Below are 52,341 nucleotides of genomic sequence, written 5' to 3' on the forward strand. Positions count from 1 at the left end.
ACATGCTCCTTGAATACCTCACTAGAATCCCTTGCCAGTTCCAAAGTTCTTTTCTTGATGGTTATTAGCTACTACACTTTTTTCAGTTTCTCCTATAGCGGCTCTGACCACGTCTTTTCTCACAGTTGAAGATGACCTCGACGTCACTGATTGCCAAAACACACTTTTCTTTTTGGTATGTTGGAGAACACAATGAAGGCTCGTTGGGCTACCGCATTCGAGATGTTTGATTGAGATTGCGAGTTTGAATTAGTGGGAGTGGATTTGTGAAGGTGTTTTTTTTCTTTTTTTTTTGGTGGTTTTTTTGGAGGGGGGTTTTTTTTTTTGGGTGGGTTTTTTTTTTTTTTTTTTTTTTTTTTGGGGGGGGGGGGGGGGGGGGTTGGATGATAGAAGGAGTTTATGTCTAAGAGATGTTTACCGCCCGCTTCTTAGTTCTTGTGTTGAACACTTAATATATATTTGAATTTCTCTTTCTTTGTTTTTTCCTCCTCATGCTCTAGGTTTTGCAACTAAAATTAAAATTAGGAATTGTGGCATGAAGAATTGCATTTTGAGATGCAATGAAACTGGCTAAGATGTTTAAATATGTGCCTCAGAGCTCAATTGATTAGAAAATTTTGACATTATTATAAGTAATTCTTTAATTCTTGATAGTATCTCATAACTTACCCAATTTTAGGATTCATCAATAAACTCCTTATCCATTATTTTTTGATCAAATATATTCTTCCAACCATAATGATTATGACTCTCATCAAAACAGTTTACTTGTTATTGGTGAAGTCCAAAATCACAATGAAAAAATAGTGATGCTAATTGAAATTTTCTTTTTTCCACCATTAAAGATGAGAGATAAAATAAGAAGGAGAGATCTACTATTTCTAACTTAAAAGCATAAGCTTAAAGTTACTATTCATGCTACAGTAAATACTATTTTTGTTAGAGTATAATTTTGAATATTAAAACTATACAGTAATGCCTTAGCCATACTGTTCACACTCCAACGATTCTTTCCATAAACACTGATCATGTTGCAGTGAATATTTTGACCATTTATCCACTGTTTAATCTGAAGTAATATTTTTTAACCTCAAAGAAATTGTTTATTTTATTATTCTTGAAAATGATGAATTTAACATTTATCAGATATTTTAAAAACATAAATATTCTCTCGCTCTATTATAGAGAATTGATAAAGAAGAAATTTTCTAAACAAACCCATTCATAATTTTTTTTCTAAAAATAGACTTCATTGAGTTTTTTTACAAAAATCGATCCATTTTGTCTTAATCCGGTTTCTAAATAGTCAGGGTTGCCAACCCTGATTATTTAGTGCATAGGGTTTAGGGTTATAATTATGGGTTTACAACCTCCTAAATAGTCGGGGTTGGCAACCCCGACTATTTAGGAACCGGATTAAGATAAAATGAGTCTATTTTTGTAAATAAAACTCAATGGGTCTATTTTTAGAAAAAAAATATGAATGAGTTTATTTAGAAAATTTCTTCAATTGATAAAACTTGATAACTAGTGTACTATTTTGTTAACTGGCTTGGACATCCACTCTATAAATAGTAGTAAAAAAATTTCTCTGAAGTTTTTATAAATAAATATATGTAAAAACCATATTATCAATTTGGTGACGTATAGAACTCGGTAATAATACTCACAGCAACGCGCAGACTTAATACTAGTTAGAAGAAGAGGGGAGAAGCAGAAAGAAGAAAAAGGAGAATGGCATTATGCCCTTACTTAGGGGCTGTTTGGATTGATTTTTTAGATAGGTAAAATGAGGGAAAACTGTCAAAAATGTCAGCTTTTTGGCAGCTTTCCCCCAAAATCACCTTTTATAGAGGTGATTTTGGGGGAAAGCTGCCAAAAAGCTGATATTTTTGACAACTTTGCCAAAAAGCTGTAAAAACCATATTATCAATTTGTGTGTGTTTGACTTTTCCGTATGCTTAATAAAATCGTGTGTTTTTTTGTTAATACAAAAATATTATCAAAAATTAAATTAATAATATATATTATTTATGTAAATATTAAAAAATTATAATTATAAATAAATGAGTTATATTAGTAATAATAATAGTAGTAGTAGTAATATATATGAAATAAGAAAAAGAAATGAATAAATAAGGTGGGGTATATATGTTGGAGTGATGGGGTTATAGTGGGTCCCAAATAAAGTAAAAATCTTTTGAAAAAACTCCTGCTGTAGAGATGATAGAAAATGAAGATTGTTGAATTATGTGGAGGGGGAATAAAGTGATGTGGCAGGAGAGAGAAGGTTAAAATTTCGACTCCTGATGGAGATAGTCTTAGTATATTCATATGTCCAGCCTGGAATGCTAAAGAGCATGAAAAATTCAAAATAGCTTTCCACGTCATCTGTCCCACAGATGGTCCCTAATCTGGGTCCAAATACAGTTTTTCTTATTTCCTTCACGTAGTTATCTGTATAAATACAATCAATAACCTCACGTTTATCCATATAGCTATACAAATCCCAAGATAATTTATGTAATTATATCATACCTCATGGGGTTTGAATGTAATTAGTCCTTTTAAAAGACAACCAAAATCACACGGAAAACCAGGTTATATAGTTCAGTATATGTATCTCCTTAATAAATAAATAAATAAATATGGAAATAAAATTATAGCAAAGACAAATAAAAGAAAAAGATAAAATGCAAGTAGAAGTGACCAGCTGTTATAGAGAAAATTCAGGAGAAATAAAAAGAGATAAAAGGAAGGAAATATCCAGCTAACAGAAGTTAGTTCGATCGTTCCAATACTTCAACGTGTCAGTCCACTCCCTTCAAAGCTAAGCCGTCCAAAGCCATTACTTCTCTTTTCATTGGCCAGCCATGCAACTAACTTGTCTTAATCCACGCCGCGGGGATAACCACGTGCCACCATGTTTTTGCAGAAAACGTCCTCTACTTACCTATATTAACAATTAAGAACCGACACTAACTGTAGTAACAGCTGGGGCAAAGTAAAAAAAAAAAAAAGTGAAAAAAGAAGAATGGACACTAAAATTTCTTACTCTTTTAAAAAATTGGGTGTTCTCTTTATTAGACACTAATGCCAACAGGATAAATGAATTAAATACACAAATGTTCTCTTATCCAAATTTAGGTACTCATAACTTAAAGAATACATCTTAAAAAATAGAACTCCAACTTGCGTCTTTTTGAATTTTGACACAAGATATGTTTGAGGTGACGGATTGATGGAATGCCAAGTTGTATTGGTATTGGAACACCATTGACAATACTTACATAGGCGCAAAAATGTAGTTTTGTCTCAAGTTGCTCTAGAATATTTTTTTTTGGTTAAAGAAAATCTAATAATCTAATTTTCCTTTTACGGTTTTTAGCCAAACCTTCTATAGAGTAATTATGTTCACCTAAATAATAATGATTGTTCTATCTCTAGATTATGTAAGGTTGTTTTTAAATTATTTTAACTGTAAATTTTTTCCCTTCCAACATGACAAATAAAATTTAAATAGAATATATATATATATATATATATCAACTTAAGTGGACGTCTACTAAGTTTCTTAGTCATTGATAATCACTTGATTGAGCTACATTATGGATGATCCGCTCCGTTAAACTTGATCTACATATTCTAAAACCCCAACACACCAAATTTGGGGTGAATCCGTTGTGGTTTGACCCTCCGTCGAGCCATGTAAAAAATTCTATTCATTCGAAACCGTTAAAATTAATACGAGTGGATGAATGGTCAAACTACGACGGATTCACCCCAAATTTGGTGTGTTGGGGTTTTAGAATATGTAGATCAAGTTCAACGGAACGGATCATCCACAATGTTGCTCAATCTAGTAATCATCAATGGATAAGAAACTTAGTGGACGTCCACTTAAGTTGACAGAAGTTTTGCTCTATATATATATATACTTTGTTAGGAATGTACATGAGAAACTGTTCAAGATCCTTTTACTCAATAATCAATGCTCAAAGGATTATTTATCTTCCAATCAGTATAAATAAATAATTAGCTATTACCATTGATCTAAATACTCTTGAACTGATTATTCACTGCACAAAGATTATTGAATATTTTCCCTTGATATACAAGGAAACCAATAAATATCAACCGCATAGGCGAACGTCTAAATCTACAAATACGAATTAAATCTGTACCTTTCTGAAAATATCCACTAAAATAGCGGGCGGATCTAGCGAAGAATCCGCCCGACTTCAATAAATACCACTAGGTCGCCATTCTCAGATTTCGCCTGCACTTTCAAGCTCGGACTCAAAAAAAAATCACCCATTTCTCTCTCTCTTCAATCTTCGTCAATTTGAGTAATGGGGGATTCAAAGCCGAAATCTGGAGGAGTCTGGCCCACCGTCAAGCCCTTCGTCAATGGCGGACTCTCGGGAATGCTCGCTACCTGCGTCATCCAACCCATCGACATGATCAAGGTTCTTCATCATCTCATTTTTTGCCCGATTTAGGGTTTTGAGCTCGAGATCTGAGATCTGATGAGGTGTTGGTTTTGTGTTGCAGGTGAGGATCCAGTTAGGTCAGGGATCGGCAGCTCAGGTCACCAAGAACATGCTCGCGCAGGAGGGATTTGGATCCTTTTACAAGGTTTTGGTTCTTGAGATCTCAGATCTGTACTAGTTTTTACCGTGTTTTAGTTTAAGTAGTTTAGATCTTGAGGATTAAATCTTTTGAGTTAGTTTTGATTTGGTATCTTTTCAATGTTTCCTTAAAAAGGCAGCGTGGAGCTGATATTTTGGTAACTATTAGCTGATTTACTGGTTGGAATAGAACATATGTCGAACAAAGAAGCTACTTGTTTGAGTTATCCGAATTGCCTTAGTTTTTGTAGTGATTTTGTAAAGATGGAATTTTTGGGGTTTTTCCATAGCGCATCCTAAATTGTTTCTTAATTTATATTAGGCCCCTAAACCTTTCTAATTTACACCCAATGGGTGGTTTTAAATAAATCCCCTACTCAGATATAACTGTAGTTTGTTAACTTTACTTTTGTTTAAAACAACATAATAGATTTGAAGGTACATTAGAAATTGAAGATTTGATAGCCTAATGTTAAATTAAGGAAGAATTTAGATCTAATATGATAACTTAATAGATTTTGGGATATAAATTGGTGGAGATATGAAGATTTGGAGGCTTAATATAAAGCTACGAAGAATTTAGGCTCTAATATAACAAAAACCCTTTTTAGTGTATTCTACAGAATTCAGGGTTACAGAAAGCATTAGGCGGCCTAGGCGCCAGACCCGACACATTGGGCCTAGGCGCCTAACCGGGGGCTAGGCAGTTTTCCAATTTTTATTTTTAATTACAATAATTGATGTTAAATACATTAAATTGCTAGAAAATAACAAAAAATAAATAATAATAGTATATTCATAATCAGTCTTGCATAAATGGACTTAATGATAAACATTAAGGAGTTAATAGGAGGCTGGAGGACGATGGAGGCGGCAATGAAGGAAATTATGACTAAGACCTAAGTGGTGCTGTTCGCATAAGGTTCCTCCTAGGCCTAGGCGCTTCCAAGACCTAGGTGGGCGGCCTAGGTACTGCCTAGGCCTAGGCAAGAGCCTAGACGGGCTAGGCAGGATCTTTTTAAAACATTGACAGTAACTTTAACAGCTTTAGCAGATTGGGAATCAGTAATTAATGTGGTTAAGATTACAATTTTTCAAATGGGAAGTAGAGAGAAAATCATTCAGTAGCTTCTGATCCTGGCCGTGCAACTGATGTTGGATGTGGGTACAGGAGGTTTTAAAAAATAATCCATTTGTTTGAACAATCATGATCTGCTATATGGATCATGCTTTTGGACATTAATTCTATTTGAACCATAGTTTCGGAAGTGATTCTACAGAACCACAAATTGTGTATCTTTTTAAAACATTGACAGTAACTTTAACAGCTTTAGCAGATTGGGAATCAGTAATTAATGTGGTTAAGATTACAATTTTTCAAATGGGAAGTAGAGAGAAAATCATTCAGTAGCTTCTGATCCTGGCCGTGCAACTGATGTTGGATGTGGGTACAGGAGGTTTTAAAAAATAATCCATTTGTTTGAACAATCATGATCTGCTATATGGATCATGCTTTTGGACATTAATTCTATTTGAACCATAGTTTCGGAAGTGATTCCACAGAACCACGAATTGTGTATCTTTCATTAGTTTCAATATTGTTGTAGATCAGGGAGCAGTAACTAGTGTTGTTAAGGTTATAGAACTTTCGAGTGTAAAGCTATGTATAAATTATTACATAGATTCCTATTTGGGCCGAGCAACTGATTCTGGATTGTTTGGATCTTATGATTTATGTACTTGCACCTAAACTATTGTAACTATTATCATATACATCTAATCATATAAATGAAATGGGATAACTTTCCCTTTAAAGATTTCTGAACTCATTTTTTATTGTAACATTCAAGAAACACATCAAGTTCTCAAAAGAATGAGGCTCATGCTAGAATTTACAGGACACTTATATCAGATTCTGAACTTACAACAAGAACATAGTGTTGGGGTTTTCAAAATGAAAACATGAAAAGGACCAGATTTCTTACTTTTTTTTAAAAACTAATTTAGTGTTGGTGTTCCATTCTAGGATCTAGATTTGTGTGTTTTATGTGATGGTGAGGCAATGTATTACCTTCCTATTTTCGATCATCCCCGTCTATCCTTCACACCCATACCCATTCTAGTAGAGATCTAGTGAGGTAGGAAATTAAAGTGAATTTTACATGAGAGAACTATGGCAAATGTAATATATACCTCACCAACTAGACATATTGGGCCAGTTATGGTGAAACTTGACTTCTTTTTTTTACTTGGCGGACCTTTACTATCATCCACTATTACAGCTTGACTTCTTATTTGTTGACTTGATGGTGCTTTACTATCATAAATTATAATAAATTAATGGGATGTTTGTTTTTGTTAGAGAAATGTTGAATAGAAATATTCTTCTGATCCATTTGAATTTTTATTTAAACCAATCTGAAATTTGCATCCGCATGATAGTTTACCATGCAAGCACATTGGAACACATTTCATATTTCAGTACAATGCATCTCGAATATTTTTCAGAACAGTGCTGCTTGCGCCTTTACAGACAGGACATAACTTGGGGACAAATTTCTGAGATCCCTATGATTTGGACAGTTGATTTATACATATGATTTAAAGAGGGGACAATTCTTTTTTAAATTTGAAAGATTTATGGGGTACGTATTCAAGCGGCCATGCTTACTGATTTCTTTCCGCTCTGAAACTTTCGCAGGCAAATCGATAATCATATTTTACTTTACGTTTGTGGATAGCATCAATGCATTTTGATTTATTTATGTTCATGTTCTAAACTTTCTTCAATATTCCATCTAATAATTTATTTCCCGTCTAATATGATGTTTTGGAGCAGGGTCTTTCTGCTGGTTTATTAAGACAAGCTACATACACAACAGCACGTCTTGGATCATTTAGGTAAGAATAAAATTGTATTAGGAAATGTTTCCTTTTGCTGACATCTTTCATTTGCATGTTCTGTGGAAAGATATGATTTGAGATCTTGTGTTATCGATGAGGATATCATCATACAGTAAAAACTTGCATTAAAGGTTACCTGCCTGTTTTGGTAGTCCAAATATCTATGTTAATGTTAATCATGTGATTGGAACATTTAGGTAAGAATAAATTGTATTAGGAAATGATTCCCTTCGCTGACATTTTTCATGTGCATGTTCTGTGGAAAGATATAATATGAGATCTTTTGCTAGCAATGAGAATATCATAATCCAGTAAAAACTTGCATTAAATGTTTTGGTAGTCCAAATATCTATGTTAATGTTAATCGTGTGATTGGAATTCATCTCTGTCCTCAAAAGTATGCTATTTGGATATAAGGTAGCTTGAATCAAGTCTTAGTGCCCATCTTAGTGCAATGATTGTTATAAGTTGGATAAAATCTTGGTGGCTATCTCAATGCAATAATTGCACTTGGATGATAATCAACAAGGTTAACTGTTTGGAATTGGTAAAAGAGTCACTGAGAATAATCAAGGGTAAAGAAGAAAATATGAGAATGGTATGGATGATTACACTGAGCCAGGCTTACTTTCATCAGGAGAGAAACTAGAGAATATTACTTCAAACTTGGTTGCAAGAGTCACTGATCTTGAATCTCTAAATGAAAATCTGAAGAATACTTGCTCTCAAACCTTCTACCTCTACCTAGCTCTTTATTCTTGGCTTTCAATGCCTTGATACAACTCTTGCTATAAAATTATTTATACTTTCTCTTGTAACTCTAATTCATAAGAAAAGATCTCAATTGTTGATTGTAAAGAATCCAACTCAATTGCAAGTAGTTTTTGACTTTGGCCATCCGATTAAATTGAGTCCTTCTTAATCATCAGCTCCTAATTGGTGATTAATCAGATGGATCCATCTCTTTTCTGCACTTGACAATAAGGCAATACAATAACTATAATATGGTAAAAATATTTTTTTGAGTTGGATCCTGAATATCCTGATTTCACTGATTTTCCTGAACATTTAGTCCAGTCTTTTCTTTTTGGGACCCTGTAGGAAACAATTATTCTTTCTTTTGGGTCCCTGTTTTGTATAGTTCGAACTTCAAACTTGAGATTCCGTAATATCACTGGACAAGTATTGTTGACCATATCTCAATATCAATTCTTGTTGGTGTCCAAGCTGTACTATTGGGTAACATACAATCTTGTCACAAAACCTTCATGCTGGTTAACTGCTTAGTAGGCCTGTTATTTCTGGTCCAGTAATTTAATCTTATCCAACTAAGGGGCGGATCCCATATTCCTGGACCAGGAAAGGGTCTAGATTTATATCTAAGGTGATATGTTGTTACCAAATTTTTATTGAGATTAAGAAATAGTAATTAGCAGAAAGAAAATATAAGCAAAAAAGCCAAATGGGATGAAGATTTCATACAAAATAAATGTTTTTTAGATAAATGTTCAAAATAAATGTCGTGCTATCTAAAATGGTCGAGGAAAATCCATATTGCTAAATGAGAATAACCTATTGTAGAAGTGTTTAGGAGGTAACCCACACCTGTTCTACTGTATACTCTTTGTTCATTAAGTAGGTCTAACTGTTTTGTGTCTATAAGAATAAACTTCTATTTGTTCATATTTTCTCAATTAAATGCAATTTATTCTCTTGCTTACTTCTAGAGTACTGACGAACAAAGCAGTCGAGGCTAATGATGGGAAGCCCCTACCTCTCCTTCAGAAAGCTGCTATTGGTTTGACGGCTGGAGCAATTGGAGCATCTGTTGGTAGTCCAGCTGATTTATCTCTCATCCGAATGCAGGCTGATGCAACACTTCCCCTAGCACAGAGACGGAATTACAAAAATGCATTTCATGCTCTTTATCGAATTTCTGCTGATGAAGGGGTTTTGGCTCTCTGGAAAGGTGCAGGGCCTACTGTAGTGAGGGCAATGGCCTTAAATATGGGCATGCTTGCCTCATACGATCAAAGTGTTGAGCTTTTCAGGGATCAACTTGGTTTTGGAGAAATCAGTACTGTTGTTGGTGAGCTCTGAACTATTATGACTGGTTATTTATCGATTTTTATGAACCATTCCTTTTCTGCGTGTAGGTTTTTGCATTTATTACTGCTAGCACTACATAATTGCACCTATTGTAGTGATACTGATCACTGAGATATATGATCCTTGCATTGTTTTGGTTGTGGCAGCTTTTGATTCTTTGAGAGGAATATCAATGTTATCCCAGAGCTGTCAGTTTATTATCTTTGAGCCAGTTTGCGTAATTAGAGAAAGGAAATTGATTTTCGAAATTGATTTTTACTGTTAAAAAGTTTCCTTGGCGAACTTCAGATGTGCTTTTCCTGAAATTCCTTCTGTACCTTATATTAAGAATCGACTGTTTGCTGTTAAGGGAAAGCAAATTATACCATAGTGGACACATGGCTTGTAGTTTGTCCTTGTTGAATTAAGTAGATATTGCCTAAATTGAGAAAAAAATATTGTCTAACCGTAAAGTAAAGCTGTGGGTTTTAGAGAATAGCATAGGTGACCACGACTGTTCTTTCTACTTAGTTCATTCTCTTCATCTTCTCGATTGGGGTCTTTGTAAAGAAACGGTCGATGTGGTCAACTTATGAGTTGTGACATTGCAGGATGCTCTTTCAACTGAACTACTTTCCTCAGAGACTAGTTTTTGTCACATTCATCATATTGTTAAGAGTATGACATGGGATCTCTGCTTTGCCTCTTTCTCTCCGACTTCTCAAGAATTCTTCTGTATTCCGTTATTAAAAAAAATAGTTAAAAATTAGTGCAAAGGCGCCACAGCTAAACTAGTTTATTTTTAGTTCCCTGCCATTAAAGTTTCTCAACTAATGTTGCTGCAACCTTCTTGCTTGCAGGGGCTAGTGCTGTTTCAGGATTCTTCGCATCTGCTTGTAGTTTGCCCTTTGACTATGTCAAAACTCAAATCCAGAAGATGCAACCAGATGCAAACGGGAAATATCCATACACTGGTTCTTTGGACTGTGCTTTGAAGACCTTAAAGAGTGGAGGACCTTTTAAATTTTACACAGGGTTTCCTGTCTACTGTGTGAGGATTGCTCCCCATGTCATGGTAATTTCTCACAAGTAACATAATTCTAGACCTACTTTCTTAGCTGAATTGATGTTTTGTCCGTTCCGTGTTGTTTGATATTTTGAATGTGATTTTGTGCAGATGACGTGGATATTCTTGAATCAAATCCAGAAGCTTGAGAAGTCTATAGGCTTGTAGTTTGTGACCTACTAAGCATATCATCATTTTAGTTGAGTATAAACTGTTTCATAATAAGATCCCGGCTTTGTTAAAGTGTCGTCGTTGAGGCTTATTTGTTATCTTGAAGGCCAACTGACCCATATCATTTAAGGGACTCGGTAGTTTGCAGTTGAGCAAGCTGCAACAACCTTTTTTGTTATTGTTGTTGTTGTTGTATTCCATTAAACTTACAGAATTTTTTTTTTTGGGGGGTAGATACCTCAGGCAGTTGAAATGTAGAACATGGTGTCATGACCCCCCAAACATATATTTACTCTATCAGAGAGTTTAAACGTTTTGCGTCCTTCTGTTATTATTAAGAAAATTCTATTTCCTGTTCTCTGTACATGCAGCTGAAATCCGAAAATTTTGGGATACTGGCTTCGTTTTGTTGTTACCGTATCGTGGTTTGAACCGTCACAACCAATTATTTTCTGAGATTTGAGACGTATCTTGGTCTGAGTGATAGTTATCTTGAGCTGTAGACCTTAGCGAACGTGCCTTGGTCGAGCTCATAGCTCTGCATCAGGAAAAAAGAAGTCCTCTAAAGGGCCCTGTAGTAGATCGCATATGGAGGAGCAAGGTTGCCAAAAATATTCCACATAAGTTAAGTTGTTGATGCAGTAGTCTCAGTGTAGTGACGCATAACCGATTTTAAAGTTGAAGTTGACGATTTCAGCTTTTTGACGAAAAGATGGAATCATACCCAACCCTACGAGATTACTTGTGTGGCATTAAGTTACCTCTCTGAATAATCCTTAAATCCTGATGAAATTCCAAGGAAACAGGTGGAGGAAACATTCGGAGATGATGCATGGTGTTTCGTTCGAATAGGTCATTGTTTCGTACAATTCTTCGGCGGACACGGGCTAGAAGAGGGTAATCAAATTGCAAACGAGCTTTCAAACGACAACCTTAGGATAACACGAGCCACCGACTTCTGCCCGATCTTGGTATGCACGTTTCAAACTTTACTCGTGATAAGTACTTTCATACGAAGAAGAAGAAGAAGAAAAAAATACAGCGAGGAGATGAGACAACATGACCGCCAATATTTTAAGTCTCAAGTTGGCGGACTCGTCTCTCTCACTGTTTCTTTTTGGATTGTATCACTCATTAGGTATTCTGTTTGGTTGCATCATGTCCGTTATCGTACTTAATCACTAAAACAAGGATGTAGGAACCTAAGAGGAGACACCAAGCGTCAACTACGGCCAAAACAATGGGTAAAAATCACTATCTGCAAGAAAACAAGCAATATAATATTCATACTAGAGTAAACGTATTCCTACAGACTGATACAGGGGAGGCGGCTCATGCAGTATGTTTATATCATTAAAGTGAAACGTGAGGGATTCATTAAAGTTCCTTTACCACCACAACTGATACAACGCCTCATTATATTCAGAAATTAGAAGAACTATAATGGTAAGAACACCCATATCTCAAAGACACATAAGAGCCACGAGAACGAGCATCAGCTAATATTATCTTAGGTTTTTATTCATCTCTCATTATATTTGCATTTCGAAATAGACAGTAAAAATATCATTTTTTTGGAACTGACCGCCAATCTATTTAACACTAATAAGGCAGAAGGGGGGGAGAGATGGACATGAACAGAGTCCAACTTTTACAAACACAAACCATTGATCCTAGAGCAAGGCCATCGGAGAAGAAATATATTTCATTGAATGGACATGAACAGAGTCCAACTTATACAAACGCAGACCATTGATCCTACAGCAAGGCCATGGGAGAAGAAATGTAAAATCCTGACGCAGAGGAAAAGAATACTGTAGAGACACTCTATAGAAAATGACGTAGCAAATAAGGATATCGTGACACATATCCTGGTACAAGTTCTAAATCTAACACAATCAATATGGTACAATCATAACATTGTACCCGTGCAAACATTTTTAACCTACTATATATAGTCATGTTCTGACCCCACAGAGATTATATTGCAAGTAAATTTCAATTTACATAGGCGAATAGATCGCAGATATGAATGCACATATACAGAAGAAGAAGCAAAACCATATAAAAAAATAAATCATACATATTACTCAAAACCACTATCATGGCATATATGAGACAGCTGATCGGTTGATCTTTGCTGAAATGGTGAAACACACACACACATACACCCAAAGACGCACACCAACACGCCCACGCCCACGCACACGTGCACACACACATTGGTAGGGTTACATACAAACGGTGTAACTAACTTAGTTACACACACAGGTAAAAACACACATTTGCCATCTATATTGGTAATCCCAATCTTTCACTTCTATCTATATGCCATCAAATCCAAGTGGATTAGAAAATACATGGTGTGAAATGCTCTATCCCATAATTCATGCAACTCTAAGTAATAACCAACTTCTGAGACCACTACAGTCCGTTTAGTACCATGTCAATGATGTAAAAACCGAAAATACCGAATATATGTGATTTTTTATCTCCGTAAATTTTAGAATGTACATATAGATCATAGTGAACAATGTAGATGATTAATATCAATGGTCAAACATGTATGTTCATGGGTATATGAGACTAAATTACACCCTGCGTATATTATAACCCTATATGTACATACATCATCTACCCTTTAAAAGAGGGAGTTCATGAAAAACTTTTCCTTCCCCAAATTACCTTCAACCAATTTAAATATACCAAAGTTATGCCTTATAATCGTTACATAGATTTCATCATCATTGATCGTCAAAAATCAAAAGCCCTAAATTTTCCGTCGGTTACGCCTCCTTTCCACCAACCAGTTCATCAGTTACCTTTCTCCTCAGCCCATCTCATCAGTTCATCGGTTACGCTGTACCACGATCTTAAAGATGAGTATTATTGTCCTAATCATCAACACCACGCCTCCGCCATCATCTCCTTAGTTCTCAGAATTTTGGCATCGGTTAGGATCAGAAAGGAATTTCATTGAAGAAGGTACTTCTAAATTTTACGTATGATTTTTAAATTTAAAACAAATTCTACCTATGATTTGAAGAAGGTTTCTTCTTGGTCTTAATTCCGCTACACAAAACCCTATCTCTAATCGTTAGTTCTGCTCAATTCACTCTCTCCCCTTTTTGTTCTTCATTCCTCTCCTTGTGTTCTAATTTTGCCCTAATTCTCGATTTCTTGCAGTTTCAAGTGACAAGGGTTTCAATATTCGAACAGCTGTTGTAGCGAGTTTAGAAAAGTAAGTTGAATCCATACAACTTATTATATCCAAATGTATTATACATTTCTATCATCAATCTTACACCGCTTATTTTGAGAGACCTTTGGCAAAAGCCTAGAATTCACATGTAATGAACTGCATTCAACCACACACAGGCTCACATAACTTGAATTATGAAGTATTTTTCCCCACACATGACAAAGAGATGTCCTTGACAAACCTAAAGTTTTCTTGTTGTTTATAGTAATTTATACCGGATTTGAGGTGAAAATTTTAGCTTGCGCTTGAAATGGATGTGACTGCATCTTTACTTGGTTTGAGTTAGTTTTAGGAGACTTGAAGTTTGTTATTTTTGACTCACGTTCTTTTTCTTTTGTCACAGCCCTCTTTTTATACCAAAACCGCAACATCATTCATTTACGATTTTGATACAGTTACCTTGGTTGGAAATGTAATGCTATATCCAGTTCACACTTTTTGTATTATTGATTGTGCCCATATAGACTACTTTGCACACTGGCATTTATACTATCTTGTAAGGAGACATTGGCACTTAAGAAGAAATATGTAAAATGCATTTGCACTAAATTGATGGGTTTGTTGTCTACTGTTTGTAAGAGATGAATCAACAGAATATATCAAATCCATCTATACATATAAAGTAACTGTTTTGTAGGTTTAGCTGGGTAAAGTCAGGTCCATTATATGATTCTTGCAGTTTGAGTTTTTGTTGGTGAGAACTGAGAAGATATGTTTACTTCGAATCTTGATAGAGTCCCATTAGACTTCTAAATCTTTATTACTTGTTTTAAAGCACAAATTATACTGCTCCTAAAGTTGGTTTATTTGTGGATGATTCAGCTAATTCATGCTGCATCGCCATGTAGCGAAAGGCGGAGAAAGTACTTATCAGTAAAGGTAATTTTAAATTTCATTCCATTTCTGTTCCTCTTCATAATATTTGTTTGTTCGTGCTCTTTTTACATAGTTCAGTTTCTATGAAACTTTCACATAGACTCATCGTGGTATCTATGTGGTTGGATATATGCTAGGAAAGAATGATACTATGATAGATTAGTTAGTAACAAGATATATATTCTTACAGGAAAGAACAATTATGGCCAGAATTAGATCAGTTGCTTCGAGATCAAGATGATGTCTCTGGTGCATCTACCACTTACACAGCCGCTGTTCCTGAATACAAGATTGTGTTTGTTGACTCAGAAGCCACATCACATTTGGAAAAGAAACGGAGTCTTGCAAATGGTCATGCCGTTCATGATATTCATCATCCATGCAGGTGCTAAAGGAATGTTTTATATTGAGACGTGTATTTAAGTTCATCTAATAATGGAATAATACATGATATCCGATCTTCAGAGCTAATGTAGTTGTGCGGAAAGAGCTCCACACTCCAGCTTCTGACCGTTCTTGCATTCATCTAGAGTTTGACATTGCTCGAACTGGTCTTGTGTAAGTACTTGTTGTTGGCCTCTTTGTTTTGATGATGTTTAACAAACAATTTACCACTAATGTTATTTGTCTAGTATTTGTGTATTTCTATTTATTGTAGATAAACAACGAATTGGAGGATAGATGAAATTGCGCATTCACGACCATATCCAATGGAGATTTGCAGAATTGTGGAGTGAAGCAATGTACATTCAAGTTAAAGATACAAGTTCAAGCTTCATCCGTAAGTATACAAAGTCGAGCTTAATTGAAGATTAAGATCAAGCTTGGGTAATTTAGTTTAGGTTTTATATTATGTGTGTTAGTACTTTAAGCTCAATCATATACACACATACACGTTTTGGTTATATATATATATATATATATATATATATACATATATATATATATATATATATATATATAATATATATATATAGGAAAGAAGAGAGATGAAGAGAGAGAGAGAGAGAGAGAGAGCAGAGAAATGGAGAAACTTGGTACCAAGTTGGCTCCAATAACTTGGCTAGTGAGTGGCCTAAGTCTTGTCCATACATCTAATTGGAGTTGGTGAAGGGTGGTTGAGGCTCTTATCTTCGAGTGTAATGTAGGGGCCAAGATAGGCGCAGCATCACTACCAAGTTGTTTAAGGCAACTTGGTAACCAAGGTTCTCCATATTTCTCATATATATTTATATATATATTATATATATATATATATATATATATACACACACACACACACACACACACATACATATATGTTTTGGTTTAGCTACATAGATATGAAACAACAAACATAGCTTTTCACATTTTTATTTGTTTCATATTCTATTGTGTTTAAGAACATATTGCATAGAATATGCATATTTATGAAAATATTGTATTCTTAGTTTTTGGACTCCACAATAATCATATACATATTTTATTAAGTCTATATAATCATTGTGTAAAGTTTTAAAACATGGTTTAGCTAAAATGTCAAAATTCACATGTTTACATTTTTATGTTTTGAACTATTTTTACAAAATGATGATATTTTACATTTAGGAGGTCCTTTTTGAAAACCAGTTTTTGTAGCATGTGTATTATCATGTTTACAATTATTTTCCAAAGTTTTATATTTTTCTGAATTTATTTGATATTTTTAAACAGTGTTTTAAAATCAGAAAAACAGTTTTCAAAACCTAAAATTTCATTGTGTCAGTTTGCGATCGACCGCCATGGTCGACCGCCTTGAGTCCAGAGACTTAGTTTGCTTTTTGTTGCGATGCGACGGCGTGCGATGCAGTCGGCAAAGAGTTTCGAGGAGTCGACCGGCCACGGTCACCGTCTGTTGTTTCAGAGCCAAATCACCATGGCGCTTTTTGGCTTGCGGTCGACCGTGAGTTTTCCACGGTTGACCGCTGATCTGACCGTTGCACTCCAACGGCTAGTTCCAACTGTGTTTTTCTGTGGGCTTTTTGGTCAGTTTTGTGGGGGTTTTGCTGAAGTTTTGAGTGGGTATAAATACCCCATTGCCTTTAGTTCTCCTACTAACAATGAGAGTGTTTTAAACAAGTATTAACAAAGGTTTATGTTTGATTTAAGTTTTGTTTAAAAAGCTTTTAAACAAATTGAGAGTTTGTTTTGTGAAATCAATTTCACAAGAGCTTGAGGAGATCAACCATTGGTGTTTGAGCATCCAACTATTCTTCCTCTACCTCTTGATCTATTGAAAAGTTTTCTAAACTCTATCTAGCTTTACATTTTGTATTGTTTAATTATCATTCTATTAAGCTAGTATTTATATTTGAGTTTAGTTTGATTTGATTTGATTTCACTCATTGTTTACACACACCCACTTGAGCTTATTGTATTTTCATACATAGTATATTTGGGTTGGTGAGAATTGTAACAATTGAGTGTGAGCTTTAATTGAGTTCTCGCCTTGTATTAGAGAACAAATTATTTGTTGTTATTGTGAGGTGTGGAGTGTAGACGATGATCGGTGAACGTTAAAAACCGACATTGTGAGTATTTGTGAACGTTGATCGGTGAGCGTTAAAAACCAACATTGTGAGGTATAAACATTATTCGGGTGAGCGTAAACAACCCGGTTGTGACAGTGGATTTCTCCCCGGGAGTGGGGAGCGGAGACGTAGGACGGAAGGTCCGAAGTCCGTGATCATATCGTATGTTTGAGTTTGCTTTGGCGCACTTCTCTTATGTTTATATTTCTTGTCGCCATTGTCCATTGCTCATTATTTATATCATCCACTATCTTGTTTATTTTGTTTACCCTTGTGTATATCACTTATCCTAGCTCACATATCTTGTTGTATTTTATACTTGCTAGAATAACTTGTTAATTAGTTTTAATTGGTATAAAATCGGATTAGATTAGCATAAGACCCTAATCACCCCCCTTTAGGGTCTAACACTTGTATTTCTTTTTTCCTTTCTTGATTCCACATCACATTATTTCTTTTTTCCTCTTTTGATTCCACGTCATATTATTCATTTTATGCAACTCATTCAATTGTATACTTAACATGACAATGATCTGATTGTTCGAGTGCCGGATATGTTCAAAGTCTTTATGACTTGTTTTTTTTGTCTTTGAACAACTTTGCCTTTAGATACGTGAGAGTGGTGCTATAGCATGTGAAAACAACCATAGAATCAATCTTATGATCCTAAGCAGTTGTATGAATTCGCGCTCTGTAGGGGTTCGTAGATCGATGTTGTGCAGTTCATTAGAGGTTATACATGTAATGGACAGGGCTTTCCTACATTTCATGTTTTTCGTCTTATATCTTCTCTTTTTCTTTCGTTTTTTTTAATTTTTATTTTGACAAGCTCACCAACGTAAAAGCTAAACAAACTTAAATTATGAGTTTATGATTGTGTTGGTTATTTTTATGGTTTATGCTGCTGTCGTCATTATTATATGTCTGTTGTTGCTTTACAAACTTAAATTAGATATTGCTGGCACATTTCCTTGTGCTCACAGTAAAACAACTCTTCCACCAGATATGAAACAAACAGGAGACCACGTTGGTGTATATTCAGAGAATCGCATTGAGACTGCAGAGGAGGCTGAAAAGCTATTGGGTCTTTCATCGGATGCATTCTTCTCCATTCATGCTGATAATGAAGATGGAACCCCCCGCAACGGTGGTTCTCTCCCACCTCCTTTCCCACTCCCTGTTGATCTAAGAACTGCTCTTGCACGATATGCTGATCTTCTGAATTTTCCTAAAAAGGCAAGAACTACCTGGATTCAAACAACTAATTTAAACATTTGTTTCTAAAACAGTATATTTGATACTATCGATTGCCGCCATTCTGATCCCAGTGAGGCAGAAAGATTGAGATTTTTGGCGTTTCCTGCTGGCAAGGTAGGTTCAGTTATTGGTGACTCTAATTGTCTAAGCTTTCAGTTTTATCGTAAATCACTTTCTCATTTTCCATTGTTTTTCTTTGACATAGGATGGATATTCTCAATGGATAGTTGCACGTCAGAGGAGCCTCCTGGAGGTTATGGCCGAGTTCCCTTCAGCCAAGCCTCCACTAGAAGTTTTCTTTGCAGCAATAGCCCCCTGGTTGCAGCCTAGATATTTACCGCTACATGTCTGCTTACACACAAAGAGCCACACAGATCCAAAGATTATTCCTACGAATTGAGTGTACCGATTTGCTCTTCTTTTTAATTTCTAAAGCTAACTAAGATTCTTATATTATTTTGTGAAGAATTAGCATGTCAAAGTAATCAATAAACGCGGTCAATGATGATGCTTGTGCCGGACTTTGAGATAAAATATCACGAACCAATGGAAGTTTACTATTGTGTTACTAAGAACTTTATAGTGTTATCTAAATAGATTTTGCTCACTATTCTCATCATCTTACATCATTAACGAAAAAGCCACTAACAATATTAATTGCAATTTGCACCTGGGTGGGTAAAATCAATTTTTGAAAAAACTTTTCTGAAAATTACTTAAGAAGTGTTCGACCAATAATTTGTGATATGCCAAATGCCCCCTCCCTGGTGGACTCATCATTGCTTATGACCGACACATGGTTAGGCATAGAGAGCATATGTCTGCTTCTTCCCTGTTTCTTTGCCTCATTTCTACTTGTGTTGATTTTCTAATTGTGTTGCTTTACTACTGAACTCCCCATTGACTATCCTTTAGTACATATTTTTTGATAGACCTCCGAGCGTGTCATACAGATACCAGGCCATAAATATGCTTTGATAATTGGCTAGCATTAGTTACATTACCATAATGGCAAAAGTTAAAGAAATAGGCTTTTATGTCGACCACCTCAAAAATTAAAGACTCGTACAAAAGTGCTCATAAATGTTTGTAAGGCTCATTTTGGTCTCTGCTTCATTATAGATTTCCACTTGGCCTGTGTTTTTCACGTATCTAGGCTTGAGCAAGTTAAGGAATTGTTAGGTTCCTGTCACCAAGTTCCATATTAGTCAATGTTTTTGACCATGTGGTTTATATGTCATTGATCCAAAATATGGGGTAAGTGGGTAACGATGGCTTAGATGTGACTGGTATAAGATAGAGGAAATAAATCACTTGATGAAAAACGTAAAGGTGGAAGATATGTAGGCTAAAGAAGGTCATTGACAAAAATGAATATATGATTCTGATGGATAACTGCTCAAAGAAAAAATTATGCAATCTCCTTCCAATGAGATATCAGTCGTCTCTAATGGAGTTGTGGAGATTAGTGAACCAAACACAGAAACTCTTGGCACAAAATAACACCAAGATGAAGAGAAAGCAACCAAGCCAAGCAAAAATATACATAATTTTGAGATTAGTGAACCAATCACTTGATGAAAAACGTAAAGGTGGAACATATGTAGGCTAAAGAAGGTCATTGACAAAGATGAATATATGATTCTGATGGATAACTACTCAAAGGAAAAATTATGCAATCTCCTCCTAATGAGATATCGGTCGTCTCTAATGGAGTTTGGAGATTAGTGAACCAAACACAAAAACTCTTGGCACAAAATAACACCAAGATGAAGAGAAAGCAACCAAGCCAAGCAAAACGATACAGTGCACAGTTGATGATCAATGGATAGCAAAGCAAAGGGAAAAGAACTCTGGCAAATACATATGAAACACAAAGTGCAATCAGAAGCTTCGAGATGAAAGGAAAATCAAAGGCTTTTCAAAGAAATTAGTGCAAAGACTTAGAAAGGCTATAACGTCATAAACTTGGATTTACATACACATCATCAAAATTAACTTTTAGGTATATTCTTGTTATAGTATTTGATTGATCAATCACCTTGTAGATACAACAACTCTACTATCGCATAATTTATCCCTATATATAAATTTATTGTTCAAACATTTAGAATTACATTCAATAAATTTATACCAAATCTTTACCTAAATATCATTATAATTTAAAATAATATTAAAAATTTTACCACGTGCATTGCACGTGTAATCCAACTAGTATATATAAATATACATACACAACATATACATCTATAGAAGGGGGGAGAGAGACTCATTCCAATCTAATCAATGACTTCACAAGAATGTTGAGTAACTACAAAATGAATGAAGTGGGTATAACAAATTTACACTATGTTAACTTGCTTCCACTGAGAGGATCTCTAGCTCTGCCCACCAAAGAGGAGAATGCCTAGGTTGTGCTGCTTCAGGCGATATTCCAGTCGCCTCTTTCAGTTTACTGGTAATTTCTTTAATATTCGGTCTATCTTTTGGATCCCCATGAATGCATTCTTGTACTACCTCACACACTAATTCTAACACATCGTTGTTGGAGGTTTTCAATGCGGGATCAACCAATTTTTTGAAGTTACTCCTGTCATTTAGATATTCAGTAGCCTATCATCACATTCAGAAGAAAGAGAGAAAGATTAGAAAAGCTAAAAGGTTTTAAGGAATATTCACATAGCTTCTGCAAACAATGTAAAGAAAAAGATCAGGAAACACTGTAACAAATAATTTCGGATTAATTGCAGATACAGAGGACGTATAGCCACTAATACCCCAAAACTATTTTATTCACAACCTTTCCTGAACTTCAGCCGAAATTGTTTTTGGAGTTAGGTTGAGATGTCATGGGATTGTCACATGATCAATTACCTTTTATCTCAGTTTATCTGAAAAAAAGTACTAAATTGTCCTTTAAATTGAGGGCAAAAAGGTGAGATCCACCGAGGCTCAAGGGTGTGAGTTCTATAAAATGTTTTAGGGTATAAATGGCTACAGAAGCACAATGTAGGTGCTATATGGGCAATTAACCCAATAATCTTTTTTGTAGTAAAGGAAAGCAAGTGCAGGAGAAGTGGCGCAAGATCAGTTTATACTTACCCAATTTAGGATAGAACCTTCTTCTTCTGACTCTGGAACTTTTCCAGAAATAATTTCCAACATCATTATCCCAAAACTATAAATGTTGCTACCAGGATCAGCACTTGAGGGTTCATAAGGATCTTTATCTTCATCTGGAGATTTAGTTTTTCTTTCAGCAATTTCTGACCACATATGAAGCTCACAAACCTGCATAAAATCAAATTAACTTCATACTACAATACGAATCAAGAGTCTGGTAAGAAATAGGAATATATAATCTAGGTTTAGATTATAATTCATAAGTAACTTATAGTTTTTTTTATAGAAAAAGTAAATAATAGCTATTAACTTCTTTTTGCAAGGGAGGAGTTTGTATACAATTCTCAGGAGGTGCTACTAATACTAAACCGCTAGTGCCTTAGGTCTTAGGCTTCGACATATTTCCATCCTTTTCACTCTTCCAATAAGATGCGGACTAAAAGTGCACAGTTGCACACTCAATTCCTTTGCGTAACATATTTCTTCCTTTATTGCACATATTCCCTATCTTTCTCATCTATTTTGCTCAGAAATGTATTGAGTGTGCATAGATACTACTCAGAAAATTTTAAACCAACAAAAACAATAGTTCTTTATGATTTGTATTACATAGATCTCACTAGGTTTTATGCTAGCTAACAACTACATAAAACATCCCTCCTTTATCCTAACATGCAGTAAAATATAAATATTAAGAGCATCTAATTGGCAGAGATTACTCAAGAAAATTTGCATAGAAAAAGCAAGAAAATTTCCATTTACCTTGGCAGCATAATCATCTGTCAAAAATATTGCCTTAGAATTCAGATAACCAATGACAACGGGGGGTTTGACTTCGTGTTGTATGTATTGAAGACAATAAGCAGTGCCCATAATAATCCGCATTCTAGCGCTCCAGTCAAGATGATCAAATTCTTTTGCTGCAAAGTAACGATCTCCATCAATAGATTGCAATATTGATTTTCCCTAAGAAAAATAGTTTCAGACCCTAATATCCTTACAATGAAGATGCTCATATAGTGTTCCATTAGCGGAATACTCAAATGTCATCATCCTCATAAAAGGCTCATTCTCCACACAGTAACCGAGAAGATTTACAAAATTCTTGTGATTTACTCGTGACAGAATATCCACCTACGAGCACAAATAAGAATAAAAGCTATTAACAATTTAAATTATCATGAAGGCTTCTTCAAGTATGATCAAGAGATGTATTCAGTAGTTACTGTTGGAAGAGTTACAATGCGGTCGGGTTTTGAGTTTCCTTTTATTAGGGTCTTGATATCATAGCTTTGACAGTATGTTAAAAAAAGAATGGTATTATTTCTCTTGTCTCGGTTTGAGTACATCTACCTCCTTATACAGGAGTAGAATATGACAGGTTTTGCGTATTTATACAATATGGGAGTAATTACATAGATGACATAATATTAACTCTTCCAATAAGCTATCAGTAAATAGGATTGCAAACCTTTTTTCTGAAATGCGCCTCTGAATGCTTTGACCAATCTTGAGAGGCAACTGTAGTTGAGATAACAGCTATCTCAACTCCACTGGACAGTATTCCCTTATAGACTGTGTAGAACGGATATGAATGAATGATGTTGCTGAAATCCTCACAAGCAGCTTCCAGTTCTGTGCGATCTAATTTTGGTACACCTGGAAAAATGTAATATAGACCTGGAACTAAGGGTCACTTGTTGTTTAAGATTGATTATATTTTAAGGTTTATATATTTCCATCAGGTTAAACGTTGGAAGCATCAATGTTGATCAGTAGTTACTAATGACCAGTATTAAGTGAGGTAGTTGAAAAAACGATAGTTGAAGGTCAAGCGGGGCGGATAACGAGAAAGATTGTGGCAGAATTTCCTTCCAATAATGAAATTGTTGGCTATTTCATTTATTAATATAAACCTGCAAATATTCTAAATACATATTTGAAGTCGAAATTTTGATTCAAATAAAGCATGAATATTTTGATTCGATCAGGCCTTACTGAACACATACACAATGGATGTTGCGTCGTAAACTATAGCTGTTAACAGTGCAGATGCTCTGCTTAAAAAAAATCATGTAAAGAACAAAGCCTTAGAAACCCCTACTTTGCAAAAAATGACTAGGTTTTGCTGGTTAATAATTGATAATATCCAGTATCTACCAAGTTGTGCTTTAGTTCGATCTAGTTTAAATTGGGGGCTAAAAGGTAGAGATCAATGGATCTATCATTTATTATACTACATTTAAGAGAAGCCAGGCTTTTGGGCCTTTGAGCTTCATTTTCAAAAACCCAATAATGCCCTCAAAATTTGTATAGACAACGGAAATCAATTTGAGGGCAAACTTGAACAAACACTAATTCCCACTTCTCATAACTATCCACTTTCAAATGTAACATATCTCTATACCTGCATAATACCTGGTTCTCTTCCTTCTTCGTCTCAAAAACACAAGCACAATGATGACAAGACAAGCCATTAAAATAAAAAAAATGATTGCAAGTAAGTTTTACATGACCTTAAAAGGTTTTTGAATTCAAGTTTGCTGTTAATTTACTTTCAAAGACGTTCGAACAGATTTCCTTGGATTTTTAGGGATTGAGAAGGCACATGGAGGATTGTAAGGAAACATAGATAAAAAAGTATAATTCTTGAGAAGGTACCGTGTATGTCACATGCTGTAGTGAACAAACTACACAAATTTGTACCGCCCAAATAAATTGCGCATACATTTATATTACGTTGTGTGTGTGTGTGTGTGTATATATATATATATATATATATATATATATATCATATATATATTGAATCTCCTATAACACTTAAGTGTATAGAAACACTTGTCCACCAACTTTTTTATCCACTAGATTTGCTTTGAGATTTTATGCTAGCATGTGTGTAAATCATTCACACATCTCAAAGATACCCTTCATGTCTTGCACAATCTCAAAGCAAATTTAATAGATAAAAAAGTTGGACAAGTCTTTCTATCCACCTAAGTTTATAGGAGCTATCTTCTCTCTCTCTCTCTCTCTCTCTCTATATATATATATATATATATATATATTATATATAGAGAGAGAGAGAGAGAGAGAGAGAGAGAGAAATAGGTATACAAATTTTGTGCTTGATGAGGTGTCCTATTCCCATCCACTTCATTCCAATTCCCAACCACTCCCCAACCCATGTGAAATTGGGCGCCCGATTTCAATGAGCGGAGGAGAATATGCTCTGCCTCACTACCAGGCACAAAAACTTGTGCTGTACCAAGCATAACCATTTTTTCTCATATATCATATATATATATATATATATATATATATATATATATATATATATATATATATATAATGTTTTAATAACATTTATTTTTTACACACGTGTATATTTTGTTATGCACGCATCATGTACAACAGAATACTAGTATAGGTTAAAAAATTGTATATCTTCTCTACATCATCATGAATTAGTTAATCTTCAAAATAATTAGCAATCAACAGTAATGTCTTATCTCTTCAAATACTTGGCAATCAATGTTATCTCCTCGAATACTTGACAATCAACATTATCACCTTAAATACTTGACAGCAACATTAATCTCCAAATGTGATTTTCTTTTCTTTTTTAGCAATCCACGTGTACCTTGAATCTATGAACCTTGCCTTTTCTCCTTGATGCTTCCTCTAATCCACCAACCTCCCTTTGAAGACTGACTACCAGTCATACCATCAGACTTTTAGCAGTAACTCCATGCATAAGATACACACAGGGCAAAATGTGTAAAAGGACACACAAATAGAAGACCTAGCTTTTGTGTTGGGGTGCTTTGTAAAGAATATTGGAATGTAATGGCTTCATTTTGAAATGACATGCAAGCTCCACAATGCAACATGACCAAGAATTAGACAAAAAATGAAAAAAGAGAAGAGGATTGAAGTCTAAAATGAAACTTCAAAAAGTACCTGATCAATAAAATGGACAAGGACCTCAAGTTAAAGAAAAAAAGAAGAGGGATCTCTTAAAGCATGGTTGGTATTACTGATAATTTTTATAATGTTCCTTTCAACTTCATGGACATTCAGTATTATCATAATACCTGAGAAGCACTTCACCTGAACTGACCTATAATTATATGCATGACATAGTCCAATTTATATGATTAAATATCAGTAAAGTGTGGGAAACTAAGTGATGAGTACTCTACGTTGTACGTTCCTCTAAAAAGTTCAAATATATGTTTAAGGAATAGAGTTAGGTTTAAAATAGAAACAGGATAGACCATAGAATATAACATGACATGACCTTCATTTATGTGATCGAAGGGTGGAGCATCCCATCAAAGATATCTAAAAGTTGACACAAGAATGAAGAGTATGACAGCAACGACAAAGCCTTTATGCCATTTTTTTTGGGTTTGGCAACATTAACCTAATCATTCCATTCAATTTCGTTTAGGTCATTCATGATTGCTTCAACCAAGTTCTCTTAGGACTAAATTTAACCCTCTTTGCTTTATTAATTACAACCCTATCATTTTTCCTAACCGGTGAATTTGGTGGTTTCTGTTGAACACGACGAAAGCATTTGAACTTATTCTCTCTCAATTTATCCTCAATAAGTGCTACATCTTTTTGATTTGTGAACTTATTTCCCTTTTCCCAGTTCAAAAGTATCCCCTTCCTAGTCAATTTACTAATACTATTTCACACTGAATAACATACACCATAGGATTTTGTCTTGAATGTATCTAATAAGTCAGTGGATCAGTATTGCTAAAAGATAAGGACTAAGAAACAATCCTAGATGAAGTTTATATCCAATATTCTCAATATCTCGACATTTTTCACCTACTAATTTAATTTCTTGTAACCAAACTACATTATCTTTCTCCTAACTATGATACTACCACCATCTTTCTTGAAGTCTACCTATATGATGAATGATCAGGATATGATATTTGAGTATTCTAATAAATCTGTACCAACATACTACACAATTTAACAAATACAATTTCAAGAAATGCAACCAAATGCAAGTACCTGCTACAAACGCCTTCTTCAACTGCCCACTTAATCCAGTATTCCTGGCAACTATAGCTACTGGACCCTTGTGCCGGCACAACATAGCAACACCTAAAATAATGATACCAAGTATAGCAATAACTGACAGTGCGATAATTACTATCTTGATTACTCCATCGGATTTATCTTTTGGTGAATCTTGATTTTCCTTTGCTGGGGAAGGAGATTCTGTAGTCGGAACTTCTGGGGGAGATTTCTCGCCACCTGAATTTGGTACTGCAGGAAATGCTCCGCTCCCAATAGATGGGACATCTACAGCTTCTTGAGGAGGGGAACTGCTTACTGGAGCAGCGGGGAGATTACTAGATTCTTGAAGCAGCTTCCGACGTGGGGAATTCATAGCAAGCTGTGCTTCTTGCTCCGTGTATAGCTGAGGGAACCCTGCAATAGACAAGAGAAGATATAATCATCGTAAACCTGAGGTTAAAGATGCATCCCTCATAGTACCCGTAGGTTTAGCTACTTATCACCCATGAAGTAATTTATTGGGTTAATTGCGGATAGACCCCCCGTAGTATCACAAATTCAACTTACTAGTCCTGTAGTTCTATTGTTGCAGATGGACTGCGGGTGATTTTTTTTAACCCTTTTCATGGGTTCTACGTGCAACAGTAGATTTCACTCAGGTGGGGTCTATCTTCAACAATAGAACTCTTTCAAAGGTTCTATCTGCAACAATAGAACTACATGAAGTTCAAGTTGGCGATAGTGTAGGGGGTCTATCTGCAATTAACACTAATTTATTTACACATAGACCCCTTGGTCATGATGACGATGCTGCCTTTTCGCTAGTTTTAAAGCTCTTGCAAGTATTACATTGAATGTTCCCTAATGTCCACTGCTTTCCATCACCTGATTCCAGCAGGAGTTTAAAACTAATGGAAAAGTAGCATTGGCATTGTGACGGGGTGTGTACTAATAAAATAGAACAGTGGTTATAGCTCGCGACACCCGTATGGTACAGAGAGTACATCCGTAATTAACTCCAAACCTAAATATATTTTGCTATAGTTACAAACTAAGTGCACCAACTAGTGAGTCTTCACATTACCGTCAGCACAATGAACACCAGACCAAACACATGGATTATTGTCCTTGTAAATCCAATTTTTGTAGGCATCATGAGAATCAAAAGCCACCTTTGATCGGAAGTCCAATAATTCTATTCATGAACATAAAATAAAATATATTAGGATAAAAAAATGTCATACATGTGCTTTACAAGAAAATAATCATCTAGTTTTACATAAAATCTCCTCAGATGGGTTGAGATAACTTCAAAAGTTCACTAGTATTAATGGATTAGAAGCGTTAATTTCAAACAGCATGTAAAAGTTCAAGAACTTGACAGTTTCCTTTCGTATTCCACATTATCTTCATCACAAACTTTTACTCAAAAGAAATGAAACAGTAATATGAATTTACGATGCCTGTAGACAATGAAGAGCGATATAATAAAATATGGCTATATGTATGAATCACAAGTTCCACGATTGAAAATTCATCCAAGAGGTAAAATTTAATACAAGTATGTAAATAGAAACATAATTTGCAGTGTATGTATTATTTTTTATGAAATTATAGAACATTGTGGTACCTTCATCGTTAAGTGACAAGCATTCATGGAATGTCAAATAGCATTTCCTTTCTCACGCCGCATTTTTTTCACCAAAATTATTACTTCAAAGAAATAAAAAGAAAATATAAATATATGATTCCTATATGACAAAGAGCTATATAACAAAATACCCATTTGTCTATATGAAAATTTCAGAAACTAGTAGGCAACATTGTCTGAAATTGAATTAAAAAATTGCATTACAATTGAATTCAAAATATTTGAAAATTTCGATAAAAATTCCAATAAGAGAACATTATGATACCTTCACCGTCAATTGACAAGCAGTGATCGAATAGAAGCAGAAAAACCAAGGAAACCCACAAGAGGCTCCATCTGAGCCTCATTTCCCCCTTTCCCTTAACTGAAAGAAATGGACTTCTCTTGCAATCTCTTCATGAAAAAGCCCATCGTCGGCGGTTACCCAATCCCAAAATCCTCAAAGAATCCCAAGGTGGTTGATGAAATGCCGCGGAGAACAAGGCGGTCTCTCTCGCTTTTGGAGGAGGCTCGCCGGTCTTTCTCTCTCTAGTTTTTTTCTCTCTCAAGAAAAGCTCCAATTTCTGCTCCACCCTCTTTCTGTCCCTTCTATTTTTAAGTTGGGCTTATTAGACCTATACCCTCCACATTATAGGTATTTTTATTCTTAACCTCCATATTATTATAAGTTTAGATTTACCCTTCAATTTGTTTCTTTCCCTCGAATTTACCCTCTAATGTAAATGACAGGGAGTTTACTTAGAATATTCTCTTAAATAATTAGAGATACCTAATCTACCCCCTAATTAGAAAGATTAAATTAAAGGTTGTTGATAACAATTAATCATGCATCTTAATTCTTCCTCTCAAACCAAACTTTTGGCCCCGTCTCTGTCCTAGAGTGGAAAAATACTCTTTGTATCATTCTCTGGATTTTAGGCTAGCAAAGAGGGCATAAAATGAAATATTGAGGGCATGAGTTTTTTGTTCAAGAGTAAAGTTTTGTGGAACCATTGCTTTAGACTCCTCAACTGAGAGGCAATGGCTGACATCAACATCACATTGTGATCTATAGCACTAGAGAGGTACATCCAACTATAGCGGACTGCTTGATGACGTTGGGAGAGAAGTCGGGCTCAATCTAGAGCTTATGGGTCTTAAACAGAAATTAGGAATCAATTTTAACCCAAAAACATCAGGTATTGACCCAAACTCTTATTTAAACTCATCACTCTTTCTTATCTTACTCACTTATTAATCATCTCAACATATGAGAATTAAATAGATGAATCACTAAAGATACGTCCTCAATAGACTTTGCATTTAGAAGAAACATCGGATTTGAACAAGACTCGTGGATGGTTATATCTTACGAACAGCATAAACCACTTTGTTTTCAGCAATTGAGGCGATTTCATTTCATGGTGCGCGAGAAACAGTAACAAGTGTGAACATGTATTTAAAAGTATTGAGGATTTTGGGAGGCCGATGGTTCTGTCTTCTCGAACCTTTCAAACGTGGATATCAAGGTAATTCTATTTTAAAAGGTTGTTAAATTTTTAATAAAAATCATATTGAGGATAATTTTAAGGGAAAACAACAATTTGAAGGCCAGATCTAAAATTATAATGATTTGGGGGGCAAACTTAGAAATATCTATAATTTGGAGGGTATACATATGAAATTTTGGCTAAATAGCACTTATATACCATATTGTTTCAACTACTTTTCACTTATATACCCCAACTTGTATATCATAATAAGAAAAAAAATCCCCTAAACTTCTTTAAACATGCACTTATATACCCTTACTTTTTTCAGCGGCACTTAAGTACCCTAAAGTTTTTAAACTTGTACTTACAACTGACACTTAAATACTCTAAAGTTCTTGCACATAAATACCCTCAGTTATGCAAACTTGATGGTATTTAAGTGTATGTTTTTAAAATTTTAGGGTATATAAGTATTAGTTTAAAAACTTTAGGGTATTTAAGTGCAAGTTTTAATAATCTTAGGTTATATAAGTGCTATCAGAAACAAGTGAGGGTATATCAGCGTAAGTTTGAAAAACTTTAGGGCATTTTCTTACTACCAAACATAAGTGAGGGTATATAAGTGAAAAGTAGATGAAAACAATATGGTATGTAAGTATTGTTTAGCTTTTATTTTAAGGAGAAAAAAAGAAGCAGAAGAGAGAATGACTGATGCCAACGTCGGGAGAGGAGGGAAATTGTTGCTGGAATACATGTGGGTTCTGCTGTCAAAACAGGAATATAATAATATAAAATCCAAATTAAAGAGTTAGAAAATTCAGGCCTGATCGGGAGCAGTCGTGATGTCACTGCCCGAGAAGATTGAGGACTCGCCTATCGCTCTGGCGCAATCTGCCCCCTCTCCACTAGCGGTAAAAACCTCAGGAATCGGCCGACCTCTATACTCGGGCGTGAGTCATAGAGCTTATGCTCAGACAAAAACGGTTGCCCAAAATATAAATGTAAATATGTAGCAGAAATTTCTTGGAGAAATGAGAGTAGAGAAAGAAGAGAGCTTAGAAGTTGTTCTTCTCTTCGTTGGTGTGTCTCTGAATGAGCTCCACGCCTGCTTATATAGGTGAGGAGAAGTATAACCCCCGCTGAATCCAATGGACCATTACGTACAAATCTTGCTTCCGTTAGCTGCATGCAGCCGTTACAAAATGTGTAAAACGTGCAAAAATAAAAGCTTGAGAAGCAAAAAATGTGTACGTGTGCGGTGCGGCGTGGCGCGCGCGTGCGAGCGAGACGAGGCGTGGCGGGCGTGCGCGCGCGCGCGCGTGTGTGAGATAGATATGCAAAGCCCACAAAATCCAAAACACTATTTAAATCCTAATAAGGAGAGAACCATTATATACCCTATACTATTCATCTCATTTTCTAATGTGAGACTATTAACAAAGGCAAAATTACATTGTCATGAACAAAACATCCAACAACCCCCCCCCCCAAAGGCAATATTGACTGAAAATTCAAAATTAATAAATCAATAAATCACAAAATAAATATAGGTTGGGTAACCTTTCGTATCGTGAATTCGGGAGAGGTAGCTTTCGACTTTGAACCTTTCCTTAGTGAGTTCATCGCCACCTGAGTCAGGTATTGATAAAAACACACACAATACGTTTTCATCTATTGAGCTAAGCGGGTTGAGCGTTAAAGGCCATGCTCACAAAAAACCGACTCATGAGAGTTTCTAGGGGTCAGCCCTGTCCCCCCCAACCGCGGCCATCACGGTTCCTCTCACGTAGGTAAGTCCTCAAAGGGTACTACAGCTATTTATTTAATACCCCCAATAATACACACGTTGGACTTATTAAGAATAAAACTCAGCCTAGCCAACTGTATCATAAGAGCATCGTCATCATAGAGAATGGGTAGTAGCAAATGCTACATAATGATATATAAATATATCTAGGTCAATGCTCCACACGATAGTCACTTGTCCAGCTTGTTTCTACCACATTGAACCGACATTGGGACTACGTCTCCAAATAAGGGTTGGGTTGCCGCTGTCAGTGACCTTATTTATGGGCTTAACCTCATCTCTCTCGATGAATCCAGAACCACACTCCTAGATAATCCCTTAGTCAAAGGCTCAGCAAGATTTTTCTCAGACTTTACAAAGTCCAAGATCACAACTTTGCCTAACAGGCGTTGTACAGACTTATATCTTATTTGAATATGTCTGTTATGTTTTTTATTTACATGTACTTGCTTTAGAAGCTCTATGGTAGATCTAGAATCAGAGTGAATGGAAATAGGAGGAGATGGTTTAGGGACCAAAGGAAGTTCAGAGAGAAGATCTTTTAACCATTCGGTTTCTGTGCAAGTAGTATCAAGAGCAATCAATTCAGACTCCATGATGCTCCTGGCAATTACAGTTTGCTTACAAGATTTCTAGGATACAGCTGCACCACCAAAAAGAAATACATATCCAGATGTAGACTTTATACTGTTCGAATCCGTGACCTAGTTAGTGTCACTATACCCTTCTATAGCATCAGGGTAACCAGTGTAAGTCAAGCAATAGTCAATTGTGCCTTTTAGATATTTGAATACTCTTTCTAAGGCAGACCAATGATCTTTGCTAGGGTTGCTAGTATACCGGCCCAGTCTCCCTACAGCATAGGCTATATCGGGTCTGGTCCGGTTGGATATGTAAAGAAGAGATCCAATCAGCTGAGAATACCTCAGCTGGGAGACAGCATTGTTAGGAATCTTGAACCCAAGATTAGTTTATTTTAATGATAACAAATATTATATGTTGTGTGTATTATATGCTAACATTTATTTTGCAGTATCAGAGCTATATCAACAATTATATTCAAAGAGATACTCAAAACATAGATGAGTTCAAGGCAAAATGAAGCAAAGAAGAAGATATACTTTATTATCAAAATATAATTTTATATTTTCTTTACTTAGAAATTTATACAAGCCTTGATCACTCACACACATGCACACACATAGTATTAGAACACACTAACACGTGCTTAGTGTGTTGGTTAACAATAGAAATCCCCTATGTTAGCCATTAGAGTTTATAAATATTGAGTGAGTCTTAAAACATTTTATTTATACCCCAAAACAATTAAAATCTGGAAAACTCAAAAGATCAAAGTTGTAGGTCTCTTCAAGAGCTTTCAAACAAATCTTAAATCAGCTCATTCCGATATCGGATGATAAAGTTACAGTCAAAATACAAAAAAGAAAAATTCCAGAATCTGAGTTTACAGTGTAGTCGACTACTATGCCTTGTAGTCGACTACTAAGCAATTTTCTGACTTCACAGAGTCTGTTTAGACTCAGTGTAGTCGACTACTATGACTTGTAGTCGACTACAGATGCAGTTTTTCTAGATTTTAGGTTTTAAATAAGTGACTGTTTATAGCCGTTTTGTGGACGTTAATTGGGTTTAAAATTATGTCATTTCAAAGGTTATAAATAGGTTTAAACATCAGAAAACAAGTACCAAGTTTTGCACTTGCAAGATCAAACATTTTGTACATATTCACTCTCTAATTTTCCAGATTTTCATGCTAAGTGTTTAGAAAAAGAGAGTTTCTGATATTGCCTTGGTTTTAATCATTCTTAGAGATTGTATAGGCAATATTCAGAGAGTTAAAAGAATCCTAAACCACTGCAGCACTTCACTATACATTCAAGGCTTATAGGATCAATTGTGTTCTTGCTTCAAAAAGGATTTCTCTTGGGTTTGAGAGGGTTGATCTCTTGGTTTAGAGATTGGGTGGCAATTAGCATGGTCTTGTCAATTAGTGTTGCAATTTACATGGTCTTGTAAATTAGTCAGGTTTGCTTTTGATTTTGTAAGGTTTCAAAATCATAGTGAAAACTCTCAAGCGGGATTTGCTTGGGGACTGGATGTACACCGGGGAGGTGGAACCAGTATACATACTTGTGTTTGTGATATTTATTTTCTGAGATTGCCATTCTTTCTTTGTAATTTATAATCTACTTTGCAAACTCACCCTCTAATGTTTAAGTGTAAAGCTTCTATAGATTTTTATAAGAGCGTACTCTATTCTTAAGGGTCACGATCCTACACTTGGTATACATAAACAAAATTAGGACCCTACAAGCATCACCTTCATTCTTCTTCAAGGATATAGAAGAATCATAAGGTGTGGAAACAGGTTTAGAGTTATGAAAGTTGAATTTGATTAACATTTTCTCAATGCTATGGGAAAGACTCAAAGATATTCCTCTAGTGTCTCTAGAGATTTTTATTCCAAGTATCATGTCAGCAACACCTAAGTCTTTCATATCAAAGTTTTTGAAAAGATAATCCTTAACCTTTGAAATTAATTCAAGTGTTGTTCCAAAGATAAGGATATCATCAACATAGAGATAGAGAATGACATAGTCATTGTTTATCACTTTAGAATAGACACATTTATCGTGTTCATTCATAGTTAAGCCATATTATGCAATAACGTTGTCAAATTTCCGGTGTCATTGTTTAGGAGCTTGTTTAAGACCATACAAAGATTTAACAAGCTTACAAACTTTGTTTTCCTGACCCTTGGCAATGAGGCCTTCAGGTTGGTGCATATAGATCTCTTCATCTAAATCCCCATTCAGGAAAGCAGTCTTGACATCCATCTGATGTATGATAAGCTTATGGATAGCAGCAAAGGCTAGTAATACTCGGATAGTTGATATTCGGGCTACAGGAGAATATGTATCAAAATAATCAATGCCCTTTTGTTGAGTAAAGCCTTTAGCTACTAATCTAGCTTTAAATTTATCTATGGAACCATCAGCTCTGAGTTTTTTCTTGAATATCCACTTACAACCAATAGGTTTACAACCTGGAGGTAAGTCGGTGAGTATCCAAGTATGGTTTTCTATGATAAATTAATTTCATTATCAATGGCTTCTTTCCAGAAAGGATATTCAGGTGAATCCATTGCTTCTTGGAATAAACATGGATCACCTTCAACAAGAAAGGTAAGAATGTCTTCTCCAAAATCCTTTTCGATTCTACTTTTTTTGCTTCTTCGAGGTTTAATATCAAGAGGTTGAGAAGAACTGGAAGATGGTAGATCAGAAGGAAGGGACGATCTGAGATTTTCTGAGATTTTAGATTTGAAAGGAAAGATGTTTTCAAAGTAGACTGCATCTCTTGCTTTAATGATGGTATTGTTGGATATGTCACTGATTTCAGAGTTGATGACTAGAAATCTGTTAACATTGCTATCTAGTGCATATCCAATAAAAGCAGCATCTACAGTCTTAGAACCAATTTTTCTCTTCTTAGGTTCGGGAATAGCTACTTTAGCCAAGCAACCCCAAACCCGGAAGAAATTCAGATTAGGAGATCTCCCCTTCCAAAATTCATAAGGAGTTGTATCAGAATTTTTCTGGGGAATCCTATTGAGAATGAAGCAAGCAGAAAGAAGAGCTTCACCCCAGAGATTTTTAGGTGCTCCTGAACTGAGTAACATACAGTTCACCATGTCCATTAGGGTTCTATTCTTTCGTTCAGCTACCCCGTTAGACTGTGGTGTATAGGGAGAAGTAACCTCATGAATAATATCGTGTTCTTGGCAATATTCAGTCATATGATTTGAGGTATACTCCCCCCTATGATCAGATCTTAGAATCTTGATCTTCCTGTCAAGTTAGTTCTCAGGTTCAACTTTGTACACCTTAAACCTATCTAAGACTTCATCTTTAGTCTTGAGAAGATATGTGTAACAATATCTGGAGTGATCGTCTATAAAAGTCACAAATTACCTCCTACCCCCTCGGGTGAGAACTCGGTTTGAGTCACACACATCACTATGAATTAATTCGAGGGGTTCAGAGTTTCTAGTTATAGACTTGAAGGGGTTTTTAGTGTGTTTTCCTTGAACACAGATTTCACACTTAGATGAGGCATCATGAGAAGATTTGGGAATAAGGTTTAATTTACTCATTCTCTGCAAGGTTTGAAAATTAACATGTCTAAGTCGTCCATGCCAGACATTACAAGATTCAACAATTTGTATAACAGAAGACTCATAAATTTCATTAGAACTGGAATTGATTACATTTAGTTTGAAAAGGCCATTGCAGATAAATCATTTTCCTATGAAAACATTACTCTTTGTAATCACAAATTTGTTGGATTCTTTTACAATCCTATAACCAGTTCCTATGAAAACATTACTCTTTGTAATCACAAATTTGTTGGATTCTTTTACAATCCTATAACCATCTCTAAGAAGAAGAGATTCATGTAATCACAAATTTGTTGGATTCTTTTACAATCCTATAACCATCTCTAAGAAGAAGAGATTCACTAATAAGATTGCGACGGAGAGAAAAAACATGATAAACGCCTTGCAGATGAAGAGCTTTCCCAGAAGTCATGGCGAGCTCTATACGACCACTTCCTATTATTGATTTAGTGGAGTCATCTGCTAAGCTTATGCTTCCTCCACTTGATTCCTGATAATTTGAAAACCAAGAGCGATCATTACAGACATGGATATTTGCTCTAGAATCCAAATACCAATCAGTGAAAGAAGTTAGAGAATTTACAAGATGAGATGAAGAGGCTAACCTGAAAGAGGTTGGATTCATTTCAATCATATTAACTTTGTTGGATCCATTTCCTTTAGGAGCAGGTTTAGCCGGTTCCTTCTTCCGAAAGAAACAGTTGGGAGCCATGTGGTTGGTTCTACTACAGACAAAGCAGAACTTTTCATCAGAATTATGGCTGGAAGAATTAGGATTTGATTTGAAGGAAGATTTGTTGAAAGATTGTTGGTTTTTCTTGAATTTCTTCCCTTTGGGTTTGAAATTCCTAGATTTAGGCTTATCCTCTACCAAGTTTACTTTAGCTTTTGATTCATTCTTGATTTTGGAATTTTGCCTATGCTGGTCTTCAATACGAATAGCCTTGAGGGCTTCAGTTAAGGTTAGATCTCATCTAGACCAGGAGGGAGGGAGTTTATCAATCAAACATGAAACTTTATAATCGTCAGTAAAAGTGTTTCCTTTTGATTGGAGATGATGGAGGAAATCTAGGAATTCATGAATTTGTTCATTAATGGGCTTGTCATCGACCATCATGAACTTATTGAAGGAGGAGGATGTGAAACGCAGAATTCCGGCATCATCATAGCCATATTCTGTTTCAAGAGTATTCCATAGGTCTTTTGCACTTTTGAACTCATAGTATATGTCATAAAGGTTGTCCGCAAGTGCACTAAGAATCCTATACAACAATGATAGTTGATTTCTTCTGGTTTCATAAAGCTAGAAAAGGAGCTAGCACCAGAACCAGAAGTGGAAGGAGCAGGCTGTGCAGGATCAGGAGTCAAAGGTTGAGAACCACTAGTAGAAGACTCAGGAGTGTCTATAGTAGATAAAAGACCTATGGTAGTGAGCTAGTATTTCATCTGCTTAGCCCACTGTTTATAGTTAACACTGGTGAACTTCTCAGGTTTGATACTTTTTGAATAATCAGGAATTGCCATAAGTCCAATTTGAGTTTACTAGTCTAGGTAGATGTAATCTGATCGAATAAAGGATTTTGTCAATACTACTAGACCAGAAACTTAATTAAACTTGCTCTTAACCAAAAACTCTAAAAGTGAAAAGATTAAAGTTTTACTCGGATAGTTTGGCCAGGTAAGAATAGTACTAGAGGTTGATCAAAGATCTATTAAGTATCTCGTTTCTTATAGAGTGCTTTACGCAACCCTTAAACCTTGCCGTAGACACCAACTAATCCAAGAAAACTTGAACCGGTTCACTTAAAGATTTTTTTTTATTTTTGACAGATACAGAAATTGAATACAGAAGCAGTAAAATAATTATTATTTTTATTTTATATATATATATATATGAATATAATAATATAAAATCCAAATTAAAGAGTTAGAAAATTCAGGCCTGATCGGGAGCAGTCATGATGTCACTACCTTAGAAGATTGAGGACTCGCCTATCACCCTGGCGCAATCTGTCCCCTCTCCACTAGTGGTAAAAAACCCCGGAATCGGCCGGCCTCTACACTCGGGTGTGAGTCACAGAGCTTATGCTGAGACGAAAACGGTTGCCTAAAATATAAATGTAAATATGTAGCCGAAATTTCTTGGAGAAATGAGAGTAGAGAAAGAAGAGAGCTTAGAAGTTTTTCTTCTCTTCGTTCGTGTGTCACTGAAAGAGCTCCACGCCTACTTATATAGGTTAGGAGAAGTGTAACCCCCGCTGAATCCAAGGGACCGTTATGCACAAATCTTGCTTCCTTTACCCGCATGCAGCCGTTACAAAATGTGTAAAACGTGCAAAAATAAAAGCTTGAGAATCAAAAAAATGTGTACGTGTGCGGTGCGGCGTGGCACGCTCGTGCGAACGAGGCGTGGCGTGCGCGCGCGCGCGCGTGTGAGATAGATATGCAAAGCCCACAAAACCCAAAACACTATTCAAAGCTCAATAAGGAGAGAACCATTATATACCTTATACTATTCATCTCATTTTCCAATGTGGGAATATTCACAAAGGCAAAATTACCTTTTCATGAACAAAACATCCAACAAGTTCGATTGTAATTATCAGGTTTGGTGGTATCACCAGGTTTGATCTTAGGGACTGTTTGGTTGGTTTCCTTGAAATAAAGGAAAAGGAAATTGGGGATGGAAAAAATTAAGAATGAGTTTCCACTTATTTCCTTACAAAAATCTAGGAAATGAGTTTCCTTAAGTATGAGTCACATCAGCCAATGAAAATGTGTCACATAATCTTTTCACTTCGTTTTAATGTGTGAACCAAACAAAAAAATGTAACCATTATAAGAAATATATTTCTTATAATTGATTTCCTTAAATTTTTTGGCTAACCAAACAGCCCCTTAGCTATCGCCGATATCTGAATCCATCATGCCTAGAGTCACTTTTTTGCATATCATACTCCCTTTTCCCGTTAAAAGTGAGAGTATAAGAAAAACTTTTATTGAACAAAATTGCCCATGATCTTTTTAAATATCTCATCATGATAATAACCCTTCAAATAGACCTATAATGCATTACTTGTGATCCTGTTCTAAATAATAGAAATATATTTAATAAATACTTAAGAATCTAAGAATTATAAACAATATTCTTAAAACTTTAAAAATTGTACAAAGAACCATCAAATCAAAAATTACAAACAACTCCTTAAAATCAAAAATTTAAAAAAAGTCCGTAAACTTTTAAAAATTGCAAAGAACCCCCTATACAGCTATACAAATTACAAATCACCATTTGAAAATTTTAAAAATTATAAATATAATGACCCTTGCAAAACCCTGTTGGCCTCTTTGTTTTGATGATGTTTAACAAATAATTTACCACTAATGTTGTAGACAAACAATGAGTTGGAGGATGGATGGATTGCGTCATAATGATCATATCAAATGGAGGTTGGTGGAATAGTGGTTGAAGCCTTGCAATTCATAGTTAAAGATCAAGTTCAAGCTTCATCCGCATGTGTACCAAGTTGAGCTACAATGAAAATCAAGATCAATCTTGGGTAATCTAGTTTAGATTTTATATTATGTGTGTTAAGCACCTTAAGCTCAATATCATATACACACACGTATTTGGTTTCTATGTATATATATAGTTATATATATACATGCATGGTTTTGAGTTTTCATGTTTTGGACACACTTGCAAAATACATGAGTTTTCACAAATGAAAATTCAATTTGAGAAATTCTTTTTCTAACATATTTGTTTTCATGTTTACAAACATTTCGTAAAGTTTCATCAAGTTTGGAATTGATTTGTTATGTTTAATGGAATTTACAAAATCATGTTTTTGTTCGTGCACATGTTCGTGCATGTTTTACAAAACAGATGAGTTTTCATAAATGGTAAGTGGTATTCAAGACATTCTTTCTTTTACATGTTTATCTACATGTTTAGAAACTTCCCTCAAAATTTTACTACTTTTGGAGTTGATCTACTGTGCCCAATTGATTTTACAAAATCGTGTATATCAGCAGTTTTTCAGAAACTGTAAATCTGTGTTCAAACATATATTTCTCTCAACTGGGAAATTATTTTTCAGAAATTATTTCTCTAAGATGTTATTCTACATGTCTAAAACCTTCCCACAAAATTTCATATTTTTTGGAGCTGTTTTACTATTTGTAATTGATTTTACAAAGCTGATATGCAGTGCTACAGTACCCGCGGTCGACCGCCACGGTCGACCGCCAAACTCTCTGGAAGTTACTCAGCTTTGCATATGGCTCGCGCATCGATCCGCCCGGTCCGGCCGTAAGTTCCGGTAGGCAGGCTGACCGTCTACAAGTAACGGCTATTGCTTATTTGGTTTTTTAATGTTTTTTTGGGATTTTTGGGGTTGTTTTCTTCAAGCCTATATATACCCCTTTGTCATAACTATTTTCTATCATCCAAGAGAGTTTTTAACCAAGTTTAAAAGAGTTTTAACAAGAGTTTTAGTTTGGTTTAAGTGTGTTTAAGAAGCTTTTAAGCATTTGAAAGTTTGAGTTTGAGAAATCAATTTCACAAGAGCTTGAGGAGATCATCTATTGGTGTTTGGGCATCCAACTATTCTCCTTCTACCTCTTGATCTATTGAGAAGTTTTCTAACTCTTTTCTCTAGCAATTTTATTATTGATTTTTATATTCTTAGTATTGCTAGTTTGCTATTTGAGTTAGATTTGATTTTATCTCATTGTTACACACACCCACTTGAGCTTATTGTATTTACATTCATAATATATTTTGGGTTGGTGAGAGTTGTAACAATTGAGTGTGAGCTTTCATTGTGTTCTCATCCATAGTAGAGAACAAAAATTTATTGTATTAATCCTTATTGTGAGATTCACTTTGTAATACACTTATACACCGAGAAAAGTGTGTGGCAAGAGTCGGGGATCGTCCCAAGAGGAGTGGCGTCGGTTGACGAACCTAGGGAGAGGTTGTAACCGAGCACTTGAGGGAGACACGTCTAGTTCAATACTTGAGAGGGTGTAGAGTAGAATTACAAGAGTTTGTTAGTTGTAGAGTTTTCGGTAAACTAGAAAACCATATTGTGTGGTGTAAACGTTATTCGGGTGAACGTAGAAAACCCGGTTGTGATAGTGGATTTCTCCTCGGGAGTGGGGAGCGGAGACGTAGGGCGGAAGGTCCGAACTCCGTGATCATTTGATTGTGTTTGAGTGTGCTTTGGCATTTATTCTTATTTGTGCTCATTGCTCATTTCGCCATTGTCTCATTATTTATATCATCCACTATCTTGTTTTATTTTATTTTCCCTTGTGTTAGTTTTATATCCTTGCATATACATATATCATATTGTATATCTCTTTGGTAGGATATATCATCTTGTGTTAGTTTATATATCCTTGCATATATATATATTCATCATATAGGATATATCTCATTGTTTATATTGCTTATCCTAGCTTATATAGTTGTTATATTTCATACTTGCTAGGATAACTTGTTATTAGTTTTTATTGGCATATAATCGGATTAGATTAGCATAAGACCCTAATCACCCCCCTCTAGGGTCTAACAAACCCAAAAGTTATAAAATTTGAAAATTATAAAAAACTTGAAAATCTAAACTTGTTCAACAATGTCTTGAACAATATGAAATTATCGACAAAATTCTAAAATTTAAAAATTACTAACGACCTCCTCACAAAAATAATGAAAAAACCCTTGAATATGAGAATTTTGAATACTCCCCTAAACGAGTTTAAATTATAGACAATACCTTGAAATTTTGAATTACGAACAATGCCCTAGAAAAAGCTGAAAACTATAAAAAAAAACACCTTGAAAAAATCAAAAAATTATAAAAAAACTTAAAAATCAGATATTTTTGTTTAGTTCCATGAATAAACTATAATTACATACAAGACCTAAAAAATTTGAAATTTATAAATTTCATATATCTGAAGATGCTGAAAACACTCTGAAAAAAGAAAAAAATAATAATAAAATAACACCCTAAAAATCTAAAATCTTTGGATATTCCTTTGAACAATCTAAAACTGCCTCCATATATTCAAATTTTATAGACCTTTGAATTGTCTAGTTGTCTTAGAAATACAAAAACGTGGTCGTCTAACAAATTTTGTATGAAAGATTTTTATCAAATAGTTCTAACTAAAAAACTAACTTTTATCAAATACTTCTGAATAATTTGAATAATATTAGAGTGTTATCAGCTATTGAATTACGGTTATTTAACAAATTCTCTATGAAAAGATTTGGGTGAGGCATTATATAATTTGGGACTTAAACCCTATGGAGATAGAGCTTACAGATTTTTTACACTATCTCAATCTACTTATATTTATAAGACAGTGGCCAAGTTTAATATGCAAGATTCAAAGAAGAGACTTTTTTCTTTTAGATGCGAAGTCGTTCTTCAAAGAAAATGTCACCTCATATAAATAAGGAGCTAGAAAAAATGAAGCAATAAACTGATTCTCCTGTAGGTAGTGCTATGTATACAATGTTGTGTACTAGAATAGATTTTTCTCAAGAAGTAAGTGGAGTAGTAGGTATCAGTCCAAACCTAGAGAGGAACATCAAGCTGCAATTAAGTATATTTTTAAATATCTTAACTGAAAAAACAACATTGTTTAGTGTTTAGAAGTGATACTTTAAAAGTTTAAGGACATACTAACTCTGATTTCTAGTCGGATCCTCGTTATAGAAAATCTACATCAGGATTTATCTTTGCATTAAATAATAGAGATATTAGTTGAAGAATTTGTAAGCAAGAAACTATAGTTGATGTACAACTGAATAAAATAAATTACAGCTTGTGAAGAAAGAAACGAAGCAGTTTGAATTAAAAAAATTTGTGCAAGAGTCAGGTGTTGTTCCCAATATTGAATCTCCAATCACTTTGCATTGTGAAAATAGTGAAGCAATTGCACAAGCTAGAGGGCATAAGGCTCATCATATATTAAAATACATCATAAAAAAGTATCACCTGGTAAGAGAAATTGCAAAGAAAAGAGACATATACATTAACATAGTTGCCTTTATCGATAATGTGGCAAACCTATTGACAAAACCTTTGAGTCAAAAGGTGTTCAAGAAACATATTGACAAGATGATTTTGAAATGTATAATATTGGTTTTGAGCACAAATGAGAGACTGAAAGATGAATGCTCTACAAAGCTAATAAATTTATTGAATTAGAGTTTACATGCATATTTACACAAACACATGAACATATGAAATTGTTTAACAATCTCTTGAATAATATGAAACTATAGGCATAATCATGAAATTTGAAAATTACTAACAATATCCTCACTAAAAATTTCAAAAGTTATAAAAATCACCCTAAAATATGAGATTTTGAACAATCCCCTAAATAATTTGAAATTATAGATAACACCCTAAGAGTCTGAAAGTACAAATAATCCCTTGAAAATTTTAAAAATTATAAAAAAACCTAAAAATTTAAAAATTACAAAAAAACACATTGACAATCAGAAATTCATACATCACAGCAAAAATTTAAAAACTACTAAAAGACTTCTAAAAATCTTAATTTGCAAAAACATTTGAAAAAACACCTTATAAATCTTCAATTAGCATTTTGAACAATATAAAACTAAAACAACCAGTGAATATTAAAAAATACTAACAATCTCTAAAAAATCATTAGAAACACAAGAAAACATGCTAAAATTTGAAAATATTAAAAAACACTCTAAAATCTAAAATTTTGATTCACCTACTACACAGTCTGAAATCACAACATCCCCCAAAAAAAGTTTACAAATAAGCAAAATCCATATAAAAATATTATAAATTACAATTGACCCTTTGAAAAAAATGAAAATTTCAAACAACTCCCTAAAAATAAAAAATTACAAACAAGCTCCTAGAAAAATGAAGTAAATACCAAAAATTAACCTTAAAATATGCAATTACAAAATTAACTTTGGAGTTGAAAATTTTTATAATTGAAATTCTAAGAATTCTCAAATGATGGATTGGAATTAATACCAAACATCAAATTCTAGCAATTCCTTGAATCCAAACATAAACTTAGGGTAATTTCAAAAAAAAAAAAGCCAATTGACTTTTAAAGATTTTTGCACAAGACCGCTACAAACTTCATTCTCTTTGAAAGAAGGATGACAAATGCTACAAGATTCCAATGGGACGATTTTTTGGGTGATCATATGTCTACATTATCTCTTTGAGATCACAGATTCTTATGAAATTACTCTCATTGCATAAAACTATGTATGCACTTGCTTTTTTTTCTTGGGCACTGCTTTGTATTTGATAGACAGGATTTTTGCTTCGAGGAAACAATGTCTCTAAAAGTTTCATTTGGCGTAAAGAGTGTGATATAGCAGTTTTGTGGGAAGTTAGTTTTTTGGTTAGAAGTATTTTACCCATATTAAAAATCATATTAGTTTTGTCATTAGTAATTAGTAACATATTAATACATAATTTTTATTATTCTTAAAATGATGTTTTAGATCATGTAACAAATCTTCTTTGATGGTCTCATGTGAATTTTGTTAAGTATGAATTTAATATGGATTTCCAATCAAAGTATAAATTTAATATGTAACTAATCTTCTTTTGTTGGTCTCATGTGAATTTTGTCAAGTATGAATTTAATTTGGATTTCTAAACAAAGTATGAATTTAATTTGTAACTTGTTATGGTGTTCCCATTCACTAAATAACATGAACAACCCAGCAACTGACAAGTGTACTGATACGACATAAACATATACCAAAAATTGCAAGTGCATAATTAATCAAGTTATAGTATAAAAAGTTATCAATCCAACGAGGAAGGTGTTTGTAGGAGAAAATTAGAATCGGTTCGTATGTTGTGTGCGTGATAATTAGGAGTAATGATAGATGTGATTGTGGAGAGATAGAGAGAATGAGAATGATTGTGTGCAAAAAATGATATTGAGAGTGATAGATAAAGAATAAATGAAATCACAAGGAAAGAAAGGAAAAATCAAGAAAATAAAAATCAAGAAAATAAAAGAAAAGGAAAAATAATGAAAGAAAAGAATGAGGGTTCAATTAAAGATATGATAAATCTAGAATTGAACCCACCTCAAAAGATAAAGCAATTCCCTAAAGGATTCTAGCCTCAAGGCGAATCAAAGAATATGAAAATAAATAAAAATAAAAACTAATCCCAAGAGGGTTCTAGCCTCAAGGTAAATAGTGTAAGAAAATAAAATCTGACTACAAAATAAATTATAAAAACTAAACTACAAAATAAATTGTAAGAATTAAATGCGAGAAAATAAATCTACTCTATAAGCATAAAATAAATCTAAGACAATAGGGTTCTAGCCTCTTGGCTATTTAAGTAAGAAAATAAAAATATAAAGATATTAACAAAGAGGAAATTTACCACCCAAGTGGGTTCTAGCCTCAAGATGAAAGCAAACCTCACTCTTGATCTTTATTTTCATCCCATCTTCATCTTCATCATCAAACAAAGAGAAGAAAAGAAAAATATGAAGAGGTGAATTTTTTTTATTGATTGTAACAAAAAATTCCAAAATTAGAAGGTCTTCTCAATTAAGAGTAACTCTCCTCTTCAAATAGAGTTACAAAATTTTTCACACCCTTAACTCCTCACTCTCTACCCTTATTTATAGTAAACATCAATGAATGTGAGCCTTTGGATCAAAATCTTATCCAAAACAATCAAATTTCAGCCTTAGGATTGTAACTGATTCGTGCCATCGATGGGGGCATCGATGCTGGCCAGACTTCTCCTTTTGTTTCCCGCTGAATTCCTCTTGTATTGGCTTTGGGCTTTTGGTTTTTGGGATTGATGCTAGTTTTCTCCATTAATATTTTCGGGCTTTTGATGAGAAAAGAGATTTTGGGCTTTATTTTTTATTAACCTGTAATTAAAGAAAAAAACAATTATTAGTGGTATATTTATTCATATAAAATAGATAATGAGGGTATATAATTGTAATAAAATGTGATTATCAAATACCCCCACACCTAAACTTTTGCTAGTCCTCTAGCAAAGAAGGAAAAAGAAAAAAAAAATCTAACTCACTTTCATAGGAATCGTGATTGTATTTAGTGCATACAACAAGCCTTTAAACCCTTAGGTTACCCTATTGGATGAGTTGTAGTCTCGTGAGGGTTTATAGTGAATATACCCACAAAATTCTGTCAACTTGCCAAATTAAAGAGATCAGTAAATAACTAAATTTACTTGATAAATATAGATAATCTAATTAAAACTAGTTATTACTCAAGAAAACGGTTTTATACATGACTCCAAAATGAATTTTTGAGAAAATCTTCTCATTATAGCAATACAAAACCAAGTCAAACTTAGGAATTTAATTAAAAGTTTTGAAAAGAACATGCTAACTCTTTGTTTTATATAATTTTCAAGTTGGTTGATCAAAAATAATTTTTAACACCATATAACTATATACATAAAACAATTTTTTTTTCAACTCTTTCTTCCTTGGTGATTTTTTCTACTTTAACGGGCTTTCTAAGTGACCATTTAACGAGTTTTGGACTAATGGATCCCAACCCAATTAGGCTTAGGCCGTTAAATATGGAAATACTCCTTGAGCTTAATTACTCGATCAACTTAGGCTTTATAAGATAGAATCACCTTGAATTCAAGAGTTTTTTTTGTGGTGCCCATTTTCCGCACTCTTCTTTTGCAAGGTTAGTTTTATATATATAAGTGTATAAATTCTAAAAAATATGTAAATCAATACAACTTGAAAATTTATTTTCAACTCTAAGTTAAGCATGTAAAAATTTTATTATTTTAATTAAAAGTCTAAGTGAAGACATAAGTAAAGTATATTACTTTGAAAATTATTTCTTAAGAAATTTATTTAGAGTTATCATAAAAGGTGAACTTGAGTACATAGCAAACTAGGGATTAAAATTTTTAAAATTTATCAAATAGATCAATTATTACTTAACTCTATTAATTTGGCAAGTGACAATATTTTTTTGAAAGAAAGAAGAAAAAGAAAAAAATGCAACCAAAAAGGTAAAATAAAGAGGAAAAATAACTAATTCCCACCCCCATACCTAAATTTTGTATTGTCCTCAACACAAACTCTATGATGCACAAAATAATGCAGATAAGAAGTGAAGTACTAATATTTGGTCACTGACCTAGAGGATAAAAATCTGCAATTACCTTTGGTCTAAGGAGGATGAAATCAAAAAAAAAACATTCTTCTTTTTTTCTTTCTTTTTGGTGAAAAAAAAGAAACTCTCAAATGAGAGAAGAATAAATTCTTTTTATTATTATGAAATAAAACAAAAAAACAATGTAGAAAGATGAGTTTAACATGAAGAGCTTATATTCTACATCGAATCCTACCTTATTGCTAAAAATTCTCCCCCGGATTTTAAATAAATTCAACATAAAATAATCAATGATATACTTAAATTCCAAACATTCCAGGGTGTTCAATGATTCTTGCAGCAAAGTAAGGTAGGTATTATTGGTGTCATGCATTTTGAATTTTTTATTGAACTTAGACTCTTGATATGTGAAGGTTTGTCCTCTAACAACCAATTATTTTTTAACAATTTCCCCAAAATTTATTGATGATGTATAAAAATTTGGTTGTTGTATATTTTCTAAGAATCTAAGTTCATCAAGAAAGAGTTCTTCAAAATTCAGTTTAAAGCAGTAAATGTTTAACACAGTTTCTTTATTCTGACAAACCTGGTCTACTTCTTCTAAAAATTTCAGCTCTTCACCAAAAATTCCCTCAAAACTCGGATCTGACTAAACTTCTTCTTCTGGACTTTCCTGAATGTAATTTATTTCTAGATGTTGATTATTTAGTTGGTTCCCTGGATTGAAGATGTTGAGATCTGTAGTCAAATTTCCAAAGGACGGTTTCATTTGACCAGTTCTACAATTAATGAGAGCATTAAAAATGGCTAAGAAATGTCGTCCTAAGATGACAGGTGTCTGTCCTTTAGGATTAGAAACGGGTTGTGTTTCCAAGACTATAAAATCTACTAGAAAAATAAAATCCTCAACCTTAATCAGAACATCCTCTATCTCACCCATAGGGATCTTGACAGATCTATCGGCTAACTATAAGGTGCATCGGGTTAGTTTCAATTCACGTAAACCTAGTTGCTAGTAGATCGAATACGGAAACAAGTTGACACTGGCCCCTAAGTCTAAAAGAGCCTTATCAATGTGAGTATTACCAATGACACATGAAATGATGGGAGAACCTGGATCTTTATGTTTTAAAGGTATGGGCTTTGAGAGCATATCACTGATAGGCTGCCAAAAAGACTTTCTTCGGAATATTTATTCTTCTCTTTTTAGTGCACAACTCTTTCAAAATTTTGACATAAGATGAGATTTGTTCAATTATATCTAAGAGAGGACTATTGACCTTAATCTGTTTGAAAGTTTCTAGGATCTTCTCCTACCGAGGGGAGTGTTTCCTAGGTCTGAGTCTATCTGGAAAGGGAGCAACTGGTCTAAACCTATCAAAAGCTGACTCAGGTTCGGGTTCGGGTTCTTGGTCATTTAAGAGGGGTGATTGTTGGATAGAGTCATCAGAAGGAGAAGGAATTTGTTCTGGTTCAAGAGTTTGAAGTGTTCTCACTTGATTATTGACCTGTCTACCTGACCGAAGTGAATGAATTACATTCACTTGATCTTCATAGGATGAACTGCATCCTGTGTCCTTAGGGTTGACCACTGGTTGACTCGATAATTTTCCTTTCTTTCTTTCACTCACCGCACTAGTTAGTTGACCAAGTTGGGATTCTAATCTAGCTATAGCTTGAGTATTGGAGTTGAGTATTTGTCTGGTTGATTGCATGAAGGAATTCAGAGTGTTGGATGTTTGAGTCAACATATTCGTGGTTTATATAGATGCCTTAATTTTGGTTTTCAAACCCTTTTCCAAGATATTGAGATGTTTATCCTGCTCTAAATTCGGAGAAGCGTGAGTTTCTGCTTGATGGTGAGGAGACTGATTTTGATATGTCAGATTGGATTGTTGAAAATTTGGATGAGAACTGAAAGGAACTGTGTTTCCCCTTAGAAATAGTTGGGTTGAAGTGGGAATGGAATTTTGATTTTCGGGGAGGTTTCCTTGATTCCATGCAAAATTAGGGTGATTTCTCTAACCTGGATTGTAGGTTAGAGAAAATGGATCATTCACAGAACGCTGGAATGTAGCGTTAACCTGTCCTAGTGGTTAATTGTTTCCTAAGAGAAGACATTTTTCTGAAACATAGGATGGTAAAAGACAGTTGTGACAACCTAAGGCAGAAACATGATTGATCTGAGCTCGTGCTCTTTCCTTGATTTCTAGGGCTTCTAACATGCACATAATTGTAGCCATCTTAGCTTTAGATGCAATGTTCGACTCTAAGAAAATACCATTGGACTTAGATTGGGGAACGGATAAAATTCGGTCATCACATTGTTCCAATTGCATGGTTTTCTCGGATAGACTCTCTAAAAACTTCCAAGCTTCATTAACATTTTTCCTCATGAAATCCCCTTAGCACATCGACTCTAAAGAAGCTTTTGAAGAATAATTCAATCCTTCATAAATGATTTAGCATAATCGCCACTTCTCGAGACCATGATGAGGACATTGGATAAGAAGGTATTTGAATCGGTCAAAATACTTCAAAAAAGGTTCTCCCAGGATAATTTTAAAATTCATGATGATGTTTCTTAGCTTAACGGTTTTATAGATCGGGAAAAATTTCTTAAGAAAAACGGTAACAAATACATTCCAAGTTGAGATGGAATTTGTGGGTAAGCTATACAACCATTTTTTTGCCTTGTCCTTAAGAGAAAACAGAACAAATCTGAGTTTGATCGCATCTTCAATTAATTCTCTCATTTTAATCATAATACATACTTCCTCAAATTCTGAGATAAAAATATAAGCATCTTCAGTTTTATTTTCCAGAAATTTAGGAAGTATGTTTATATAATGCGATTGAAGCTCACAGTTAGTTCCATTTGCCTCAGAGAGCCTAATGCAAGATGGGATTCATTCCTAGTGGGATAGCACATATCTTGAAGAATGGATGGATTAGGATATGTCATTTCTATGATTGGTTCAAAGCGAATTAATCGATGTGTATTATCCCTAATCCATGTTCGTATACACCAAAACAAATTCTTTTTATAAATATTTTTTAAAGAAAAAAAAGCAAAAGTTAGGTTTTTTAAAGATTATGAGAAGAAGAAAAAAGGAAAACCTAACTAAAACAAATAAGAAACAATCATTTTGCAATCACTCTAAACTCTAGGGTTAAGCCTAACTCAGCTAGACTAGCTCCTAACCAAAAATTCCTAAAGTGAAAAGATTAAAGTTTTACTCGGGTAGTTAGCCAGGTAATGATAGTACTAGAGGGTGATCAGAGATTAATTAAGTACCTCGTTCCTTGCGGAGCGCTTTACGCAAGCCCTAAACATTGCCTTAGAAACCAACTAATCCAAGAAAACTTGAACCGGTTCACTTAGGGATTCTTTGTTCCTTATTGAGCTCGAGTCCTTAGGGGCTAATGTCTAATGAGTTTTAGGAAGCTTGAGTTTGTGAAGTGAGCAATTAGTGATTTGTGGGCTAAGGAAAGGGTGATGAAATCCCTTACCTTATCTTGATTGGGGGGTTTTACCCTTAAGAATATTTTCAAGTGTGTGCCAAATCAAGATGCTCAAATCACTTTGGTGAATTCCTACTAACTATATGCAATGCAACCCTATGAATTAAAAGCGACTACAAAAGGATGATAAAAAAATCTTTGTTTTTTAATTATGGTCTACAACCAAACAAAAATGACAAGGGGAATATTGTTTGAATTTATTATCTTGTTAGTAAATATTCAAGTGGAGGGTGAATTTTTATTATGGTCAACGAAAATAAAATCTTTTTTTTAGATCCTAATTGTCTATAATTGTGAAGAACTAACTAAAAGGGTGGAATTGAAAATACTTAGAAAGAAGAGTTACCTCAAGCAATTCTTCAAATCCTCAATCTCCAATTCGTGATCTTCAAGCTCTAAGTGGTTCCTTCACAAGAAAACACACAAGTTAAAGAACCAAAATAAATAAAATCCTACTTAAGCACCTTTCTCGGTAACGGCGCCAAAAACTTGATGCGACATAAACATATACAAAAAATTGCAAGTGCACAATTAATCAAGTTATAGTATAAAAAGTTATTGATCCCATGAGAAATGTGTTTGTAGGAGAAAATTAGAATCAGTTCGTATGTTGTGTGTGTGACAATTAGGAGTGATGATAGATGTGATTGTGGAGAGATGGAGAGAATGAGAATGATTGTTTGTAAAAAATGATATTAAGAGTGATAGATAAAGAATAAATGAAATCACAATGAAAGAAAGAAAAATGAAGAAAATAAAAAACAAAAAAAATAAAAGAAAAGGAAAAATAAAGAAAGAAAAGAATGAGGGTTCAATTAAAGATATAATGAATCTAGAATTAAACTCACCTAAAAAGAAAAAACAATTCTCTAAAGGGTTCTAGCCTCAAGGCGAATCAGAGGATATGAAAATAAAGGAAAATAAAAACTAATCCCAAGAGGGTTCTAGCCTCAAGGTGAATAGTGCAAGAAAATAAAATATAACTACAAAATAAATTACAAAAACTAAACTATAAAATAAATTATAAGAATTAAATGCGAGAAAATAAATCTACTCTATAAGCATGAAATAAATCTAGGGAAAATTGCTTCAAGGCCCTAAAACTTAATTTCTATTGTGCTGCAGTCTCCCTTACTTTCCCTAATGTGTTGCAGCCCCTCCTTTTTTAAAGAATTACGTCCAGGCCCCTCCAGTCCAAAATCCCGATTTTGCCCTCCCTTCCCCTCTCTCCTCCTCCTCCTTTGTCGGTCCCCCTTTGCCCCTTCCCCCGCGCCGCCTCCCTCCCCCGCTCCGCCTCCCTCCCCCGTGCTTCAAGGCCCTAAAACTTAATTTCTATTGTGCTGCAGTCTCCCTTACTTTCCCTAATGTGTTGCAGCCCCTCCTTTTTTAAAGAATTACGTCCAGGCCCCTCCAGTCCAAAATCCCGATTTTGCCCTCCCTTCCCCTCTCTCCTCCTCCTCCTTTGTCGGTCCCCCTTTGCCCCTTCCCCCGCGCCGCCTCCCTCCCCCGCTCCGCCTCCCTCCCCCG

General features: G+C 34.5%; 3 protein-coding genes across 5 annotated transcripts; 2 read left to right on the plus strand and 1 right to left on the minus strand.

The window, feature by feature from the left end:
- On the plus strand, positions 4,261-11,191 carry LOC109844502 (mitochondrial dicarboxylate/tricarboxylate transporter DTC-like). Its single transcript, XM_020413556.1, has 6 exons — positions 4,261-4,469; positions 4,555-4,638; positions 7,471-7,532; positions 9,263-9,624; positions 10,484-10,698; positions 10,801-11,191. Exons 1-6 carry the CDS (start codon positions 4,353-4,355, stop codon positions 10,855-10,857), a joined length of 897 nt encoding a protein of 298 aa, XP_020269145.1. The 5' UTR covers positions 4,261-4,352; the 3' UTR covers positions 10,858-11,191.
- LOC109846066 (NADPH--cytochrome P450 reductase-like) lies at positions 12,573-19,204 on the plus strand. Its single transcript, XM_020415290.1, has 6 exons — positions 12,573-12,645; positions 14,047-14,101; positions 15,189-15,383; positions 15,464-15,556; positions 18,531-18,783; positions 19,010-19,204. The coding sequence occupies exons 1-6, from the start codon at positions 12,573-12,575 to the stop codon at positions 19,202-19,204; spliced, it is 864 nt and encodes a 287-aa protein (XP_020270879.1).
- On the minus strand, positions 21,053-29,202 carry LOC109845110 (protein MALE DISCOVERER 2-like). Of its 3 annotated transcripts, none has more exons than XM_020414312.1 (8): positions 28,890-29,202; positions 28,058-28,168; positions 26,965-27,387; positions 23,399-23,586; positions 22,929-23,061; positions 22,690-22,847; positions 21,907-22,095; positions 21,053-21,417 (listed from the first exon to the last, which is right to left on the minus strand). In XM_020414312.1, the coding sequence occupies exons 1-8, from the start codon at positions 28,969-28,971 to the stop codon at positions 21,157-21,159; spliced, it is 1,545 nt and encodes a 514-aa protein (XP_020269901.1). In that variant the 5' UTR covers positions 28,972-29,202; the 3' UTR covers positions 21,053-21,156. The 3 variants fall into 3 exon arrangements, with proteins under 3 accessions (XP_020269901.1, XP_020269903.1, XP_020269904.1); XM_020414315.1 differs by having other exon boundaries at positions 21,311-21,394; XM_020414314.1 differs by lacking the exon at positions 28,058-28,168.

The sequence above is a fragment of the Asparagus officinalis genome, chromosome 6 (genome assembly GCF_001876935.1).
Source record: "Asparagus officinalis chromosome 6, Aspof.V1, whole genome shotgun sequence".
Lineage (NCBI taxonomy): Eukaryota > Viridiplantae > Streptophyta > Magnoliopsida > Asparagales > Asparagaceae > Asparagus > Asparagus officinalis.

What these genes read in the sequence shown, in the direction of transcription:
- LOC109844502 (XM_020413556.1), top strand. Translation starts at nt 4,353, where the DNA reads ATGGGGGATTCAAAGCCGAAATCTGGAGGAGTCTGGCCCACCGTCAAG. An exon ending in AACCCATCGACATGATCAAG is followed by an intron (nt 4,470 to 4,554) that starts GTTCTTCATCAT and finishes TTTGTGTTGCAG; the next exon opens with GTGAGGATCCAGTTAGGTCA. An exon ending in AGAAATCAGTACTGTTGTTG is followed by an intron (nt 9,625 to 10,483) that starts GTGAGCTCTGAA and finishes TCTTGCTTGCAG; the next exon opens with GGGCTAGTGCTGTTTCAGGA.
- LOC109846066 (XM_020415290.1), top strand. Translation starts at nt 12,573, where the DNA reads ATGGACATGAACAGAGTCCAACTTATACAAACGCAGACCATTGATCCT. An exon ending in AAGGCCATGGGAGAAGAAAT is followed by an intron (nt 12,646 to 14,046) that starts GTAAAATCCTGA and finishes GATTTCTTGCAG; the next exon opens with TTTCAAGTGACAAGGGTTTC. An exon ending in GTTGTAGCGAGTTTAGAAAA is followed by an intron (nt 14,102 to 15,188) that starts GTAAGTTGAATC and finishes ATATTCTTACAG; the next exon opens with GAAAGAACAATTATGGCCAG.
- LOC109845110 (XM_020414312.1), bottom strand. Translation starts at nt 28,971, where the DNA reads ATGAGGCTCAGATGGAGCCTCTTGTGGGTTTCCTTGGTTTTTCTGCTT. An exon ending in AGGCGCATTTCAGAAAAAAG is followed by an intron (nt 23,062 to 23,398) that starts GTTTGCAATCCT and finishes TTGTGCTCGTAG; the next exon opens with GTGGATATTCTGTCACGAGT. An exon ending in ACTATATGAGCATCTTCATT is followed by an intron (nt 22,848 to 22,928) that starts GTAAGGATATTA and finishes GTTACTTTGCAG; the next exon opens with CAAAAGAATTTGATCATCTT.